The following is a 72,089-nucleotide window of genomic DNA, read 5'->3' as shown; positions in this document are numbered from 1 at the left end:
GCTGATCTTTCAGCAGAAACGCTGCAAGCCAGAAGGGAGTGGCAGGATATACTTAAAGTGATGAAGGAGAAAAACCTACAACCAAGATTACTCTACCCAGCAAGGATCTCATTCAGATTTGATGGAGAAATTAAAACCTTTACAGACAAGCAAAAGCTGAGAGAGTTCAGCACTACCAAACCAGCTTTACAACAAATGCTAAAGGAACTTCTCTAGGCAAGAAACACAAGAGAAGGAAAACACCTACAATAACAAACCCAAAACATTTAAGAAAATGGGAATAGGAACATACATATCGATAATTCCCTTAAATGTAAATGGATTAAATGCTCCCACCAAAAGACACAGACTGGCTGAATGGATACAAAAACAAGACCCATATATATGCTGTCTACAAGAGACCCACTTCAGACCTAGAGACACATACAGACTGAAAGTGAGGGGATGGAAAAAGATATTCCATGCAAATGGAAATCAAAAGAAAGCTGGAGTAGCAATTCTCATATCAGACAAAATAGACTTTAAAATAAAGACAATTACAAGAGACAAAGACGGACACTATATAATGATCAAGGGATCGATCCAAGAGGAAGGTATAACAATTGTAAATATTTATGCACCCAACATAGGAGCACCTCAATACATAAGGCAAATACTAACAGCCATAAAAGGGGAAATCGACAGTAACACAATCATAGTAGGGGACTTTAACACCCCACTTTCACCAATGGACAGATCATCCAAAATGAAAATAAATAAGGAAACACAAGCTTTAAATGATACATTAAACAAGATGGACTTAATTGATATTTATAGGACATTCCACCCAAAAACAACAGAATACACATTTTTCTCAAGTGCTCATGGAACATTCTCCAGGATAGATCATATCTTGGGTCACAAATCAAGCCTTGGTAAATTAAAAAAAATTGAAATCGTATCAAGTATCTTTTCCGACCACAACGCTATGAGACTAGATATCAATTACAGGAAAAGATCTGTAAAAAATACAAACACATGGAGGCTACACAATACACTACTTAATAACGAAGTGATCACTGAAGAAATCAAAGGGGAAATCAAAAAATACCTAGAAACAAATGACAATGGAGACACGACGATCCAAAACCTATGGGATGCAGCAAAAGCAGTTCTAAGAGGGAAGTTTATAGCAATACAAGCCTACATCAAGAAACAGGAAACATCTCGAATAAACAACCTAACCTTGCACCTAAAGCAATTAGAGAAAGAAGAACAAAAAAACCCCAAAGCTAGCAGAAGGAAAGAAATCATAAAGATCAGATCAGAAATCAATGAAAAAGAAATGAAGGAAACAATAGCAAAAATCAATGAAACTAAAAGCTGGTTCTTTGAGAAGATAAACAAAATTGATAAACCATTAGCCAGACTCATCAAGAGAAAAAAGGAGAAGACTCAAATTAATAGAATTAGAAATGAAAAAGGAGAAGTAACCACTGACACTGCAGAAATACAAACGATCATAAGAGATTACTACAAGCAACTCTATGCTAATAAAATGGACAACCTGGAAGAAATGGACAGATTCTTAGAAATGCACAACCTGCCGAGACTGAACCAGGAAGAAATAGAAAATATGAACAGACCAATCACAAGCACTGAAATTGAAACTGTGATTAAAAATCTTCCAACACACAAAAGCCCAGGACCAGATGGCTTCACAGGCGAATTCTATCAAACATTTAGAGAAGAGCTAACACCTATCCTTCTCAAACTCTTCCAAAATATTGCAGAGGGAGGAACACTCCCCAACTCATTCTACGAGGCCACCATCACCCTGATACCAAAACCAGGCAAAGATGTCACAAAGAAAGAAAACTACAGGCCAATATCACTGATGAACATAGATGCAAAAATCCTCAACAAAATACTAGCAAACAGAATCCAACAGCACATTAAAAGGATCATACACCATGATCAAGTGGGGTTTATTCCAGGAATGCAAGGATTCTTCAATATACGCAAATCAATCAACGTGATACATCATATTAACAAATTGAAGGAGAAAAACCATATGATCATCTCAATAGATGCAGAGAAAGCTTTCGACAAAATTCAACACCCATTTATGATAAAAGTCCTGCAGAAAGTAGGCATAGAGGGAACTTTCCTCAACATAATAAAGGCCATATATGACAAACCCACAGCCAACATTGTCCTCAATGGTGAAAAACTGAAACCATTTCCACTAAGATCAGGAACAAGACAAGGTTGCCCACTCTCACCACTATTATTCAACATAGTTTTGGAAGTGTTAGCCACAGCAATCAGAGACGAAAAAGAAATAAAAGGAATCCAAATCGGAAAAGAAGAAGTAAAGCTGTCACTGTTTGCAGATGACATGATACTATACATAGAGAATCCAAAAGATGCTACCAGAAAACTACTAGAGCTAATCAATGAATTTGGTAAAGTAGCAGGATACAAAATTAATGCACAGAAATCTCTTGCATTCCTGTATACTAATGATGAAAAATCTGAAAGTGAAATTAAGAAAACACTCCCGTTTACCATTGCAACAAAAAGAATAAAATACCTAGGAATAAACCTACCTAAGGAGACAAAAGACCTGTATGCAGAAAATTATAGGACACTGATGAAAGAAATTAAAGATGATACAAATAGATGGAGAGATATACCATGTTCTTGGATTGGAAGAATAAACATTGTGAAAATGACTCTGCTACCCAAAGCAATCTACAGATTCAATGCAATCCCTATCAAACTACCACTGGCATTTTTCACAGAACTAGAACAAAAAATTTCACAATTTGTATGGAAACACAAAAGACCCCGAATAGCCAAAGCAATCTTGAGAACGAAAAATGGAGCTGGAGGAATCAGGCTCCCTGACTTCAGACTATATTACAAAGCTACAGTAATCAAGACAGTTTGGTACTGGCACAAAAACAGAAATATCGATCAATGGAACAGGATAGAAAGCCCAGAGATAAGCCCACGCACATATGGTCACCTTATCTTTGATAAAGGAGGCAAGCATATACAGTGGAGAAAAGACAGCCTCTTCAATAAGTGGTGCTGGGAAAATTGGACGGGTACATGTAAAAGTATGAAATTAGAACACTCCCTAACACCATACACAAAAATAAACTCAAAATGGATTAAAGACCTAAGTGTAAGGCCAGACACTATCAAACTCTTAGAGGAAAACATAGGCAGAACACTGTATGACATAAGTCACAGCAAGATCCTTTTTGACCCAGGTCCTAGAGAAATGGAAATAAAAACACAAATAAACAAATGGGACCTAATGAAACTTAAAAGCTTTTGCACAGCAAAGGAAACCATAAACAAGACCAAAAGACAACCCTCAGAATGGGAGAAAATATTTGCAAATGAAGCAACGGACAAAGGATTAATCTCCAAGATTTACAAGCAGCTCATGCAGCTCAATAACAAAAAAACAAACAACCCAATCCAAAAATGGGCAGAAGACCTAAATAGACATTTCTCCAAAGAAGAGATACAGATTGCCAACAGACACATGAAAGAATGCTCAACATCATTAATCATTAGAGAAATGCAAATCAAAACTACAATGAGGTATCATCTCACACCAGTCAGAATGGCCATCATCAAAAAATCTAGAAACAATAAATGCTGGAGAGGGTGTGGAGAAAAGGGAACACTCTTGCACTGTTGGTGGGAATGTAAATTGATACAGCCACTATGGAGAACAGTATGGAGGTTCCTTAAAAAACTAAAAATAGAACTACCATATGACCCAGCAATCCCACTACTGGGCATATACCCTGAGAAAACCATAATTCAGAAAGAGTCATGTACCAAAATATTCATTGCAGCTCTGTTTACAATAGCCAGGACATGGAAGCAACCTAGGTGTCCATCATCGGATGAATGGATAAAGAAGATGTGGCACATATATACAATGGAATATTACTCAGCCATAAAAAGAAATGAAATGGAGGTATTTGTAATGAGGTGGATGGAGTTAGAGTCTGTCATACAGAGTGAAGTAAGTCAGAAAGAGAAAAAGAAATACAGTATGCTAACACATATATATGGAATCTAAGGGAAAAAAAAAAAAAAGAGGTCATGAAGAACCTAGTGGCAAGATGGGAATAAAGACACAGACCTACTAGAGAATGGACTTGAGGATATGGGGAGGGGGAGGGGTGAGATGTGACAGGGTGAGAGAGTGTCATGGACATATATACACTACCAAATGTAAAATAGATAACTAGTGGGAAGCAGCCGCATAGCACAGGGAGATCAGCTCGGTGCTTTGTGACCACCTAGAGGGGTGGGATAGGGAGGGTGGGAGGGAGGGAGATGCAAGAGGGAAGAGATATGGCAACATATGTATATGTGTAACTGATTCACTTTGTTGTAAAGCAGAAGCTAGCACACCATTGTAAAGCAATTATACTTCAATAAAGATGTTTAAAAAAAAAAAAAAAAGATGAAATATCACTAGACTTGAAAAAAAAAAAAAAAAAGAAAACAGTATGGAAGTTCCTCAAAAAAATAAAAATAGAACTATCATGTGATCCAGCAATACCAATTCAGGGTATTTATCCAGAAGAATTGAAAACAGGATCTTGAAGAGATATTTGCACTCCTGTGATCATTACAGCATTATTCATAATACCCAAGAGATAGAAACATCCTAAATGTTCATCAAAGAATGAATGGATAAAGAAAATATGCTATATAAATAAAATGGAATACTATTTAGCCTTAAAAAGAAGAAAGTCTTGTCATACACTACAACAAGAAGGAACCTTGAGGATATTATGCTATGTGAATAAGCCAATTGCAGAAGGACAAATATTGTATGATACCATTTAAATGAGGTATCAAAAATAATCAAAGGGACTTCCCTGGTGGTGCAGTGGTGAAGAATCCGCCTGCCAATGCAGGGGACATGGGTTCAATCCCTGGTCCGGGAAGATCCCACATGCTTTGGAGCAACTAAGCCCATTCACCAAAACTACTGAGCCTGCGCTCTAGAGCATGCGTGCCACAACTACTAAGCCCACATGCCACAACTACAGAAGCCTGTGCGCCTAGAGCCTGTGCTCCACAACAAGAGAAGCCACTGCAATGAGAAGTCCGTGCACCACAATGAAGAGTAGCCCCTGCTCACCGCAACTAGAGAAAAGTCCAAAACAAAGACCCAACACAGCCAAAAAAAAAAAAAAATCGAAGTCGGAAGGAGAACATACAATGGTGGTTTCCAGGGGTTTGGGTGAGGGGGAAATAAAGAGTTTCTGTTTAATGGGTATGGTGTTTCAGTTACACAGGATGAAAAATTTCTAAAAATCTGCTATACAGCAATGTAGATATAGTTAACAATACAGTACTGTACACTAAAAAAATTGTTAAAAGAATACATTGCATGTTATATGTTTTTTCTACAATAAAAATTGTCATCCTAATGGGTGTGATGTGATGTCTCACTGTAGTTTTGATTTGCATTTCACTAGTAATTAATAATGTTGATTACTAATTGATTATTAGTAAGCCTCTTTTCAAATATCTGTTGGCTATTTGTATGTCTTCTTTGGAGAAATGTCTATTCAAGTTCATTTCCCATTTTAAAAAAAATTTTATTGAAGTATAGTTGATTTACAATGTTGTGTTAGTTTCAGGGATACAGCAAAATGATTCAGTTATACATATACATATATCCATTCTTTTTCAGACTCTTTTCCCATATAGGTTATTACAGAATATTGAGTAGAGTTCCCTGTGTTCCACTTTTTAACTGGGTTATTACTTGTGTGTGTGTATGTTCTTCCCACTATAGAACATTCTTGTCTTTAAAAATATTAACTGCCACAACAATATTTTTTCTTTCCCTGTGGGACAGAATCTATCCATTCTATCCAGAGTATTTCAAACCCTTTCTCCTGGTATGAAATACAATCCAAATCCCAGTTTTGAAGCTACATGTAACAACCAAGCATCACTTCAAAAGTCTGGGTCAAGCAAGTTCCAGGACTGGACACCCCATGCCAAACAACTAGCAACACAGGGACACAAACCCACCCATTAGCAGAGAGGCTGCCTAAAATCATAATAAGTTCACAGACACCCCAAAACACACCACTGGACATGGTCCTGCCCAACAGAAAGACAAGATTCAGACTCATCCACCAGAACACAGGCACCAGTCTCCTCCACCAGGAAGCCTACACAATCCACTGAACTAACCTTACCCACTGGGGGAAGACACCAAAAACAACGGGAACTACGAACCTGCAGCCTGCAAACAGGAGACCCCAAACACAGTAAGTTAAGCAAAATGAGAACACAGAGAAATATGCATAAGATGAAAGAGCAAGGTAAAAACCCACCAGACCAAACAAATGAAGAGGAAATAGGCAGTCCACCTGAAAAAGAATTCAGAGTAATGATAGTAAAGATGATCCAAAATCTTGGAAATAGAATGGAGAAAATACAAGAAACATTTAACAAGACCTAGAAGAATTAAGAGCAAACAAACAATGATGAACAATACAATAAATGAAATTAAAAATTCTCTAGAAGAAATCAATAGCAGAATAACTGAGGCAGAAGAATGGAAAAGTGACCTGAAAGATAAAATAGTGGAAATAACTACCACAGAGCAGAATAAAGAAAAAAGAATGAAAAGAATTGAGGACAGTCTCAGGGACCTATGGGACAACATTAAACACACCAACATTTGAATTATAGGGGTCCCAGAAGAAGAAGAGAAAAAGAAAGGGACTGAAAAAATATTTGAAGAGATTATAGCTGAAAACTTCCCTAATCTGGGAAAGGAAATAGTCAATCAACTCCAGGAAGCACAGAGAGTCCCATACAGGATAAATCCAAGGAGAAACACGCCAAGACACATATTAATCAAACTATCAAAAATTAAATACAAATAAAAAATATTAAAAGCAGCAAGAGAAAAACAACAAATAACATACAAGGGAATTCCCATAAGGTTAACAGCTGATCTTTCAGCAGAAACTCTGCAAGCCAGAAGGGAGTGGCAGGACATATTTAAAGTGATGGAAAGAAGAGGGACCTTCAAGATGGTGGAGGAGTAAGACATGATCACCTTCCTCCCCACAAATACATCAGAAATACATCTACATGTGGAACAACTCCTACAGAACACGTACTGAACGCTGGCAGAAGACCTCAGACTTCCCCAAAGGCAAGAAACTCACCACGTTCCTGGGTAGGGCAAAAGAAAAAAGAAAAAAACAGAGACAAAAGAATAGGGACAGGACCTGCACCTCTGGGAGGGAGCTGTGAAGGAGGAAAAGTTTCCACACACTAGGAAACCCCTCACTGATGGAGATGGCAGGTGGTGGGGGGAAGCTTCGGAGCCATGAAGGACAACGCAGCAACAGGGGTGCAGAGGGCAAAGTGGAGAGATTCCCGCACAGAGGATGGCTGTCGACAAGCACTCACCAGTCTGAGAGGTTTGTTTGCTCATCCGCAGGGGTGGGTGGGAGCTGGGAGCTGAGGCCTTGGATCGGGAGGTCAGATCCCAGGGAGAGGACTGGGGTTGGCTGTGTGACGACAGCTGGAAGAGGGTTAGGGTGCCACAGCTAGCCGGGAGAGAGTCTGGGAAAAAGTCTGGAGCTGCCTAAGAGGCAAGAGACCATTGTTTCAGGGTGGGTGAGGAAAGGGGATTAAGAACACCGCCAAAACGAGCACCAGGGATGGGCGCAAGATGTGGCTATCAGTGCGGACACCAGAGATGAGCATGAAACACTAAGGCAGTGGCTGCAGCCACCAAGAAGCCTGTGTGCAAGCACAGGTCACTCTCCACACATCCCCTCCCGGGAGCCTGTGCAGCCCGCCACTGCCAGGGTCCCATGACCAAGGGACAACTTCCCCAGGAGAACACACGGTGAGCCTCAGGCTGTTGCAATGTCACGCTGGCCTCTGCCACCGCAGGCTCGCCCCGCATTCTGAACTCCTCCCTCCCCCCGGCCTCAGTGAGCCAGAGTCACCTAATCAGCTGCTACTTTAACACCGTCCTGTCTCAGCAAAAAACAGACGCTGTCAGGTGACCTACATGCAGAGACAGGGCCAAATCCAAAGCTAAACCCCAGGAACTGTGAGAACAAAGAAGAGAAAGGGAAATTTCTCCCAGCAGCCTCAGGAGCAGCAGATTAAATCTCCACAATCAGCTTGATGTACCCTGCATCTGTGGAATACCTGAATAGACAACAAATCACCCCAAAATTTAGGCGGTGGACTTCAGGAGCAACTGTAGACTTGGGGTGTGCTTTCTGCATCTAATTTGTTTCTGGTTTTATGTTTATCTTACTTTAGTATTTAGAGTTTATTACCATTGGTAGAATTGTTTATTGATTTGGCTGCTCTCTTGCTTTTTCTTTTTCTTTTATATAGATAGATATACATATTTTTTTCCTTTTTCTCTTTTTGTGAGTGTATATATGTATGCTTCTTTGTGTGATTTTGTCTGTATAGCTTTGCTTTTACCATTTGTCCTAGGGTTCTCTCTGTCCCTTTTTTCTTTATGTTTTTTAGTATAGTTTTTAGAGTTTGTTATTATTGGTGGATTTGTTTTTCAGATTGGTGCTCTCTTCTTTCTTTCTTTATTTTCTGTTTTTTAAAATACTTTTTAATTTTTTTATTTTTAATAATTTTTTAAATTTTTATTTTAATAACTTTATTTTCTTTTCTTTCTTTCTTTCTTTTTCTCTCCCTTTTCTTCTGAGCCATGTGCCTCACAGGGTCTTGGTGCTCTGGCTGGGTGTCAGGTCTGAGCCTCTGAGGTGGGAGAGCCAAGTTCAGGACATTGGTCCACCAGAGACATCCCGGCTACATGTAATATCAAACAGCTAAACCAAAACCTCTCATAGAGATCTCCATCTCAATGCTAAGACCCAGCTCCACTCAACGACCAGCAAGCTATGGTGCTGGACACCCTATGCCAAACAACTAGCAAGACAGGAACACAACCCCACCCATTAGCAGAGAGGCTGCCTAAAATCATAATAAAGTCACAGACACCCCAAAACACACCACCGGACGTGGCCCTGTCCACCAGAAAGACAATATCCAGCCTCATCCACCAGAACACAGGCACCCGTCTCCTCCACCAGGAAGCCTACACAACCCACTGAACCAACCTTACCCACTGGGGGCAGACACCAAATACATTAGGAACTATGAACCTGCAGCATGTGAAAAGGAGACCCCAAACACAGTAAGTTAAGCAAAATGAGAAGACAGAGAAACACACAGCAGATGAAGGAGCAAGGTAAAAACCCACCTGAACAAACAAATGAAGAGGAAATAGGCAGTCTACATGAAAAAGAATTCAGAGTAATGATAGTAAAGATGATCCAAAATCTTGGAAATAGAATAGAGAAAATACAAGACACGATTAACAAGGACCTAGAAGAACTAAAGAGCAAAGAAACACTGATGAACAACACAATAAATGAACTCAAAAATTCTCTAGAAAGAATCAATAGTGGAATAACTGAGGCAGAAGAATGGATAAGTGACCTGGAAGATAAAATAGGGGAAATAACTATTGCAAAACAGAATAAAGAAAAAAGAATGAAAAGAAATGAGGACAGTCTTAGAGACCTCTGGGACAACATTAAACACACCAACATTCGAATTATAAGGGTCCCAGAAGAAGAAGAGAGAAAGAAAGGGACTGAGAAAATATTTGAAGAGATTATCATTGAAAACTTCCCTAATATGGGAAAGGAAATAATTAATTAAGTCCAGGAAGCACAGAGAGTCCCATACAGGATAAATCCAAGGGGAAACATGCCAAAACATATTTAATCAAACTATCAAAAATTAAATACAAATAAAAAATATTAAAAGCAGTAAGGGAAAAACAACAAATAACATACAACGGAATCCCCATACGGTTTAAAACTGATCTTTCAGTAGAAACTCCACAAGCCAAAAGGGAGTGGCAGGACATATTTAAAGTGATGAAAGGGAAGAACCTACAACCAAGATTACTCTACTCAGCAAGGATCTCATTTAGATTCAATGGAGAAATTAAAACCTTTACAGACAAGCAAAAGCTAAGAGAATTCAGCACAACCAAACCAGCTTTACAACAAATGCTAAATGAACTTCTCCAGGCAGGAAACACAAGAGAAGGAAAAGACCTACAATAACAAACCCAAAGCAATTAAGAAAATGGTAATAGGAACATACATATTGATAGTTACCTTAAATGTAAATGGATTAAATGCTCCAATAGACTGGCTGAATGGATACAAAAACAAGACCCATATGTATGCTGTCTACAACAGTCCCACTTCAGACCTAGGGACACGTACAGACTGAAAGTGAGGGAATGGCAAAACAAATTCCATGCAAATGGAAATCAAAAGAAAGCTGGAGTAGCAATTCTCATATTAGACAAAATAGACTTTAAAATAAAGACTATTACAAGACACAAAGAAGGACACTACATAATGATCAAGGGATCAATCCAAGAAGAAGATATGACAATTGTAAATATTTATACACCCAACGTCAGAGCACCTCAATACATAAGGCAAATGCTAACAGCCATAAAAGGGGAAATAGACAGTAACACAACTATATTAGGGATTTTAACACCCCACTTACACCAATGGACAGATCATCAGACAGAAAATAAACAAGGAAACACAAGGTTTAAATGACACAATAGACCAGATAGATTTAATTGATATATATAGGACATTCCACCCAAAAGCAGCAGAATATACTTTCTTCTCAAGTGCACCCAGAACATTCTCCAGGATAGATCACATCTTGGGTCAGAGATTAAGCCTCAGTAAATTTAAGAAAACTGAAATCATATCAACCATCTTTTCTGACCACAACATTATGAGATTAGAAATCAATTACAGGAAAAAAACTGTGAAAAATACAAACACATGGATGTTAAACAATATGCTAGTAAATAACCAAGAGATCACTGAAGAAATCAAAGGGGAAATTTAAAAAAACCTAGAAACAAATGACAATGAAACCATGATGACCTAAAACCTATGGGATGCAGCAAAAGCAGCTCTAACAGGGAAGTTTCTAGCAATAAAATCCTACCTCAAGAAACAAGAAACATCTCAAATAAACAACCTAAACTTACACCTAAAGCAATTAGAGAAAGAACAAAAAAAACTCCAAGTTAGCAGAAGGAAAGAAATCATAAAGATCAGATCAGAAATAAATGAAAAAGAAATGAAGGAAACGATAGCAAAGATCAATAAAGCTAAAAGTTGGTTCTTTGAGAAGATAAACAAAATTGATAAACCATTAGCCAGAGTCATCAAGAAAAAAAGGGAGAAGACTCAAATCAATAGAATTAGACATGAAAAAGGAGAAGTAACAACTGGCACTGAAGAAATACAGAGGACCATGACAGATTACTACAAGCAACTCTATGCCAATAAAATGGACAACCTGGAAGAAATGGACAAATTCTTAGAAAAGCACAACCTTCTGAGAATGAACCAGGAAGAAATAGAAAATATAAACAGACAAATAACAAGCACTGAAATTGAGACTGTGATTAAAAATCTTCCAACAAACAAAAGCACAGAACCAGATGGTTTCACAGGCGAATTCTATCAAACATTTAGAGAAGAGTTAATACCTATCCTTCTCAAACTCTTCTAAAATATAGCAGAGGGAGGAACACTCCCTAGCTCATTCTACGAGGCCACCATCACCCTGATACCAAAACCAGACAAAGATGTCACAAAGAGAGAAAACTACAGGCCAATATCACTGATGAACATAGATGAAAAATCCTCAACAAAATACTAGCAACCAGAATCCAGCAGCACATGAAAAGGATCACACACCATGACCAAGTGGGGTTTATCCCAGGAATGCAAGGATTCTTCAATACACACAAATCAATCAATGTGATAAACCATATTAACAAACTGAAGAATAAAAACCATATGATCATCTCAATAGATGCAGAAAAAGCTTTCAACAAAATTCAACACCCATTTATCTTAAAAACTCTCCAGAAAGTAGGTATAGAGGGAACTTACTTAAAAATAATAAAGGCCATATATGACAAACCCACAGCCAACATCATTTTCAATGGTGAAAAACTGAAACCATTTCCTCTAAGGTCAGGAACAAGACAAGGTTGTCCACTCTCACCTCTATTATTCAACATAGTTTTGGAAGTTTTAGCCACAGCAATCAGGGATGAAAAAGAAATAAAAGGAATCCAAATCAGAAAAGAAGAAGTAAAGCTGTCACTGTTGGCAGATGACATGATACTGTACATAGAGAATCCTAAAGATGCTACCAGAAAACTACTAGAAATAATCAATGAATTTGGTAAAGCAGTAGGATACAAAATTAATGAACAGAAATCTTTTACATTTCTATACACTAAGGATGAAAAAATCTGAAAGAGAAATTAAGGAAACTCTCCCACTTACCATTGCAACAAAAAGAATAAAATACCTAGGAATAAACTTACTTAAGGAGACAAAAGACCTGTATGCAGAAAACTATAAGACACTGATGAAAGTAATTAAAGATGATGCAAAGAGATGGAGAGATATACCATGTTCTTAGATTGGAAGAATCAACATTGTGAAAATGACTATTCTACCCAAAGCAATGTACACCTTCAATGCAATCCCTATCAAGCTACCAATGGCATGTTTCAAAGAACTATAACAAAAAATTTCACAATTTGTGTGGAAACACAAAAGACCCCGAATAGCTGAAGCAATCTTGAGAAAGATAAACGGAGCTGGAGGAATCAGGCTCCCGGACTTCAGACTATACTACAAAACTACAGTAATCAAGACAGTATGGTACTGGCACAAAAACAGAAATATAGATCAATGGAACAGGATAGAAAGCTCAGAGATAAACCCACAAACATACAGTCATCTTTTCTTTTATAAAGGAGGCCAGAGTATACAGTGGAGAAAAGACAGCTTCTTCAACAAGTGCTTCTGGGAAAACTGGATAGCTACATGTGAACAAATGAAATTAGAACACTCCCTAACACCATACACAAAAATAAACTCAAAATGGATTAAAGACCTAAGTGTAAGGCCAGACACTATAAACTCTTAGAGTATAACATAGGCAGAACACTCTATGACATAAATCACAGCAAGATCCTTTTTGACCCACCTCCTTGAGAAATGGAAATAAAAACAAAAATAAACAAAGGGGACCTAATGAAACTTAAAAGCTTTTGCACAGCAAAGGAAACCATAAACAAGACGAAAAGACAACCCTCAGAATGCGAGAAAATATTTGCATACGAAACAACTGACAAAGGATTAATCTCCAAAATATACAAACAGCTCATGCAGCTCAACATCAAAAAAACAAACAACCCAATCCAAAAATGGGCAGAAGACCTAAATAGACATTTCTCCACCAAAGATATACAGATTGCCAACAAACACATGAAAGGCTGCTCAACATCACTAATAATTAGAGAAATGCAAAGCAAAACTACAATGAGGCATCACCTCACACCAGTCACAATGGCCATCATCAAAAAATCTACAAACAATAAATGCTGGAGAGGGTGTGGCGAAAAGAGTACCCTCTTGCACTGTTGATGGGACTGTAAATTGATACAGCCACTATGGAGAACAGTATGGAGTTTCCTTAATAACTAACAATTGAACTACCATATGACCCAGCAGTCCCATTACTGGACATATACCCTGAGAAAACCATAATTCAAAAAGAGTCATGTACCACAATGCTCACTGCAGCACAATTTACAATAGCCAGGACATGGAAGCAACCTAAGTGTCCATCTACAGATGAATGGATAAAGAAGATGTGGCACATATATACAATGGAATATTAGTCAGCCATAAAAATAAAAGAAATTGAGTTATTTGTAGTGAGGTGGATGGACTTAGAGTCTGTCATACAGAGTGAAGTAAATCAGAAAGAGAAAAATAAATACCGTATGCTAACACATATATATGGAATCTAAAAGAAAAAAAAAAAAGGTTTTGAAGTACCTAAGGGCAGGACAGGAATAAAGATGCAAACGTAGAGAATGGACTTGAGGACACGGAGAGAGGGAAGGGTAAGCCGAGACAAAGTTGGAGAGTGGCATTGACATATATATATAATGAAATGTAAAATAGAAAGCTAGTGGGAAGCAGCCACATAGCACAGGGAGATCAGCTTGGTGTTTTGTGACCACTTAGAAGGGTGGGATATGGAGAGTGGGAGGGAGACGCAAGAGGGAGGGGTTATGGGGATATATGTATACATATAGCTGATTCACTTTGTTATACAGCAGCAACTAATACAACAATGTAAAGCAATTATACTCTAATAAAGATGTAAATAGATAGATAGATAAATAAATAAAAAGTCTGGGTCATATTGTCCTCTAATAAACATAATGTATTAGAAAAAAAGACATAAACTATTTCTATTACCTCAAGAAAATTCTTTTCCTCTTTTGCATAAAACCTCCCTCTCCCACACTCAGTCCCTGGTAACCATGGAGCTGATTTGTATCCCTGTGCTTTTGTTTTTTTCTAAAATATTGTAGAAATGAATCATGCAGTACCTTTTGCCTTCTCTCACTTTTTAAGATTTATCCATTTTGTTACATGTATCAAAAGTGGCTTGTGGGCTTCCCTGGTGGCGCAGTGGTTGAGAATCTGCCTGCCAATGCAGGGGACACGGGTTCGAGCCCTGGTCTGGGAGGATCCCACATGCTGCGGAGCAACTGGGCCCATGAGCCACAACTACTGAGCCTGCGCGTCTGGAGCCTGTGCTCTGCAACAAGTGAGGCCGCGATAAGTGAGAGGCCCGTGCACCGCGATGAAGAGTGCCCCCGCTTGCCGCAACTAGAGAAAGCCCTCGCACAGAAACGAAGACTCAACACAGCCAAAAAATAAAAATAAATAAATAAATACATTTAAAAAAAGAAAGTGGTTTGTTTTTTTAGTTGTTGAGTAATATTCCAATTTTTTTGACTTTTTCAAGAATTTGGTTGTAATCCCTCATGTAATAGTGTACCAAGGATACCCGATAATGATGCTCCCCCAAATCAAACTCAACACCTGAGAAACGGAAGCCATATTGAATCACAAACACGTTAAAAGGGAAGTAAATACCCAAAGTCAGGCAGACTTTCTTGCTGTGTGATTTTGCTTAGATGATTCTGTACACTCTTCTTTTAAGGCCTATGGTGGATTGAGGAGATTATTATTGGAACCCAACTTTTCTCCTCCCAAAACTGGAATAGCACCAATGTGTGCAGTCTGTCATTCAGTGAAATGAATCTCTTGCTCATTTGTGGAGGGGGAAATAAAAGCAAATTGTAAACCTCTCATTCAAAGCACTGGTTTTGAATCCTGCTTGAGCATCAAATTTACTGTTAGAAACATGTACATATGCCAATCCCTACCCATGACTTCGGCATTAGAATTCTCAGGTTGATGGTAGAGTGTGAGTCTTTTAAACATGGTGATTAGCTCCAATGAATAATCAGAGTTGAGATTCCATGCTTGAAGCTCTCCTTGATTCTGAGAACTTGCATTCTTTGGGGTAGTAGACTTAAATTTCACCTTTTTTCATCTATTTCCTCCTCTTTTCCCAGGATGGGAAGACTGTGCACAGGTCTACTCCAAATACTGGTGGGAGACCAAGGAGGAAGGATCCAAGTAGAGATCTACTTACTACATGTCTAAATATTTAGACTAGAGGCCAAAGAAGCTGTGGACTCGCACCTCTCCCCACACTCTCTCCAACCCCCATCCAGCCCCCATCCCTCAGCAGCCTGTGAACCTGATAGTGCACATCTTCTGGGGCAGGACAGAAGCTGGGCTCTTGCCAGAACTTCCTCGTCAAGCACCCTCCCCAATGCTTCACTTTTCTCATTCAAGATTTCCAGGTAGTTCTAAGCACCTCCCCAGAGGAGCAAAGGAAAAAAGATGTCTGGGGAGCTTCATCTGCAAAGACACCCACTTCACGTGATTTGGGGGAGACATTCTTCTCACCTGACCCTCCCATCACTCACATATATACACTGCCACACCCTCAGTCTTGCCTGTACTGACTTGAAGGGCCAATGCAACTTGTGCATCCTCCTCCCATAATATCATTCACTCAGGGTGGTAGAAAAATTTCAAAAAAACTTTCTTAAGATATAAAACAGGGAAAAAAGAGGCTTTATTTAGAGTTTTTGATATGCAAGACACTCTAAAGTATGGGGCCCAGTTTGGGGGCCCTTCTTGCCCTGCTTAAAGGGTGGCACTGGCTGTGTGCCTGTGGAGCTTCTGCCTATCTTCCTCATGTCTGCAGGCAAAGGTATCCTCACCAGGAACTCCCACTATCATGTAACCCGGTGTTTTCCTGTGCTCGGTATTTGAATGAACATAACTGCAGGGAACTAGATCGTGAGGTGTGAGATAAGTCACATTACCTCATTACCTCTTTCCTCTCAGTTTGTCTGTGTATAATATGTATGTGTGTGTATACACGTGTGTGTATATATATATATATATATATGCATATATAAGTGTATATATATATGTATGTGTGTGTGTGTGTATATATATGTGTGTATATATATATATATGAATAAGGCTTTCATTTCCTGCCATAACTGGGCTTAGAGTCTTAGGGGAGAATACAGAAAAAAAAAACACAAAATTATAATGCAAAAAGGAGGCTCATGTCCTTAACCCAGACCTAGGGTCAGGGGAGGCTTCCCAGATGGCTTCCCAGACATTTAAAATTAGATCTGAAAGTTGAAGAGGAAGTAAACACATATTCTAAGGCCAGAAAGGAAAAAGGGTTTGGTGTCTTCAAAGAACTGAAAGAACGATGGTTGAATCAGGGAGGGCAGTGGAAAGGTGGGAGGGGACATAAGGGAATGGAGGGTCACAGAAATGAGAGACAAGGCTAGAGGGTCAGGTGGGGGAATGGGGTCAGATGAGGTGATGTCTGTAAGCCACACTGAGCAGCTGGAATTATTTCCTGAGAGCTAACTGGAACCATTGCTGGGTTTTATGCAAGGGAGTGACACATTGCTAAATAAGGAGGAATTGACCAGATCCCTCTCTCTCCTCCAGGAACAAAAGCCAATGACTACTAGATGACTTTGGCCTCCAGTGTAAGACCATGACTCTTTGTTGTGATGGCCAGTGCACATGACTTGGTCACTTGGATTTCCAAAAGTATTTGGATTCCATTCATTTCAGACCAGTTTTGCCCATGATGTCTTCTTCATGTCCCCAGGCCTGCATTCTAGGAACACGAATGACTCACTTGAGATCTCTTTGAAACAAATTTGTCCCTACAGTGGATGTGTCCAGAAGTAGCTAGCTTGAAACACCTGGTACGGACATATACCTCAGAAATAATTGTGGGTGCGGTTCCAGACCACTGCAATAAAGTGAGCCATACAAATTTTTTAGTCTCCCAGTGCATATCAAAGTTATGCTTACACTATACTGTAGTCTCTTAAGTGTGCAATAGCATTATGTCTGAGAAAACAATGTACATACTTAATTTTAAAATATTTTATTGCTAAAAAATGCTAACCATCATCTGGGCCTTCAGCGAGTCATAGCAGTGACATAAAAGATCACTGATCACAGATCACAATAACAAATATGAAAATAATGAAAAAGTCTGAAATATTGCAAGAATTACCCAAGTGTGGCACAGAGACATGAAGTGAGCAAATGCTGTTGGACAAATGATGCTGAAAGACTTGCTTAATGCAGGGCTGCCACAAATCTTCAATTTGTGAAAAACATAATATCTGCGAAGCAAAATAAAACAAGGTGTACCTGTAGCTTCACTTCTCTGCAGAGAAGTCACATTCTAAAAACATGAGGATTACCAAAGTGAGGCAAGTTAAAATTCTCTCCAGCCCAGTCAGCAGTATCCAGGAGAGCGCTAGAGAACTCCACCAACCTCAGCCTACAAGACTAGGGGCAGCCAGGGAACACCTTAGCCTTTGTGTGAACTATAAATTTATTTAAAACTTGTTGGTTTTACTTCTTACATTTCAATATTTTCTATAGGTTAGAGTAAAAATAACCAAGTCTTCTCTTTACTCAGAACCTTTCAATCTACAAGAAGTCCTCATAGAAAGTCTCATTTATTTTTCCCTACCTTGGCTGTCGCTTAGTCCGTGGACACTGGGCTTGCCTGACCAGGTACTTTGGAGTTTTTCACATAACAGTCATAATTTTTTTGAGACTTTCATTCATCAGCCATTTCTTCATTACCATGCTGCCTCTCAATAGCTTTTCTCTAAGTCTTTTCCAGCTTTTTTAAGTCTTAGATTGAGGTGCTGTGTCCTGGGCTGCATAAATTATTAAAAGATATTTTGTACAAGCATGGAAAAATACTTTTATTAAAAATATGCATCAGGACTTCCCTGGTGTCACAGGGGTTAAGAATCCACCTACCAAAGCAGGGTTTACGGGTTTGAGCCCTGGTTTGGGAAGATCCCACATGCCGCGGAGCAAATAACTACTGAGTGTGCAACAACTATTGAGCCTGTGCTCTAGAGCCTGTGAGCCACAACTACTGAAGCCCGCGTACTAGAGTTGGTGCTCTGCAACAAGAGAAGCCACCACAATGAGAAGCCCGCACACTGCAAGGAAGAGTAGCCTCCGCTCACCACAACTAGAGAAAGCCCAAGCACAACAACGAAGACCCAACGCAGCCATCAATTTATTAATTAATTAATTAAAATATGCATCAATCATCTCATATAATGTGGAGTCAATATATCAGAGTGGTTAAAAGCCTGAGTTTTGGGGTCACACAAACCGAGTTTCAAACCCTTTTCTATTTCTTACAGGCTGTGTTTTTAGGAAAGTTCTTAACCTCTTCAAGTCATGGTTTTCTTGTCTATAAAGTGAGTTTAATAAGACAACTACTGTATACATCTGCTGAGAAAATCAGATGAGATAATGCATATAAGACACTCAACACAGTATCACTGTGTTTGCTCAATAAATGTTAGACATTGATAATAATATTCTGATTATTAAAGGATCAAATAAAATTAATGAATGGACCCTGCCTGGAAGAGGAAAATGTATTACTTGCCCTATTTAAGTAGGTGAAAAAGACAACTCTGCAAATAATTGTAAAATAGAGGAGGGTGTGTACTGCACATCTGTTTTGGTTTTGTTTTGTTTGTTTGCCTGCACAATATTCTCTCTTCTTTCTTTTAGTAAAAAGCATCCTCCTTTACTTTGATTCTCTCTTCTCTATCCCACGGGATGATTGTGCTGTGGAACTGTCAGTCCAGTTCAGGCCCATTGCCACTCGCCCCTACCAAGGGTGGCCAGCGGTCTTGAGCTGAGAGAACACAACTCTCTCTTCCTGAAAACTGACTCTTGAGTGGACTGACATAAAATGAAAGCAGTGAAGTAGAATCATTTCAATGGAACTGCCCAGAGAAAGTCTGGATTCCTCCTCTTGAGATATCAGGACTGGGCTGGAATCTGTCCTTTCTGATATCTAGGAGTTTAGCTTTTCTTTCAATTCTGTGAACTACCCAGAATCCTTAGCCAGAGTTGAGTTCTATATTTCTCACACTCAAAGAGCCCTGAGAGAGATACAAAGTGCAATAAGGCCAAAATAAAGGGGCTAAGCACTGGGTTCAGAAGGCAGATGACTTTGCCTAGCGTGACAAGGTGAGACTTCATGGAGGAGGTAGTATATCCAACAGGCATCCATCAGGTGGATCAGTCACTTTCTATCTCCATTTCCACTTCTACTCTTGCTGTCAAGGAACTTTGCTCTCTGTATTATGGTCTCTTCCCATTCACAACTTTTCCTGCCTCTTGGCTTCTGCCCAGTGCCTCTTCTCTATGTTTCTCTTCACTCTTTTCCAACCTAATATCTGCAGATTCTCTCAAATCTTGCATTTAAATTTCCCAGGAGTAAGTATCGATTGGTCAGTCAACTGCCGTCCAGTTTAGAACACCTATTAGACAAGGTTCTTTTGCCAGGTTGACCTAGAGGCCAGTGCCCAGACTGTAGATGTCTGGCCAGATGCGTTGGCCAGGAGAGTGGGATCCTGTGTCACAGAGAACAGTAACCCCTGTGTATGGAACTGTGAGAAGAGGGCTGTGGACACGGTAGACTCAAATAGGGCTGTGTCCAGGAGAGGTTCCAAGGTAAGTCTTTTGGATTCATTTTATAGGCAATAAAAAGCCACTGAAGATTTTGAAGAAAGACTAACTACTAGAATATTATTTAGAAAAATCTGTTAGTAATTTGTGGGGAAAGAATGGCCAGCACAGGTTGCAGGGAGAGCAGTGTGGAGCCTACTATAAGGGTCCAAGTAAAAGGTTACCGGATCCTGACCTAGGGCTTAGGCAGGACCTTCTTTCCATCCTTGGAGAATGGAAATGAAAAATTGATGAGGAAGGCATTTAGAATAATTAGGCACCAGATTGGATAGAGGACGGGAGGAAGAAGGAACTGTCAAAAATAACTCTGAAGTTTTGAATTTGTGTGACAATTCCAAAAATAGTAATAGGAAATTCAAACTGGCTTGTGGGAGGACAGGAAGGATGAATTCTGCTTAGGACATAGTCATCACTCAAGACAGAAGTTGCCTTGCAATGATCAGAATCAGACATTTTAAAAGTTTAAATTTTTAATTTTAATGTGGACATATTTCTTTAAATGAAATCATAAGTGGAAGACCAATATGTCAAGCAAAATAAAAGTAAAAATATTCTTGTTGAGGTAGGATTGGGTAGGAGGGTCCCAGGGCCTTCCCACTCAGCCCTGCTCTTATTACGTCCCCACTCTTGACACATACCTAAGTGAGCATCTTAGATGATGCATGGAAAATAGTTGGAAAGTGCTCGCTCTTTTATAGATGGAGAAAACTGCTGTCCAAGGAGGAAAATGAACAGCCCAAGAGCACACAGCTGGTCAATAAAAGATCTAAGACAAAACCCCAGATTTCCTAACGCACAGTTCACTCATGGAATGTTTAATGTGTGCCTGGCCCTGTGCTAAGTCTACAATGTGACAGAGATAGTCAGTCTGTTTTCACAGAACCTATATTCTAAACAAACAAGTGATACATTCAGAGTGATGAGCCCCACGGAGGAAACAGAACAGACTGCTGTGGGAAAGGACAGCCAGGCTGGGAATGGTGGGGGGTAAGAAGAAGCCAGCTGTGTGAAGAACCAGGGGAAGTGGGCTCCAGAAAGGAAGAGCAATTGCAAAGACCCTGAGGAAGAAATGAACTCTATATGTTTGAAGAACAGAAAGGCATCAGTGTATCTGAAAAGCAGTGAATAAATGAGATAAATGATAAGAGGTGAACGACGTCAGAGAGGCAAACTGGGGCCAGTCATGCATGCCTCTGCTGTGTGAAGTTTGGTTTACCAGCAAGATGTTTGAATAGAGAGGTCCAGCAGAAACTGGAAATTCGGATCAAGGTCAGGGTAGAGATACATGTTTACAAGGCTGCATCTTTTCAGGGAAACTCTGGAAGTGCATCAGGCAGCCAAAGGCAAGAGTGCAAGGAGAAAGGAAAAAGAGCTGATGAGAGAAACTTAGGGAACATTTATGGAAATGGGGAAAAATCACAGAATAGAGCTAAGAGAAGCACCAGTTAAGCACATTCTCACAGAAGCCCTGGGTGCCATGACCTTCAAAATTGAGAAGGGTGTCAACAGTGTCAAATGCTGCCACCCCCCCCCCCCCCCGCAAAAAAGTCAAAGACATTAGGGATAAAGACTCTGGGCTTGGCAACTAGGAAAACACAGCTGTTCAGGTGACCTGAAACACAGTCTCCATAGTATGATGGTGCTTTTGGTTGAAGTCAAATAGCAAGGATTTGAGGAGTGAATTACTTCAATCAGAGGTATCAGTACAACTCAGTGCAGTTATAAATTACGTACTGTGTACTTACACATGCTATAGCATCACTTGATATTGGAGATAGAGAGATAATAAAGAATCATCAATGAAAAGGGATAAGTAAATGTGACCTTACCCTCCAGTATTGCCTAGTGAAAGAGATATGGAAACAAATATCCTAGGACAGTGTGACAGTCTGTTGAAATCAAGTGTATTCACAGTCACACCAGAAGTTTAATGTTAAATGTGTCAATGATGAAATTGCTCAGGACACAATTTCTGTTAGAGCATTTGCTCATTTAGAAACTTTGGCACAATTGTTGCATTATAGAACCTGTGGGTTGTGAAAACCCACAGTTCCATATGGGAGTCAGCCTTCAATGCAATTTGACTAACATTTATTCAGAACTTTCTATACAAAAGCTGTAGCACTAGACACTACAAATGGTCCCAACCCTCAGTACTTTTACAAGTTAGTAAGAAATAGAAATACTGTAAGAAAAATAAAAGTAATGTGTTTGCAAGTTCAGAAGAGGGAGGCTTCAATTCTAACTGAGCTCTAGCTGAATTCAACAAGCTGTGGCATTTCAGCTGCATTTAGAAGGTTGGGTAGGACTTTGCCAAGCCCTCCTGTTCAGTCATATAAAGCTGATAGAGCACAAGTTCGTAATTGTTAATGGGCTGAGGGGTCCTGCCTGTCTCGCTCCTTCAACTAGGCTTAAGAATGAACTAGGGGACGCTTAATGAATGTTTGCCTGCTGAAAATAGGAGCAGCGTCTTGGAGTGACACTAGACTACTGGGTATATATGCCTCATTATCATATTCCTCTGAATCTTCTGGATTATATTACAGTTACTGGAACTGGAACTTGATGGCAAAACTTCTTCTAGGGTGGTGAATAAATGACATATGCTACCACAAGAAATGCTGCAAGCAGAGCAAGTTCTGGGTTACTAATGAACCATTTGTTTGTTTTAAAGCTCTTCCCTGTAATAACATTTATTTATAATACAGTTGGTTTCTCTTTTTCCCCAAATTAGTCATTTGAAAACCTACAAATGAAATACAAGATCCAGTTTGTCTCAGGGCTGTGTTTTCTCTGTCAAGCGTGTCTTGGCTTAGCCATCATGTAATAACAGAACTCTTCTAAATTTATCAGTACAACACCTAAGGGATCCCGTTTCAAGTCAACAGGCTTTAAAGAAATAGATTTTAAAAGACTACTGAAAACTAAAGGACAAAATATTTCTCAGTATGAAAAATATGAAAAATGCTTTTCTGTGTAACAAATCAGCTCTAAATGCAATGTGTGAATTTACTCTGCCTCCATTCTTCCTACTGATTAGTATTTGTTACTTGGGTTTAAATTTAAACTAATTCATTCAGAGTGAGATAACTTAAACAGTAATCCCCAGTGATGGAAGCTGAACTCCCCTTTGCACAGACCCTAGCCCTGGAGATTGTAGAAGATTGGAGGGATATTTGTACTCTTCCAGTGGCCCAAGCTGGAGGTAAATAGGACTAAGATGTTTGCAGCATCCCCCCTGCCAAGTACATACATATCGACACACCCCAGACAACATACTACAACTCTATACTGTTTAATTTGTGCCCTCTTTTGGGTAGATGCATTTCCCAAGTGTCCTTTGTGTACGGTAATTATGGCAGGGTAACTAGCTGCAAAGGACATACTTTTTCTATTCCCAAAGGCCCCTCATTTCCTCCCATTTCCCCTTCCCTTTCTCCTTGCCCTCTGCTCCTACTTGGCAAGCCCTCCTCTGGGCCAGTGAGTAGCATTTCATACACAACGATGTTTCTGAGTCAGAATAAGACCACGAACCCAGGGAGTTTTGTAGTCAACATGACTACCTCTGAAGCAAAATGACTGCCAGATTCATTCAAGGTTGTACAGCTGGCCCTTGTCTGAAAGTGATGTCATCCAGTCACCTCCTCACATAGCCAAGCCTATGGGTACTACCCCCCATGGGGACCACCACCCCATGACACATTGAAGTTCCTGTTCTTTGTTGCAGGTGAAGACAGAAATTGCTCAATGCCACAAAAATAAAATGAGCACTTGTCTTACTTTTCTTAATTCAGTGATTGGGTATTACAGTAAAACTATACCAGAGAGCAGCTACATAGGGAAAATCACTGGAACTTTTTGCATTTTTATTGAGGGTGAGAAGGGAAACCTTATCAATTTCTAAGACTCACTATTTCCCAATCTACTCTCCCCTTGTCCACCAGTTATGTTCCCAGTGGTCAGGGACCATGCGTATTTACCTACTCTGCCATGGAAGTTACTTAATCCCTATTTGTAAAACTATATACAACCTGATGTTTTGTAATTGTAACCTACAAATCAATTCACATGTTTGATTAAATGTGTCTGTTATCAAGCAAAGTTTCCTGTGCCCACAGTGCAGAGAATCAAATTCTGACTGCAGGTATCTGCAGCAAAGTAAGGGTTATTTTCAGGGTTCCAGGAAAGGAGAATGGGCAGCTCATGCTGAAAAGACCCAAACTCCCTGGATGGCTTTTAGGATAGATGAATGGGTAAAGAAGATGTGGTACATTTATACAATGGAATATTACTCAGCCATTAAAAAGAATGAAATAATGCCATTTGCAGCAACAGGGATGGACCTGGAGATTATCATACTAAGTGAAGTAAGTCAGACAGAGAAAGACAAATATCATATGATATCACTTATATGCAGAATCTTAAAAAAAAAAAAAAAGTAAGATACAAATGAACTTATTTACAAAACAGAAACAGACTTATAGACTTAGAGAATGAATTTATGGTTACCAGGGAGGAAGGGTGGAGTGTGGGGAGGGATAGACTGGGAGATTGGGATTGACATGTACACATTGCTATATTTAAAATAGATAACCAAAAAGGACCTACTGTATAGCACAGGGAACTCTGCTCAATATTCTGTAATAACCTAAATGGGAAAAGAATTTGAAAAAGAACAGATACATGTATATGTATAACTGAATCACTTTGCTGTGCACCTGAAACTAACACAACATTGTTAACCAACTATACTCCAGTATAAAATAAAATAAAAATAAAAATAAAGACAATGTTAGAGGATAGGGTCATAGGATGCCTGATCAGCTTGTGGACCTTCTTCTGATTGCTTGGTTGTGAGGTAACAGTGTGATATTTCGGGAATCTCAATCATTAACCTTCTGGTTCCATCTGGGGTCTCTGTGCTTGTGTTCAGCATGTAGTCACCATCCTCCACGGGGGTCCTAGTTTCTGCAGAACATTTCAAAGATATTCATCAGATTGTTACCTATATTCCTTCAGGGAGATCTAGGAGTCCTGTGACTCTACTGTTCTAATCATTAACTGCTTGAGTCTGCTCTTTGTAATTCAGGGAAGGCCTAGGAGACTAAGACCTTTTTCTACAAACAACAAATGGGGAATATGGAGGGGTTTTGTACCAGGAAGGTCCTGCAGGGTTCTGTTTGGTTTCAATCCCCCTTTTCTTTTGATACTCCTCAATCCTGAGGGTCACAGGTGTTGGACAAGAAAGTGAATAAAGTTTTGGATAGAGAGATTAATCATAAACTCACAGGGGAACTTGGTTTTAGGGGGACTCAGTTTCATGTCCTGTCACTTATTACTGAAACTTGTTGCCTAGGTGCCGTGACCCAGTTTTACACCTAAACCTAACTTCACTTCCTCCCTGAGAAATACGCCAACAACCTCAGTTAGCAAAATTAGGCTGCAATATACTCAAAACTACTTTGTTTAATGAATGAGGAAGTGATGAATGAAAACTCTAACAGTTAAATTTTATTCTAAGAAATTTGGAAGACAACCTTATCAATGGTAAGATTGCCAGTCTCTTTGAGAGCTTCAGCTGTGAGAATTCTACTCGAGGGCATATAGCAAAAGCCTTCTCAAGCTTGACTCAACTCTGACTATCATGACTTCATGTTCAGTAACAGGCATTCAGCTGGTATAAAACCATGCTTCTACAGGGTATGTTTTGCCCCCCGGGCCCAAAGTCTTAATTCTTCTTCACTAAGTAAAGAATCATCAATGATTATACCACCAAAGGGAACACACCAAAGGGAACACCTTAGTCCATTTTCTTTATTTTCCCAAGGAGGAGGGACTGGGAGTTGATAGCATCAGCTGTCAGTTGGGGTTGAAGATGGGCAGAGATAAGTCAGCATATCCGGGGAGCGTGAGACACACCTGTAATGCTGTAACCTAAGGGTGTGGCCATGTAGATGTACTGTCTATGGAATGAGTACATCCACTCCATATAGCTGTAAAACAATAGGTTTAGGCCCAGAGGATGTGGCGTTTTCAGCTGCAATATGAATTCTCAGAGTTGATTCAGCTACTGATGCAGAAATAAAGTCAGGCACATGTTTGGAAAAATTGACTATCTTGTGCTTCAGCTGACTGGGCCATGTCACATGGTTAAGTTGTATAACATATCGGAAGAAATAGGTTTAAGAAAAGGCTGGATATCAACAATTTCTGTCCATGCTCATCCTGAGGATCCAGCAGGACTTTAGTCTCAGATGAGCTATACCCCAGAGTGCAGTGCCTCTGTCATCCCACCTAGACCTTACCTTTCCTTGGGAGAAATCCTTGATGACTGGCTAATCTTCCTTGCAATTTAGAAGCCTCTGGGTCTTTCCACTAGGATTTGTGCATACTGAGGAAATATGGATAAATTTTAAAACTAACCTAAATAAGACATTTAGTAAAGAAAATCTATTTCCTCCAATAAACCTTAAAATGTATTTCACGGACAAATAATAATAAATCCTTTATTAGGTACTCTTTCTTTTTTTCTAAACTACTGTATTCACATGCTGATATCTACTGTTAGTATAGATAGTACAATAGTTGACTAGATGATCCTTGCAAAGGGCAGAAGGGCCTTTTGATGCTACCACCCACATAAGAAGAATCCTCTGTTGGCCCAGATCCAAAGAAAGGGAGGCAGGACTCATTAGCTGTAAAGAAATGGATGACTGATATTTTTTTATTTTCAATTCCAGAGAGCTCCTTCTAGGAATTTTAATAGCAGAATTCCATATTCTCAGGACTTCCCTGGCAGTCCAGTGGTTACGACTTCGCCTTCCAATGCAGGGGGTGCAGGTTCGATCCCTGGTTGGGGAGCTAAGATCCCACATGTCTCCCGGCCAAAAAACCGAAACATAAAACAGAAGCAATATTACAACAAATTCAATAAAGGCTTTAAAAATGATCCACAACAACAAAAAAAGTCTTAAAAAAAAAAAGAATTCCATATTCTCAAGAAAAATAGCAGACATACAAGCGCTTAGTCATTTGACTAAACTGAAGAGAAGTAACATTTAGTTTGTGTGAACAAGGGAGTACTTAAGGATTACAGCTGTAAACCTGAAAAAATGACTTCACTTTTCACTATTGCTACCCCCTCCACCGTCTTCTCTGCACTGAGAACAGCTCTCCGGCCACAGCCCCTCATCCCCTGAAAATGTGTGCCTGCACTAAGTCCATCTCCACCCCCCTCCTTGGTCAGCCACTGTGCCCATCACTGTCTGCAGTGGTGTGGAAATGACTGATGAGAGCCCCAGCAGGTTGGCTGCTCAGGTATCCTGACCTCAGTCCTTCCTAGCCACGGCTTCCAAACCAACTCCATTTCAAGGGACATTGACACAGAAGCCACGTTCACTGGGGCTAGGTTGCCAAGTTAGGGGTGGTTGGCTCTGGGGCTGGAATTGAGACTGTGTTTGGGAGCCTCATTATTTGTTATGCCAGGAGCCCTTCTCTGAAGCAACAGTGAAGGGCTTCGTCCTCTTAGAGGCAAGGGGCTCTTTTGTCTGATGGTGGCCTCTCTCATGCTCTGTGCCATGTGAAGGAGCCATCTCCTCTCCCATAGTTCTTTCTCCCATGTTTCATCTGCCCTGTATTGTATGTTCTTTTTTCTATAAGCCTCCAGGCAGTCTGGGGAAAATGGTTGACTCAGGGTTTAACAGAGGGAAGATAAATAATACTGTATTTTTTTTAAAAAAAGACAAAAAAACAAGAATGACTTCAGCTACTGGTTTTGAGGATGTGCTTCCTGTCTCTGATTTAGTTAGACCCATCATTCCATACCTCTATCCCCCCACGACCCACCCCTACCTCCATTTTCAGCATTGTTGAAGTAGCAGCTGTTATTTCTTGAGCACTTGCTACAGGCCTAGGAGTCTGCTAAGGGCTCTACATGAATTCTTTCAGATTACAGCAAAATTCCCACCTCAAAATGTCTCTTTGGCATATGGATTATTTCATATGCATATGGATTGTTTCAACAGTCAAGGCCCGAAAGACTCAGGAAGAAACTTTGACCTTCCCCTAACTGCCTGAAAGAAGGTAGAGGACTGGTTCCAGGAAGGGAGCTGCCACCATGGGTAACTATAGTATGAACTAGGTGCACACAAGGAGGCACCCCACAAAGTCAAGTCGCTTGTTAAAATTCTCTGTGCCCCACTGTCTCTGCATGGGCTAGCAAACATTTGCTTACCAAACATTTGCTTTTCCATCTCCATGTGAATTGCTTTGAAGTCCCAGACCACTGCTCCCAACATCCTCTTTTGTCTTCAGCTGAAGATGGTGTTTAAGGTGAGGGTTTCAGCCATTTTGGCAGGTTACTAAGTTCTCCTGGGTCTCTCCCATGTGTACATGTTATTAAACTTTTGTTTGATTTTCTTTTAATCTGTCTCACATCAATTTAATTCTTACACCAGCCAGAAGAACCTAGAAGGTTAGAGGAAAATTACTTTCTTCCCGACAGACAGCTGTGACTAGCTTTTGTGCTGATGATATCCAGAGGGGCTATGGGGTGGGTGCTCAGGTGTTGTGAAGGAGCGATCTTTGTAGTTGTACTTTTTTTTTTTCTGAAGAAGCCAATTGATGGCTAAGAGTGAGAGGGGGAAGAAATATTTAAGATGTTTGGGATGGACTGAAAAAAATTGAGATAGTTGTATGTATTTGTCAATATTTCTGTCTTCACTGAAGGAAGAGACCAGCCCTTCATCCATAAGCAGTGGGGGAGGGGGGCTTCCCTGGTGGCGCAGTGGTTAAGAATCCGCCTGCCAATGCAGGGGACCCGGGTTTGAGCCCTGGTCCAAGAAGATCCCACATGCCATGGAGCAACTAAGCCCATGCACCACAACTACTGAGCCCGCGCTCTAGAGCCCGCGAGCCACAATTACTGAGCCCACGTGCCTAGATCCTGTGCTCCTCAACAAGAGAAGCCCCCAAAATAAGAAGCCTGAGTACTGCAACAAAGAGTAGTCCCCTCTCGCCACAACTAGAGAAAGCCTGTGCGCAGCTATGAAGAACCAATGCAGCCAAAAAAAATTAATTAATTAAAAAAAAAGTTAGCAGTGGGGCCCAGTCTCTGGGCTGAGGCAAGGACCAGAACTTGGACCGGTAAGATCTGGTAAAAAGAAGGCAGTATCCTCTGGGCACAGAGTATTAAGAAACAGGGATTCTGGCATAGGGACTAAAGGAGGAGACAGTTTGTAACAAAGGTAGGGACTCTCTTGAGAAAATCACAGAAATTGAGTTGTCAAAACTGGATGCAAAACCAAAGTTTTCCTGGCAAAGAAAATTTCTTACTGAATCTCAGACAACTGAGCCAGAGCCCTTTTAATCTCTCCTGACTAAGGTCAATCAGAGACCTGAGCTGTTGGGAGAGGATGGCCAGCAAAGGCTAAGAACCTGGGGGGGCCTGACTGTTATCCAAGATAATATAGACACATGGACTCAGCTCCCCTTGTACCATCAGATTAGTGGTACCCTTATGGTAGAATTAAATGTATTTCATGACCCTTGATAAATAATGGATATCTAAACACATAGTGGACTGTGGAAGTAGTAGAGGAATTAATAAGCTAGAAGGAGAAAAGTGGGATTGAAGCAGGTGATAGATGGGCCCTCAGGCTGAATGGTTTGAGTTCATTCCCTGTGGGCCAATACTCTGAGATGGGAATAACAGGACAATTAAAAGAGGAGGCTGGGCCCTACCCAGATAGAAGATAAGAGACCACATATCCCTCATTCTCGAAGTCAGGAGACCTCCCCGACTACACATGATCAGAAAGTCTCCTTGGAGGTCAAAAAGGGAGTGATGCTAAGTGGCTAAGTCTACCCATAGGCCTCTTCAGTAGCATCCATCTTGGCTAAGAGATGCACGTGCACACATGGGAAGATCCTGAGATACACCAAATATGGACTCTGAACCAGGCAAATCAAAATGATTGGTCAAAGGAAACACGGAAGAAATGCCCCATATAAGTGATTCAAACTGCCAAGAGGGCGCGACTCCTTCCCTGAGCCCGCCCGTGTGTCTATCCACACGTACTGTACTTCTTTTTTTTCCTAATAAATACTTTACTTGTTTCACTACTTTCCGTCTTTGTGGGAATTCTATTTCTGTAAAGTCATAGGGCCAGGACCTTGTCACTGACCACTGGTCTAGTGGCTAGGATTCAGTGCTCTCACTGCCACAACCTGACCTCAATCACTAGATGGGAACCGAAACCCTGCTTCAAGGCGCTGCAGGCTGAGGCCACCCGAGATCTGGATGATTTTTATGGTCCAGCCTCCAACACTATTGTATGGTCTTGGAGAGATCATTTCCTTTCTCTTGGCCTCAGTTCTCATTCGTAAAAATAAAAAATGAATCAGATGATCTAATTGGTTCCTCTAGTTATTTTCATCTTAAGTAAACACAGGATATACAATAGTGCCACGTGCCCCTGGCCCCCAAATTTGCCACATTGAAATATTTCAGGAAATGTTTTGAACTTAAATGTAAATATCAAGCAGAAGCATATTACATATACAGAGGGTATAAGGCAATTCTAGTAAAATAGCTCTGAGTTCTTCGTTCATATTCCAGTTAATTCCACATAATCCCTGGGTAACTTTGTTGTACAAGTATTCTGCTTCTATTACCACTACTGCAAAATACTGCCCATTATTTCACTCCCTCATTACCCTGGTTCCTTGGCCTTTATTTTATCTCTGTTATTCAAACCATTAATCAGTTTGGACATTCCCTATGAAATTGGGAATACAACTACTTAGGAGGTATCTTATTTATTATGGGATAAATCCTGATAAGTGAATTCAGAAAGGTGGGCTTGGCTGGAGGCATAGCTGCTGTTTCTCAGCCCTCTGTTCAGCTCAAAATGATCCAAACCAGAGTTTTCCAGAAACAGAGCCAGCATAAGCATACACACTGTGCCCCATGTGCTCAGAGGTACTTAGAACTCACAGATTTCCTTTTTCCTGGTGTTACTTTGGAAGCAAAGTCACAAGCCACTTGGCACTCATTAAGCTGAGGTACAGACTGGCTAGAGGATAAAACACAGAAAGGTCACACCTTTAACCACAGAAAACAATAGTCCTTTTCAGATAGAATTGGAAGGGTTCTGTGAACTGTTTTGCTTACGACTTGTACTGTGCTAGCTTTTAGTGCTCAGTCTGTTAAAGGAAAGAGAGGGTTGTCAAGAAAAGGAAGCCTACTGGTATATGTAAACATTAAAACACAAATAATCCAAAACACACTTTTAGTTACTAATTTTAAATCTTTTTGGCATAGCAGATGAGGCCATAGTTAAGGATGCTTGGATGATGTCCTTTAATCCAGCATAAAGCCATGAAAATGGAAAAGAGTAATATCTTCACTTGTAAAGAATTGTAAAATATAACAAGCCAATTTTGAATAATGTGAGTCCATTACCATTTCAACCAAGATTTAAGAGTCTCACAGACTCACCAGATATCAAGTACTTACAATCTTTCCTTGCTCAGTTGATGTGTGGGGACATTATTGAATGATGGACTTCTGGACTGGGTTATAACAAATTTTAAATGTACGGAAGAGAAATTTTCTTTCTCACAGCATCTAATTTTAGGGCATAATTTTGACCATTTAAGTCCAATAAGATACCATGATAAACTCTTACCAAAATGGCCATGCTGTTGGTGTAAACCTACCATATCTTTGATCCTCCAGAGGTCATTAATAGAATCGTTGTAGTCCCATTTGAGTGCCTTGTGAGCAGTGAGGTAGAGCAAAGCCAAGAAATCCTAAATCAGCATTTCACGAACTCTAGAATATCAGGCAGGTATAAAAGTCCAAAAAATTTAGAAAAACTAAACCATGTGAGAAAGAACATTTGGAAAGCTTAAGCATTCTCTTCCTCTAAGCTTAACATTGTCTCCAGGTAATGGGACTGGTAATTTGGGATTTTCTTCCCTCTTGCCGCCAGCTAGTTTGGTTTCTTTTTAGTGTGATTCCATTCTCTGTGTACATTGTGTATTTTGTGGTTCATGTTGGAGCCTGTCACCCAGAGGCCTGTGGTGAAGCACAAACCCCAGCTCCAAGGGACCTGCAGCAGGTCTTGGTGGCTTGGTGTGACACACCTTCCTGACTCTCACCTCCCGTGAAGGAAAACTTTAGAGTTGAGATGAGTGACAGGGACACATAAGGAAACTAGAGCAAGCTATTCTTGAATTCCTTAGCTGTTAAACCTTATTTGAAAGTCAACAGCATAAAGTCAGGAATTAAATCATCAGCGATTTGGCCAGATTCCTCATCCTTACATTAAAGAATGAAGTATTAGTTTTGTGTCGTAATTAAATCGATTCATCATTTTCAAAACAGTATGGCTGATGCCACCTAGTGGAACTATTTTGAATCTCAACCTTATGATGAATCCTTAAATACCAAGGTATTTCCTGTAACTGGGACTTAAATTTAGTAGAGAGGTATGGTGGCTATCTTTTTGTGAGGTCTGCTATATATGTCTTGGCATTTTTATTCTGATATGAGGATACAGGGATTGAGGACTCTATTTTTAATTTAACGTGAAAGTTCTCCCAGGATAATTTCCAGGGCAAAATTTGTTTCACCAGCATAGGATCTCGTCAATTGCTCGTATTTCAAAACATTTAAACTACTGGTTCACTTCGAGGCGGTTTTCAAACTTTTCACCCTTATTATTTGATGAAGAGGCTATTACTAGCTACAATTCGACTTGAGTGCAGTGTGTTGGGCAAATGCACTCTAACTTGGTCTCTTCACATCATACATGAATATCTGTGTGAACAGGCTATTTGTATTTTAACTGTAACATATTTTATAGTATAGCCTATTAAGCCCAACCACTCAACTCATATTGAGTTCTTTTTAAATAGTACCCCGCCCCCATTGGTAAACTCCAAATAGACATTTGGTGTAATTTGAATTTTGTGCTCTGGCCACGGTGGAAGGACACTCATCCAAGTAACACCAATCAGATTGGGCATTTGAAATTGAAGCTGGAGCAGAGATGGGAGTTGGGAAAAATCCTGACTATATATCTCTATCTATTGGTTTATCTATCTAGCCATCCATGAGAGAGACTATGCAAGCAAATAATAAAGCAAATGAAAATTTTTCTGAAATCAAGTTAAACATCTCTTTTAAAAAGAGGGTAAAAGAAAGTAAATGATGTTCCATGTTCAGATATGTTTGGAAAACCTTGTTCAATAGGTTAAACAGTTTCTTTGACACAGGATTATTTGTAGCCTTTAATATGCTAGTATATACTATGAATCTTCTGGAAGGGGTGTAGAATACAGTGTTCCCCAAGATCTTAGCAGGAAGCTTTGACCCCTGGGAACACCGATGTCATCTCTCTCAGAAAAAGTGTTGCAAGGAGCACTTCCTTGGAGATTTTCTGAGGGACTCTGGGACCTGAGGGACTGGAAGGCTTGTTAAAACACAGATCTCATCCCGTGGCTCTGGGGGAGCACAGAATGTGCATTTCTAGCAAGTTCCCAGGTGGCACTGATGCTTCTGGCCTACAGAACACACGTTGAGAAGTATTGTTCTAAAGCAACCATTCTTATGCAGAGAGGAATTAGACACCTTCCACCTGGGGTTTCCCTGAGAGTTAAGTCATCCACTTAAGACGAGGGGTGGGGATGGTGAGTGGCCTTTTACCACACCAGTACCATGCACTGACTCACTGGGCGCCAGGCAGGACCAAGGCCTTCACTGGTGAAGGGCCTCCCCAGTGCTCTGATGGAAACAGGTCCCCACCTTGTTTCAGAATAATGTAGACACCCATATGCTCAAAAAAGTTAATATTTCCATCAACTGACTCAATTACCAAGAAGTCGATATTCACATGCCAACCCCTACAATGACCTATGTTTATTTTTAGCATAGACAGTTATTTTGTGCTAACAGTCTTTAAAAATCAATACTTTTTTTTTCTTGTTGATCATAGAGAGATTCTCTGATTTATATTTGGCATTGTGAAGGATAGGAGGAACATGGTTGGATTTAGGGGGGTTTCCTGGTATGGTTTACCTATCCATACTCTGCCAACATCATCATAAAACTATCTGTAAGGGAGTTCCCTGGTAGCCTAGTGGTTAGGATTCTGAGCTTTCACTGCTGAGGTCTGGTTCAATCCCTGGTCAGGGAAATGAGATCCCGCAAGCAGTGTGGTGCAGCTGAAAAAAACCTCTCTGTAACTCTCTACTGGGCTCCAACAGACCCATTCTAGTCTGAAGGCATGGGCCTGGAACCCTTTCCCTGATTCCCTTCACTGCATTGGTTGTACTCATTTTTTTTTTTTAATGTCAGTTTGGGTATCTGTCTCTTCCTTTGTGTTGCCCTTCTTGAAAGACCCTCCTGTGTCCCTCCCCCCAATATATACAGTAGGTAAAATCCCTCTTATGAGAGGATCTCAGAGCAAGTTGCCTTACCTTGTAGCATTTATCACAGTTGTAATTTTTACTTATCTGATTAATGTCTGTCTCCCCAACTACACTGTGAGCTCCAAGAAAGTAATGAGGTTTTGCTTTTCACTGTACTCCCAGAATCTACTTAAGTTCCTGACACAGGACAGAAATTAATACTTATTATACTTTATATATTTATTGGATGGATGGATGGATGGATGGATGGATGGATGGATGGATGATGTTCTACACCAATAGCAAAACTTAGAAATCAGGAATCCTATTAAATTGTCAAGGAAGATGAAAAGTGCATAGTCTGACTTTGGGGGTGCACTGGGAGGAAGGAAAGAGCAGTCTTCTCTGCACCCATAACAGGTGGTCATTTCTCCCCTGGAAAAGCACTTTATTTACTCAGTTTTAATCGCTTTGTTTTCATAGTAGGATAGAAGCTCTTCAGGGGTAGAGATCAAGTTTTTCTAGTTTATCTCAATGTCTTAGGTGCCTGACATAGAACGGATACTTATTAAATGTTTGGGGATGAACACTGTTTAAGAAAACACAAAAGACCTAATGTTTAAGCTCAGTGGCCCTGAGTTTCCTAGGTAGTGTTTGTCTTCCCCATTAGAGTTCCCTGCTTCCTCATATTTCCCCAAAGCTGCTAATCCTTTCATTTTAAACATCAGCGAAGTAAAACCCAAACAAATTAAATGAGCTGCCTGAAGTAACATGCCCGAGTTCATGGCAGAGTCGGCGTTAGGACTCAGTCTTCCTAACTCTAGATCTACTGCTTTCTCCACTTCATTACCAATTAATACTCTCAGCAGAGAAGATTCTGAGGAGCCTGTGGGCTCGATCTAAGGAAGCTGGCCCAGAAAGGGGGGCTCATCAGCACGAGGCTGACCAAACTCCACCAGAACTTGAGTTAACAAAGCCGGGTACAATTAATACTAAATTTGAATTTAGTGTTCTTATAAAAAACAACCAAACAAAAAGATTAGCAAGAAAAAGGAATAATTTAAATGGACATTCTTTGTGTGAGGAAAAGCTTAAAATTATACCAAAAGACAAAAATATACTGTATGACAATGTCTGTTGAAAATAACTTTTTATTATAAAGAATATAAACACTTCCTAATACTTTTTGCATATATAATACACTTTCTTTTCTTTGCCTGAGTTTTTATGAACATGATCTCTCAACACAATGGTTCTTCCCTTGATGACCATTCATATATTCAGTAAGTACCAAGTGCCAGGCACTGTAAAAAGTTCCCGGGGATTAAAGAAAAAAAAAGGAGAAAAAAGGCATAGTTTCATTTTTCAAGAGGACCATAATCCAGTAGAATGTTTCCTTTATTTTGGATATCTCTGTTTTAACATATATACTTCCAATTTATGATATATTTTAGTCTATTTCTTTCAAAAATAGCTTGTATACCCAAGGTAAACTGGACAATTAAAACAATTGTTTAGATAAAATAGGGTTAAAACACTACTTTTAGCCTTAAATAATCAGATGATTTATGAAAAAGTGATTCTGTGGCCTTAGATCATTTTGTTAACAATTTTAATATACTTTGATATTTTTGAAAGACCTGAAATATTTTAATACAAAGAGAGATCATCTCTCTTTGTCTTCTATAAATATGAAAAGAAATATTTGTCTTCTTTGAGAGTAGTCCTTGAGTCATCGTCAATAGTGAAAATTAAACACAATACAAAGGCCACATCTGCTGTCCTCACCATTAGTCTTTGTCTCATATCTTTAGTGACTCTGATATTTCTGAATGAAGAGGGGCATATACATCCAAATATTTTTAGTGAAAAGCCCAAGTTATTTCTTTGGAAAGTTGTCTACAGTATATTTATTACAGACATTTCCCTTTGGTTTATTGTTGTTTGTGTATGGCTGTCATACTCTCCCCTAAAATTGCATTTTCATACGACTTTATACTATTTGGTAAAGATGATTCATTAATTATATAAATGTGATTTACTTTTATGTCTTTGCAAAGTTTCCTTATAAATATATTAATTTAACTCTCTTTGACAGACCATATATCCCATTTTTGATGTTGAATATTGTCAACTACTGCTTCTGTATAGCACACAAGAATTAGGTGATCCTTAGAGATAATGAATTTCATGACTTTAAAATTCATTGTGGTTCCACCCCCATGCATAGCTGTATAGATACTAAATATTCAAAGATAACTTACTGAAGCTTGTTCACAGAACTAGGCTTTCCCCTGATATCTCTCCCTCCCCCATGACCCCCCAAAAAACATCTGGAAGTATTATCCCAAAAGGTCTCCAGGATTTAAATAACAATATTTTTAAAACATTTAACACCACAATAGGGAATTTGTTGGCATGACACGAACAATACGGTTACTCCAGATGCTGTATTCAAACTGTATAGGTCCATTGAAAAAATAGATATAACCTATAAGAAAAATACCAAAAAGAAAATTTCAGAGTTTGAAAATAATGTTTTACTCTAGCTACATTTAAAAGCCCAATCTGTTAGATTCACTTTTTTTTTTAACATTCCAATGTTTATCTTTATAAATACTACTAATGCTTTAATATATTGTTTATAATTTAAAGAGGGGGAAAGGTATGAATGTCTCCAGCTCTTTTAAACTGTCACCTCGAATTAATTGCTGTATTGGCAGGAGTTCCAGTTTTGATGCTTGAATTATTGATATTGGTTATTTTTTGTAAGTTAGAGATAACATCCCTTTCCATAATTCAAGCAAAAAATCATTATATAGCTATGATTATTGGTCTTCATATATAAATTACTCCCCACTCCACCCCTGATTTGAACTATACTTTTTGCATCTTAATATCTTTAAATTTAAGGTAGTGTTTAAGATTTGGCATCTTTTATTCATAGAATTAGCAGTCATTAAGTAAAATTCTCATTTATTCTAAGCATATTAATTTTTGTTTGCTGTCTGGGTAAGTAGTCACACAAGAATGAGTAATCCCTTAACTGCCAGACATTTATCAGCACATCTAAGTTCTGTGTAAAATTCCTTTATAAGGAAATTATTTCAAGGGGCTACAGAAGCCCTCCATTAAGGTCAGTGTAATGGAACTAGTTACCATTTTTCTCGAAGACAGCATCTACTTTATCGCCAATTCCTGGGAAGTCCTCTTCTATTAGTCTGGGGTAGTCTTTATGCATCATATGGTTAGTTTCATCATAGCTATTTAATAAGAAAAAGAAACTCTTGAGTAGGTCGTAGGTAAATCACTTTAGAAATAATACAATGGATATAATGGCAGCTTTCAAAATTGACAAAACTTTCAAATTTTTAAGTCCATTTGAAACAACCAGTAGCTTTTTAAAATTAGGATTATAATACTGAGTATATAGTGGATACCTGGTGAGGTATTTTGACTTGCCTAAAGACCATCTTTGTAAAGACAGTTATAAGATCATTTCCATTTCAAAATTTGTATAGTTGTTATAAAAGTATATTATTAGGAAAGTGTTCTTAGAGTGAAATAAATATATGTTTATGCATTGAACAATTATCTGTTGAGCTCCCACTACGTGTAACACAACTTGCTAAGTGCAGTAATGGATGCCAAACTATTTAAGGTTCAATTTCTGCACTAAAAAGTTATAGAGGCATACAGTGGAAATAAAACTAGGAAGGGGAGCACAGCTTTCCCCTCTCATAACTTTATATTCCATACTCCTCTTCCCCTGCACATACTCACACCCTAGCCAACCAAACACACTCTGAAATTAACCTAAGAGAACAGCCTCCTGTGATGTAATATTCCTACTGTCACTGATGAAAGTTTTTTATATTTTTGAGGTATGTTTCAATAGATAAAAAGTAAGAACCACTGCACTATCAAGAAAGCTAAGACGTATACACACAAAACTGCAACACTAGACAATAGGGGCTAAACATCATGAGAGAGTAAACATGAGATGTCATGGGAGTTACATGAGAAGGGAGATAACTTTGAATGGGGTGATCAAGAAAGACTTTCAAGTTAACTTTAAACAATGGATAGAATTTCCAAAGAGAGAGATGTAGGGAAAGACCTCTAGCAAAGAAAATTGCATAAGGGAAGGTTATGGGGAGATAAAAGCACAGTGCATTTGAGATATGGTAAGCAATCCATCTTGACTGAGCCATAGACCTCATATAGGGTAAACGGACTGGAACACTAGTGCAGGTAGAACCTGGCAGTAATATTTAAAGTTGTAAGTGTCATCAGAAATAAAGAAGCCAAAGGGTAAAGATGATATGTAAGAGTGTGTGTGTGTGTACACATGCATGCATGAATGTGTATATATATATATATGAGTGTATATATATGTGTGTGTGTATAGAGGGAGTAAAGTTACCATTTTAAAAATTTCAACTATTGTGTACCTATGAGATAATCATCCCTGAATATAGACGTGGATTTGGGCTCATAAATATTGCCAATGTCAATGCTGCCTTGAGCTCTACACGTGTTTTCGATATTCCTGTTCTACTTGTTCTTCAAAAGGAGCTGGCTTCACAAACTACAAGCCTAGCAGCCTCCTGGCCAACCTCTCCAATGAATCAACAGACTAGAAATTGTGGCCTTCTCTCGCTCAGTCTTTTCCTGTACCTATTCTTGTGTCCTCTCTGGCCACAGAAGATGAAGCTCCATGTAAATTAGGAGAGGATGACAAGAAAGAAAATCCAGGAGAAAGATTACAAGGAATTAAGATGTCAAAATAAGAGAGAGAGTTGTGCCATGGTTGAAGTACAACAAATGCCTAAGAAAGAGAAGAGTGGCCCAGAAAGGGCAAGAATTATATGTGTATTTTCAAGAGGGCTTGAGACTTTTAAATACCTGTATTAGGAGCTACCTGCTGGAGCTGACATGGAAGAGAAATGAATGACTGGTATGACATTTAAAATACTGCATGAGATAATTTTAAGTAGCAAGAGATTTTCGAGACTCACTTTGCCTCTATGACACAAGATGATGGGTCAGTAAATATGGCTACCATACCTCCAGACTTGGTTTCCTGAGAAGAAGAGAGTCTCGCCTGTATCCTCAAAGTGAACGGCCGCACTTATCTTTTTAACATCTTTTGCAAATCCCAGTTCGGATATTTTTCTGGGATAACCTTCCAGAATATCATAACCATTAAGAGCCCAAAATTTTCTGCCTAGAATAAGTAAAAGAATTGTTTTATTATTCAAGGGAATCTATTAAAACTCACATAAGTAAATATTTAACAAAGAAAGACTCATTTTACACATTTAGAAATAAATTAGTCAGTGTTTGTGGTCACCATGTTTATGAAACACAGAAATATGCACATTCTTCAAACAAAAGAAAAAGGATTTAAGATGCCAATTTCCTTAGTTGTAAATATAGCCAACTAAATATCATGATTAGTTTGACAATTTGTTACCTCTGAATATTAAGTTTGGAACTGGGTGAAAAATACATTAAGATTTCTGTATGAATAAGCAGCACAGTAGGAATAGGAAATTAACTTGAAAATTCAAACTTTATACCAGTAGAAAATTATTTTCTTCTCTAAAAAGTGACTTCATTATAGCATTAATTATAATAGTCAAACAATAGAAACAATGTCAGTAAAATGCTATGTAGCCATTATAAATTATGATCATGAAGCTGGAATAGAAATTTGGGAACCTATGTCAAGGGAACAAGTAGAATATTAAAATGTATATACATTATGAATATAAATATTTAAAATACATATTTCATATGGTGAAAGACTAGAAAATAAAGTGAGAAAATAAAATAAGTTGACTTTTCAGAAGGGGGAATTATGGATAATTTTTTTCAATTTTTCAAAATGTACATTGTTATAACATTTGCTTAGTAAATAATTTTTAAGAGGAAATAACAGAAAAAAACTGACATGACGGTATGAAATAAAGAGTGGATATGATAAGTAATAACATAGACTTTTTACTTGTCAAATTTGGGGACACGGTAGAAAGGTTTCAGGTGCTTTCTGGTTCCCATTTTGTTATACTTGATTCTTAATTTAGGTGTATTTTTGACAACGATCATTTTATTAAGTCTCTGGTAGCATCAAGTTCATCACTGCCTGCTCTGGACATGTGGGAGGTCTCACTGGTCGAAAGATTACCTCTAAAGATGAAGATAAGGTCATGGGAAGGGTGTTCATATGCAGCATCAATACGGTTGGGAAGTTCTGGCCAAAAGGATTTTGTTAAAAACAGCTCTGCGTCAACCTGCTGAGGATGCAGACGCCAGAAGAATCTAACACAGAAGTAAAAATGCAGAGTTTGCCATCATTTTTTCAAGTGCAATATGTCTATCCTGCTAGCCACCTGTCTCCACATCAATACAGGTAAGTTAGACACAACCATTCCCTAGCACCCGTGAAGGGGAAAGATTTCCACTTCCCTTAAGTGCCAGTTAAACAAGTTGTTGCTATCTTAACTCTATCCTATAGTATTGAAGTCTAAAATCTCACAGAGCCTTTGTGAAGGCTCCAAGTCATTTGTGGGCTGGGACCATGCTTTGTTCAATTTTGCATATCTTGCAAGTGGCAAGCAAATGTGCCAGGCACTGTGCTGGGCTCTGTAAAGAAAACATGAGTGACACAAACTATGCTCCCAAGATCTCATGGCCTGGGGAAACTGATATATGAGAAAATACTGGAGCACAATGAAATTAGAGCTATAGTAGAGGAGGTAGGAATGCTATAGGATCACAGATGAGGGAACAATTAATTCATTGAATAGATGAACAAATGAACAAATAAGGATATTAAAACAATATCAAAATTAAAAATTAGTATTCCATTTTTCATCACCTATAGATTTAGGTTGTACAGTGCTTCCTCTCTTAAATTCCAACATATGTTACCAGAACCAAAGTTTTTCCATATCAAAAGGAATTCATGTGGAATTATGAGTAACAGCTTACTAATATGGTAATTGATTTCAATAACTGCGTTTTTAAATAAATAAATTGTATTTCTATATTTACTTTGTAAATATGTCTTTATAAGAAAAACTACAACCAAAGATGTAAAAGGAAGCTATACAATGCCAAGATTATCCATTGAAAAGTAAAACATTTATCCATCAGTTATTTACTTCCTCTCATATATGTAAATAAACTATCCAAAGTTCTATTATTTTCACTAACTTCACCTTTCTTTGGAAGTTTGACCACATGTTTCAGCAATTTGAAGACATGGCTTCACAAATGTTTGTTACATGCAGGTTTTATAAAATAATATGAAGAGTACCTGTCTTTAAAGATCATTGTTTCTCCTCGGAGACTGGTAATGGCATCAAGGGATAAGGAAGGATCACATTTGTCTGGCGTTTTGGGATGTTTAGGGTTGGGGTCTTCATCTCCTGGACCTGCAGTCATGAAATGAGTGAAGGAAGTTACTGAGGATGACCTGATTCTGCTAATGGAGAGCAGAAAGGTCAGTAAGTCCTGCCACCCTTACATAATGCTCCAAAGAACCTGTAATCCTACTTCCTTCCTCCATGGTTACCAAGTTCTGGCCTACGGGACTTCTCCTTCTGTTTTCATCTTTCAAGACCCTTGAGAATCATCTCAGCTACAAATTTAGCTTTCTTGAGGTTGGTGATAGAAATGGGGTAGGGGGGAAGAAAAGACTTTGAGGAAATTTTCCCCATGCTTTGCACAACCTATTGACGGACTTCTATTGAGAAACACGTTCCTCTCAAAGTCATTTCTGGTGGCATGTTATCTCTGTGGGAGCCCTCATTTGGGCTCTTTCTCTTGCTTATTTTATCAGCTGTCAGCATCAGCTCATGTCGCTTTATCAGTTGACCACATCACAGCTGCATCTCAGTGAAAAGCTAGGTCTTCAGCCACTCTGGTATGACTGGCCACATGTTGGGAAATGTTCCACCAGCTCACATGAGTGCCGAAGAAGTGCAGTACATAAAATAATTCTAAACTTATTTTTCTCTAAATAGGTCCTATTAGTTCTATCATTAAGTTCCTCAGTCAAGATATTGTAGAAATAGTAAAAATTGCAAAATTCTTGCCTGTGCCTACACTAGCTGCTGTAGTAGATTTAAATCCAGAAGGGAAAATAATAGGTTGGGGTGGTCTGAGCTAGTTTTCTGAGCTCTGTGTTCTAGAAGTGTTTACACTGATGACTGTGTACTGTGGTTTTACTTCCATTTATGGTAGGTACTTTTGCTTGTTTGGGTTGAAGTTTAATTATTTTGTAAATATTATTGAAAATTTGGAAGAAAAAATAAAGGAACAGATTCTTACAAATGGTCACTGTAGATGTTGGTTAAAAACTAACACAGGCCACTTGAATGGTTTCTACTGTGGCAAACAGGAGTAGTTGAAAGAATACCCAGATTTTGTAACAGCTGGTTAAAATCTCACTTTCTCCCTGTATAAGCTGGGTGAAAGCTATCCCAAAAGCTGTGTTACTATCCAGCTGTGTTTCACCCAGCTGTGCTGCTATCGATACACTATTTAAACTCTACAGGCTTAGTTTCTTCATTGGTTTGATGGTGAATAAGATATTTCCCTTTCTGATGTCAGAGGTATTGTGAGGGTATCAAATGTACCTTGCAATGTATAAAATACAAACATGAGGGGTTACATTCTGCAAAAACTTTGGAGAATGGAATATTTTCTACTTGAGCAGGTAGTTTGATTTGGAAAGAAAAAATGAGTGTGCTTCCCCAGGTTTTAATAACAAAACCAGGACAGCAATATTGGTAATGGTAAATTAACTAATAATTTAGAAAATAAATGTATATATCTCTTCTGCTGTTAAACTGGTAAATTAATAGTTACCATAGAGAGACTGGATCCCTTGTACATCATCATCAGGAAGCATAAAGTGGCTTTTGCCAGTGTAGGTATATATGGGAAACATGAGAGCCCCTGGGTCCTTGGAGTGGTCAAGACCTAAGGAATGGCCAAACTCATGGGCAGCAACAAGAAACAAGTTGTAGCCTATAAGAAAACAAAGAAACTGAGAAAAAAAGTCCTCCAATGACCAATTCACAGAATAAACATTATTTTCCTCATCTATCTGGTATGTCACCATTTCTCTTTCTTAGCTATTTAACTCACATTTTAAAGTTAATATTCAGTGGCTTAAAGGAAGATTTAAAACATTGATTTAATCATTATAAATAATTTGGTGCTCTCTTTGATTATAGCTGCCTACACAGAGTACCAACACATTGATTAGTAATCAAAAAAGATTTATTGTGAAGACACTAGTAATCTTGATTTGCTCTTTGTTTTCTCATGTCAGGTGAGGAAAGTAGACAATGATGACTTTAACTGGAAACTCATGGGAAAAAATATAGGGTGATACATATCTACGGTACTGCCTAGAACATCATCTAAATAGGAGGCATCATCCAAAGGTATAATGACCAAGCATAGAGGATGCATTAAATAGGATCTCCAGGAATCTACTTGGGAGCAAATTCCAACCAAATGATCCTTTCCAGAATATCTCTAGACTCTAGAATTTAAAGAAACAGAAATTCTGGACATGATTGGCCAACTCTCCTCTATTCTCGAAGACTACTATGTCAATGTATTTACATTATTTCCTCTAGTCACTCTTTCCACCAATTTTTGAGCCTCCTAATACTGGTAATTTAAATTGGAAAAAAATAATAAAATATTAAAAGAAAAAGAACACATGAAAGCTGGAGCCAGTGGTTTCAATTTGACCTTGAATACACTTTGCTATCATAGCCTATGCATGAAGAAAATGTACAACAAACTTAGTGAATTGTGCAGACCATAAGAGTGATCAAAGTTCATGATAATCTGAATGACAAGTAATTCTTCATTGAAATAACTAGCAGTGGGTACCATTCTTGGCCTTCAGCTGAAAAATTAATCCTGACTTGTGGATGTTTTCATTCATTTCACTTAAATATTTCAAACCCAGAATTTATGCAGGAACCAAAAACTGAAGCTTACTGTGACTATGTCTTAACAATACTATGTGTTGTTCTTTCCTCCTAAAATCATTCTTACCTGCGAAATATTCAGACCTTAAATATATAACTTCTCACCTTTCCTTCCAAAGACAGATTGGAGACATAGGCACTGAGACATTGACTATTCAAGGCCCAGTTTTACTTCTTGGAAAAATAATTCTTTTTATTTAAATGAATAATAAAAAGTAGCTGTTTTTGAAGACTACCCTCTAATTGTCACAACTAAGAGTCCATATAGCTCCAAAATTAAGTCCTAGTTGGGATAATCTGGCTTTTCTGCCTAAATTAACATTCCCAATTCTTTTGAGCCTTGAAGATTCAACTACTGACTGAATTCACTCAACAGTCAGTTTCATTTTGCTATTGTAAATACAATTTAATCTGTTTTGTCTCATGCTTTCTCAAGTAAGACACTATATTGATTTGTTAGAGTGGTATTTGTAAAATCAGTGATATAGACAAGTCTAAAGCAAGTAACATATAACAGAGAACAGAAATTTGACTGCACTTGTGCCATTAATATTTCTACAAGGAAAAAAAATATTCCAACTCACATCCAACTCATTTATGATCTACATATTTAGCCTTAATAGTTTTTAGATTTATATTTGTAATAAACTGTACTTCTTCAACATGTCAAATGTAATCCACAATAACAACACCTTGGTTGACAGAAAGCATTCTGATCCTGTTTCAAAGTTAGCTAGTATCCCTTGAGCCACTAGACTTAGTAGATTTTGCTTATTTTTAATGTTTCATATTGGCTTATAGAAATGTCACTTGTAGAGACTAATAAGTGGAAGATTATCATACTTGTTAAACTTTTTTGGAAAATAGAATCAAATACCAAATATAATTTACAGTATGCTTAAACTTCTTATTAATGGGTTAATGATCTAATCTAATCTGATAATCATGAATTATATGTTTATAAGAAATACTACCTTTGGAACTACTTGTCCAAGTTTCATCATCATCAAAATGGGCATCTCCTCCATAATTTGGTCCAGGAGGAAAAGCGTGAGCCAATAGACCAGAGGGTCCATCAAATGGGTAGAAGTCACCATGCTCTATACACAAAAACAAGAGTTAAGACTCTAATTATACGAAGTAGTGCCTAGCACAGGTGCTTGGTGAATTTTTGTTGAATTCTGTAAAAATTAATGAATAACTGAAAGAAGGAATAAAAGAATGGAGCCAATTAAGGAGCAGAATATAAAAATTCTGCATCATTACCTTTAGTTCCAAAAGAGATCATGATATCCGCAGTGCCACTGTGAATTCTGGTAAAATTCAGAGGTGTCACACCAGACCAAACTTTGAAGGCTTTTTTGAATGCCTTTTCAACTTCAGAATGAGTCAAGTCAGGGGTATAATTCACAATTCTATTCAACATAGAAAGTTTCAATCAAAATTTTGGAAGGTGAAAGCTATTTTAGAATATATTTTTTTGGAATACTGCTTTTCTACTCAAAATGCAATGGCTTCTCTAAAAGTTCTACTAAATGTCCATTGTTTCCAAGAACTTATTAATTATGATGCCATAGAAAGACTATAAAATGAAGAATTCAATCAGATATTTCAGTATCTCCAAATATTTGACCATTTGACATCTTAAAGTATTTAGATGTTTAATAAAGCTTATACTGCATGTTAAAAGTTCTGTATCACTATAGCCTAAACAAATGAAATGGTTCTGTAAAGTTCATAGAGAATGAAACTCTCCATTTTTAGCACTGTTATAATAAATATGCCTGATTACTGCATCTGCAAATTTTCTTGAAACTACTTTTACTTCTATTTTGATTTCATATCTGAAAGAAATAAATTGAGATTTGCAGTGAGAAATAATGCTGGGTTAATGTAACAATAATAGATGCTATGAGATATTCTCATCAACAGTATTAAAGTTATTCCTGGACCTACTTAACTTCCAGTTTAATATCTAAGGTCTACGTAAAACAATGGGACCACACGTGTTCTGTCACCTGTAGCTTGTGCTGAAAATTAGACATCTGATATTACAAAATATAACAAATATTAAAGAAAGATAGTCTATGATTTACCTGTATGTTAAGTTCATTTTGGACCATTTGAGAGTTCGAGGAAAAACATTGTATTCACCCACATCAGGGACCCCACATCTTGGTTTTTTCATGATGTCTAAGGTGTTATCATCAAGTCTGCCAGTCACCTCTAAGCCGAAAAAAGACTGCATTTCTCTAAGCCTGTCAACCACAGAGCTTGCTGCCGTCTTCTTCAGGATTCCAGCAGGATTCAGAGGATAGTAGTATGATTTCAGGTAGTTCTAGGAAAGAGACCAAAATGATCCTCTTTTAAAAGAAAATGACATTTATGAAATGTATCACACCATTGGGATTGGCAAAATACTCTACCTCTGCAAACTGGAAGTCTTCCTCAGACAAATCGTCAGAATCTCCATCATTGGGAAGAGGCAGGGACCAACAATGAGTCCAAGTCAAGAAGAGGAAGGCAGCCAGGACACCTGGGTGCATCTTGAATGGTTGTGCCTGGAGGCTGCTGCTTTTCCACAGACAAGTACCTTTACTTTTATAGGCCTGTGATGGTGAGTCATCATTTATGGACAAGTTTCAACTTCCTAGTCAGTTAAAGGTAAACATGGTTACATGGGGGCTTTTTTTCCTCCCAAGAAGTGTGGTTTGTGGTAGAACTTGAGGGAAATATAAAATGAGGGCTTCTCTCATTTCAGCAGGGTCTCAAAAACCATCCGGCAAAATAACGGCCTCAGCATATTTATGGCTATTGTGGGAAGAGTAAAATTTTCACTTCACTTGGCAAAAATGTTTTCCCCTTTGTAGGAAAGTAGCTACTTCTACTTTTTCAGATAAGAATATCAAGATGGTACACTTACTTCCATAAGAAGAAATCTAGTCTTGTTTCCAGAATGTTTATAACCTGGTGAGTTTTAAACTTCATTTTCTCCAGAGAACCTAAGAGGGAAATATTATATATACCTGAAGGCCACAGAAATGGACCAGAACCAAGTTTGGAGACTCATCACAGGATTGAGTGCAGCAGCTCGAATTTAAAAGCACTGGTGTGACCTCTCAACAAACATGGAGCCCTGCATGAATTCCCTACAGGTCCAGGCAGAGGTAGAAGAATGTATTAGAATACAGTATACTGGAATACAGTATAATGGTTAACACATATTGAGGGATTACTGCATGCTAGACTTAAAAGGTATTATCTCATTTAATCCTTACAATAGTCTTATGAAGTAGGTATTGTAGGAAGGCTTGTTTTTCACTTTACATATGAATAATCTGAGACACAGAGAAGTTAAATATTTGTTTAAGGTGATATGGTTAATAAATGCTACTACCAGCATTTGAATCCAGGCCAGCAGACTTCATGTTTTTGACCACCATGGAATATGACCTCTACTCCATCCATTCTCAGATATTTTCTCAAAAACAGAGCTGCTTAGTACCCACACCTCTGGGAGTGCTCAGGAAAACTAAGACTCTATGGCCATTTTCAAGTTTCTTGATTTTCACTTTTAAGTTTGAATAATAGAAGTACCTTTGGTCCAACTCCAGAAAACTGTCCTTTAGGGACCTCTAGTCTATTATTCCCTTTAGAACTTCACACATTTAATACCATGAAATCAGAATGCCATCTTTGGTCCCTTGCAGATGTAAATGGATAGAGAAATATGGACCATGATCTTCAGATTGACTGAATGATTGAAAACGCAAGTTAATTTAAGTGATTGTCAGAGAGAAGTTTAGGTCAGAAAATACTAAGACAAACAGGAGGAGCATGAAGACAGATTAAGGTGAGTAAGGAAGGGGTATCCCAACATGTGGGTAAAATGCTATAATCTAAATTAGCCAGTACCTCAGAGAAAACCAGAAAAACCTATCACATGTAAGCAATCACTTGAGGGAAACTTATTATGCTTTTATCCAAAATAGAACCAAATAGATCCTTACAATAGATTATTTCCAATGAGTTCAATATTAGATTTGGGCTCAATCAGCAATGCAAAATAATAATTTGATTTAAGCCTCTTCCATGTATAACATTTAACTTTGAGATTAAGTGAAAATTATCCACAAATTTGATTCATCTATTAAGCTTACAAGAAATCGATTCATTAGAAAGCATTTGCTTTTACCAATAAATTTTTATAGTCTTTTAAGGTCACATTAGATAATAAAAAAGAAGTCCTTGAACAAGAAGTTTAAAAACAAGTGTCATTTTGTTTAATGTTTGAAAGTGGGTGAAAAGAATCAAATAGGCTAACTCTACTTATAGATCTTCATATATTTATAGAAATGTTACCACCTGAAACTAGAATTTTTTTAAAGCCCTTTTCATTATTAAATCAATGAATGCTGATTGGGCATCAACTATGCAGGATACTATGCTAGTCGCTATGAAGATGGAATGAAGGGTAAGATAAGAGCCTTTTACTTGCGGTGATTGCAATATTATCTCCCCCATAAAGAAGGATTTTTAATGAACAATAAAAATAAATGTCACCATTTTCAACTTTCAAAATTATGCTTACTGTCAAACCGCTTTAATATTTTATTAGTTTCTTATTTCATTTAAGAATATAAACAGTGCAAAAGATAAAACACAGAAAGTTTAATGAGAACATGCTGTCACACATTTCACAATTTTCTCTAGGGGAATAAATAAAAATTCCTCAGAAGATTAAAGTAGAAATTGATTTCTTAGGAAAATCATCAGACTGCTCTACTGTAGGCTATTGTTCACGGAGGACTGGTTTTATACAGTGATCAGGATGTGTCACACATGGAAATGTGTTGACAAACTGCTTGTCAACACAAGTCCTTATCTCAGGTTAATTATTAAAATGAAAGCCAGGCCTTCTGGTTATCACTGGTGATGTGGTTTGTGGTTTCAAATGACAACTTAAACACAAAGAGGCTGAACTGGTATATACAAATGGTTCTAAGCAGCTTACGAATCACTGGGAAATTTGAAAACCTGTAGAACAAGCAAGCAAAACTGTAGACGAAATTAGATATGTGCAGGTATGTGTATCTACTGCTGATTCAGATATAAGCAATGTGGGACTTTTTAAAACATATGTCATCATCAGTTTCTAAGTTCAAAACATCACCCAGAAGAGAACCTAAAATGTCTGTGAACAACGCTTGAGTAAAGCACAGGGGTGTTCCTGATTAGAAATAATGAAATAATAGGAACAATGGGCCATTTGAGTTGGGTTAAAATTATGAAAATTCTGTAAATCAAAGAACCTTTATGATAAAAAATTTGGCTTCAGCTTAGAGCATTGTAAATTATAAGTGTTGACAACGACACTTAGTAGTATCTTTATTTTTCTAAAAGGCAAATGATTTGATTCTGTAACTGCATAATGATTTTTTTTAAACACTCTCTGATGGTTGCTTTGCTCTAGTCTCTGATTTTCTTTCATTCTGTCCTTTTTTTTGCCCATGACCCCATGAAATGGGCTCATGTGCTCTTAAAAAAAGAAAACTAAACTAGAATTTAAACACTTAATCATATTTACACCCTAGCTTAAGGTGTAAGAGTGCCCCACCTAACCTACTTGTGCACAATCATGACATAATCCACTATTTTAGATGCTGAAGCTACAAAGCAGAAGGTCAGCAATTTAGGAGGTCATTTACTTTTAACATTTGAATTGCATAGTCTTCAGAGATCCTGCATTCATACTGGGTTGATCCACAAAAAAAATAAATAGAATCTGCAAGAAAAAATAAAAGTCTTTTCAGTTCTTACTCGAGTATGACATCTGAAAGTCAAGACACAATTTCCTGGGCTCTATTCCTAAATGAATTTTAATTTTTATTGTGTTTTGTTAAAAAAGGTGGTCACTGAATGTCCACCTCTGCCAGCTTTAACCAAATACTGTAAGAGAAAACAACCAGGAATAGAACACACATTCTAGCCCATCCATGCCCAAATGTCTCTGAAAAGGAAAAAAAACAGGGTTTGGCAGTGAATAATAGAAATGAAAACAAGCTCGAGAAACGGGGCCTGAGGTTTTAACAACAAGCAATTTCAGTGTATTTTAAAATCCCTAATATTTAAACAATGAATCAAAAAGTCTATTTTTAAAACAACCTAACCTCACCTTGCTACCTCAATTCACTAAAGTAGAAGTTGTTACATATTTTTAAGCAATAAATTTTCTGATTTAAAAAGTAAAATACAAAAAAGTAATAAACTTATTGCATAATGACTGGAAAATAGGAAGAAAACTAGAAGACAAAATTTACTGTAATACCCCAAGATTTTTTAGATAACCCCATATATATATAAAATTTAAGGATATATATATCCTTTAAATTGATTTATTTAGATGACAGTCAACCTTAAAATTTTTAAAAACAATACTTTCTAGAATAGAAAAACTTGCCAGGTTAGTCATACATTGCATCTATTTTATTTTCAATTCTAGGAAAGTTATCTTTAATAAATTTGGGGTAGCCATCTTCCATAGTTTGCCTTTCTTGATTGAGTCTATTATAAAATTGAGAATGAACTAAAAATGCACAAAATGTATCTTAATAATGCTATACATTAAAGAGGTTAACATTTAAATTTTTTCTATATGCTCTAGTTACTTAATTTCAGAAAAGTATAGACAGGAATTCACTGCAACCATGAACTACCAACAAAGGCTTCTACCTCAACCTGGCTGCTAAGATGATTTCATCCCTTCAGCACTGGTCTGCAAGTGAAAAAGGTGGTCATCCCAGTGTTAGGTTAATGGACAGCAGTATCAATCTCTTAGGTGTCTCCTGGAAATCCAAGCTCACTAATTCCCTTGGGACATTCATCTAGCACGACATGAAGGCCCTAAAGTTTTTTCTTGTTAATAACAATGAATCAAAGAAAGACCTTATTTTTGGTTGGAAAGTTATGACCAAGCAAGGGACATGTCTAAGGCTAAAAATGTAATAAACTGACTGAGTATAAACTAAATTACAAAGAAATCCTTCTAAGTTATGGACTACAGGATGCGTGTTTGTTTCTTTTACCTCTCCAGTGATTCAGTCCTTAGCTAAGTCTGTGGAGCTCACATAGAGATGGAGAGCACAGGGCTTGGAATCAGTTACACCAACTGAAATCCCAACTCTGCCATTTATTAGCTCCCTAATCTCAGTGATACAACAGTGAACAAAACATATCAAAATCCTGGTCCTCATGAAGCGAACACTCTAGTAGAGAGAGAGAGAAAAGGAGAAAAATAGAGCAAGATAGAGAGTTGAGGGCTCAGGGAGGACTGTTGTAATTTATATATGGTGACAGGGAAAGGATCACTGAGGAAGTGAAATTTGAGAAAAGACCTGAGGGAAGGTCAGTGAAGGCATGAGCTATGGAACTGTCTGAGGAAGAATGCTCTTGGCAGAGAGAACAGCAAGTGCAATAGCCCTGAGGTAAGAATGTGCTGGTATAATTGGGGAAAGCAGCAAGGAGACCAGTGTGGCTGGGGCAGAGTGAGGAGAAAAGTTACTCAATCTTAACTATACAAATGGGATCATCACAGTACCTGTGTTATAGGTTATATGAGGACTGAGGACATTTGCAACAGTGCCTGGCACACAGGAAGCACCTGATATATATCATTAATTAACAATAACTAACCTACCTAGCACCCAGCAAAACCATTGTGCCAGGCACTCTTATAGGCATACAGGATATTGCATAAACAGTATTGATGAGAACTCTTAGATATTAGAAGGAGAAAGTAGACATTGCAAAAAAAAAAAAGGCAAGTTTATCTAGTTAGAAATATTATTAAGAATGTAAAATGAAGTGATGCTATAGAATGATTGGAGGCAGGGCTGGGGGGATGGACACTTTCACCTGAATGTCAAGGCAGGCCTCTCCAAGGAGATACACTTAAAACTGAGACCAGATGACAAGAGAATCTCAGCCATGAAAATATCTGGGAGCAGAGTATTAGTCTAGGCAGAAGGAACTGCAAGCACAAAGGCACTAGCATAGAAGAAAGCTTCTGTTCAGGGAAAAGGAAAAACGTGTGCCAGACTGTAGCCAACAAGGAGAGTGGTGGGAAAAGCTGAACTGGGGAATTTGAAGACTGTCAACTTGGGGTGTTTCCCAGGTATTCCACTGATGTTAGGCCCCAAATTTGACTTACGTGTCCTTAAAGATAATTTTTTCTCCTCGTAACTGCATAATAGCATCAAGTGTGAAGTCTAGATCACATTTCTCCAGAGTTTGCCTACCGAATGATCTCTTTCTTGGACCTAAAGTAAGAAAATAATGACCCAACATGGTCCCTTGATTTTCTTCAGATTCTTTTCAAAAGTAAAATAACCTTAGCATTCTAGTTTTGATGTCTAGATTAAAATGAGATAGGAAAACGTCTTCAGATCATATATTGTGGCTTATTCCTAATTCTTAGTCTCAAATACTGACCTGTGTTTCCCTGTGTCTGGGGGAAGGGCCACTGTTTAGCTTTAAGGTGAAGTTGATGTTCTTAACTTCCTATATTCAACCCTTCCTCTGCTAATTAGTACTTTTCCTGGGCCCTCTTGCCAAATGGCTTCTAGGTAGGGTCAGCCAAAGGGAGGCACTGGAGAGCAGGAGAAAAGCCAGTATTTCTTGTCCTCTCCTCTCTCTTCCTTGGGAGGAGTGGTGGCTGTCTCCAGTTCTCTGTAGACAGCCCCTCCCTCTGTGGTTCCAGCTCCTCCCAGGCAGGCCCACCATGCTTTCTAACTCCTCATCACTCAGGGTTCTGGGTTGGTCACATCATCTGCTCCCTGTGTCCCTCTAACCCCACAGGCTGGTAGAGGTTTTCGGTGTTGCTAATTTGTGGGTTGTTTCTGTTTCTCTTCTAATCCTGTTTTAATACCTAAAGTGATTTCTGGTTCCTGGTTGGATCCTGACCGATAAAGTTGACAATATAAGGATTAAAATGGGAAAACTGTAATACATTTTCCAGTCCCAATCAGCACTGACTTACTGTATCTTCTTGTATAGTTTAATGTATATCTTCATGTATAAATTATATATTTATTTTCAGATACAAGGATAATAATAGCTCCCTATTTTTAAATTTCACAGAGAGTGAGAAAATGAAATGAAAATTGTAGTTTGACAGCAAACGTAATAACTATTTTACCCAGTCCCCAGGACCTATAGGTAAGGAACATTTTCTCCTAGGTCTGGCCAAAGACTGATGCCATGTCCTTCATTAATTAGATTCTATGGTAAGTTATATTTTAATTAGATTATATATTTCAATTAATAAATCTCCCACCTTTAATAGAAATTTCTGGGTGTTTTTTTTTTTCTTTTGGATGCACCGCACAGCTTGCAGGATCTCAGTTCCCCTATCAGGGTTTGAACCCGGGTCACGGTAGTGAAAGCCCGGAATCCTAACCCCTAGGACACCAGGGAACTCCCAGAAATTTCTTCTCATACAAAATTTGGAATGAATTTAATATAAATTATATGAATTTTAACAGGATGGATTTTATAAAATGGTATTCTGTAGTCTGCACCAGCCATGTATTTGCTAAAGTACAGCATACAATTATGAGCCTCTCTTCTGAGATGGGAAAAAGATTTGGAGAATCGTAAACTACAGGTACAGAGATAAGTAAATTACTATAAAATATGCCTTTTGAAATAAGATTGAAATTTTGGGTGAAAAGTAAATGGAGGCCAACCTGGTAATCCTGATTCTCTCAGATTTGGACTTCCACAAACTCATGGAGAAAATCACTCCTCACTGTTATGTGTCTTAGGACTGAATTTTTCAAAGGGGGTGATGTGAAACCTCATTCTATGGGATATCAGAGGTGTTCCACCAATATTAATGGTGGGAATGAAGAAAGGTAGCGAGGGAAGGAGGGAGAAAAAGAGGGAAATGTCTATGGTCAAATAAACTTAGGAGATATTGGGTTAAACAACTGTGAACCGTTTCTTTCCTGGAGGACTTCCTAGAGCTTCATGACATCATGAAAATCTAAGAAAAGGGCTAGAGCTTGGAATGAGTCCCTCAGTTATTTGAGCTTGGAACAGTCTTTTCAGTTGCTTCTTGCAGCATTGGAGTTCCACAGTACACAGATTGAGAAAAGCTGTTTTAGGAGATTAGCAGGGCAAATGAATACTTCTAGAATGAGAAGAAAACCAAATGTCAGCAAACCACAGAAAGTCCAGATGCCTTTGACATCATCCTCAGAGAAGATCTTCCTCTGGCTAAAGTGGGTGTATATCAGATAAGGTACATCAGAACCTTGGGGTCCCTGGAGTGATGGGGGCCCAAGTTGTGGCCAAATTCATGTGCAGCAACAGCAAACAGGTTAATGTCTATGAAAGAACACAGTGTTGATGATGTAAGTAGAACCACACCAAAATCAGTTCTTTTAAAAGATTTTTTAGACGAATTCTTTAAGCCTTATTAATTACATCTCTCCCTTGTTGCATATTTAATGAAGAAGGACAAAAACCAAAATCTGTAAGGATACCTTCATCAGTGACCCTGACACAGCAAGTGCCCAAGGGGTGCAGGTTGGAGCCACTGAGATTCCATTACTGATTTTGCTGTGCCCTTTGACTGCTGTGTTATTAAGCAGTAACGAATAAGAGAATAACTATGGTCACTTTACTTTCAGTGAAAAAGAACATTTGGGCACCACACAACTGTACAAGTATATACAGCCACTATGGAGAACAGTATGGAGGTTCCTTAAAAAACTAAAAATAGAACTACCATACGACCCAGCAATCTCACTCCTGGGCATATACCCTGAGAAAACGATAATTCAAAAAGAGTTATGCACCACAATGTTCATTGCAGCTCTATTTACAATAGTCAGGACATGGAAGCAATCTAAGTGTCCATTGACAGATGAATGGATAAAGAAGATGTAGCACATATATACAATGGAATATTACCCAGACATGAAAAGAAACGAAATTGAGTTATTTATAGTGAGGTGGATGGACCTAGAGTCTGTCATACAGAGTGAAGTAAGTCAGAAAGAGAAAAATAAATACCATATGCTAACACATATATATGGAATCTTAAAAAAAAAAAAAATGGTTCTGAAGAACCTAGGGGCAGGACAGGAATGAAGACACAGACGTAGAGAATGGACTTGAGGACAAAGAGAGGGGTAAAGGTAAGCTGGGACAAAGTGAGAGAGTGGCATGGACTTATATATACTACCAAATGTAAAATAGATAGCTAGTAGGAAGCAGCCGCGTAGCACAGGGACCACCTAGAGCGGTGGGATAGGGAGGATGGGAGGGAGATGCAAGAAGGAGGAGATATGGGGATATATGTATATGTACAGCTGATTCACTTTGTTATAAAGCAGAAACTAAAACACCATTGTAAAGCAATTATACTCCAATAAAGATGTTTTTTAAAAAAAACTTAATTAGTTTGGAATATGTAAAAGAAATAGCGAATCCTGTACTGGTAGTGGATATGGGCCCCGAAGCCAGACAGATTCCTCACCTGTGAAGTGGGGGTAATGAAACCAGTCTTACAGGATTAGTGAGAGAATTTAATGGTAAAGCACATGGCACGTTATAAGAATTCAATCACTGTACTAGAGATTAGCTTTTGTTGTTGTTTATATTATTAATATCCAAAGGACCCAGCAAATAGTAAATGCCTAATGTACAGTAGCTACAAAGATTAAAATCTGAATTAATGATAATGGAGTTTATCCAGAGTTTATTTTGGCACTATGAAAACAATTGCTGAACTGCAAGCTATAATGGACACACTAGGGGTATTCAAGTTCGAAGCTTTAGGTTGTTTTAAAGCATTTAACAATATTTGCATAAAATCAATAAACATGCCAATTACGGTAATTCTTGTTGATTCAGGCAAGCCTTCTGACAGAAAGTACTTGGCAAACATGACTATTAGTATGTAGTTGATATAAACACACACCCTCCTAATTCCACATTTGCCCAAGTTAGAGAAGTTTTTACAGCAAGCTTTTCTAATGCTCATTAGTTTACTATGAAGGATATATTTTCTATGCCAGCTCGGGGACAGAGTGACACATTGTTTTTCTAATAAGAAAGAAGAGAGATTATAGATCGATATTTAATGCCTGTGTTTTCTACCCCTTGATATGATATTTAGTCAAAGTGTTTGTGAAGAATAGGAATATAATATAAAGCAGCAAAACATGAAATAAAGATCATTGCTTTATATCTGAATATATGACAATATGTTTTATTTGTGAATCACTATAAATTATTTCCACCACACGGAAGTTTAAATGTTCAATTAGCAAACTATGTTACACTTTCTTCAACCATAGGAGCGAAAAAACCTGGGTCAATTCAAACTTTGTAGTGTTACCACACAATCCCTGCAGTGTCAGCTTAACCCTCGAAGACCTAAAAAAGCATTTTGGTTGATTCTGTTTTATTGCCTTAATTGCTGTTGGGGATATGAGATGGAAAACTCAATGTTTTGACAACCTATTTACATAAAATGGAAAAAGCAATTTTCTCCCAAATGGGGGATTTCTGTAACTTTCACCACTCTTTGAGGTCAGTGATTACACAAGTTCAGTGAATAGGATTACATCGATTCTAATTGAAGGATATTCACCCTTACCTTTGGAATCATTTGTCCAGAGTTCGTCAACATCAAAGTGAACATCATCTCCCAGACCCTCACGAGGAGAAAAAGCATGCGCTCGCAGTCCAAAGGACCCATCAAATGGGGAAGAAATCTCCATATTCTAAAAGGGAAACAACTCAGAAAATAATTGTGGAAAAATTGTCAAGACAAGAACAAACCCTATCACTTCAGGTAGAGTGTATTAAAAAATGAGACATCCTCAATAAAGTCAATCTTTTCATCATTATTACCTCTGCTTTTGAAGACGATTATATGTCAGTAGTGTCCCAGAAAACTCTAGTGAATTTGAGTTGGGTCTTATCACTCCAAACCCTGAATGCTGCTTGGACAGCATGGTCCACACTTTTAGGGAAAAGAGCTGGAGTGTAATTTGCTATTCTGATTAACACACAGAGACATTAAAATGTGACATTTTAAAGATTGTTGTACTCTTGGATCTAGCCTTTTCATGATTCTTATTTCCTTATAGGATCAGAAATCTAAGGTACACTATGATATATTAAAATTTCTTTAGAGACAGGCTTAATTTTTATGTGATACAAGTATCCTTACTTAAAAAAATCTAAATTGCACTATAATCAGCTAATATTTAAAAATTACTATAAGACATTAATAATTTTAAATAAGGGTGCAAAATTCCGCTTAATATAAAATATTTAAATGTTTGTTTTATTTCATTGAAGTACCAGGCAAGAGATAATTCAGTACAACTAATAAATTAACATTCAGCCTATGCTACATATCAATAAGTAATGCACTAAATGATTGAGTTGGTGGTCCCATAGTTCAGAGGCAAAACATTTAAAAAATATTACTGTAAAAAAAATTAAAGAAACATTAAATTCATAGATTCTTGGGAAAAATTAGCTACTGCACTCTAACTGGATTTGCCTTTCAAGTAAAACGAAACATTAGCACAGAAAAACATTAAAGTGTTTCCTTTCTCCATCATTTTGCTAGATGAGATTTATGTATACTAAATAAAATATTTAACTATATCAGCAGGCTTTTAATCAGTGAGGTCTTACTTTAAAAGGCATTCACTAGTGGAGAAATATCTTTCTGATGTACTAGAGATTGAGTGCAAAAATGTTTCTTATTCATTTTAATATCCTTAGAGATTCAACCCATGCTTGTTACTCAATTAAAATGTGTTGAATGTATAAACCAATGAATAAATGAACAGATGCAAATAAAAACAGGCTCAATGTGAGTATCTACAGATTTCATGCTGGAATTATCTCATGTCTTAATCCTTTGCTTCACTTGAGTTGTAATTTAGAACCTCACTTGAGAAAGAATCACTTCTGAGAGGGCAGAGAGCAGAAGCAAGAAGAACTACAATCCTGCAGCCTGTGGAACAAAAACCGCATTCACTGAAAGACAGGCAAGATGAAAAGTCAGAGGGCTATGTACTCAATGAAGAAACAAGATAAAACCCCAGAAAAACAACTAAATGAAGTGGAGATAGGCAACATTCCAGAAAAAGAATTCAGAATAATGATAGTGAAGATGATCCAGGACCTCGGAAAAACAATGGAGGCAAAGATCGAGAAAATGCAAGAAATGTTTAACAAAGACCTAGAAGAATTAAAGAGCAAACAAACAGAGATGAACAATACAATAACTGAAATGAAAACTACACTAGAAGGAATCAATAGCAGAATAACTGAGGCAAAAGAACAGATAAGTGACCTGGAATACAGAATGGTGGAATTCACTGCTGTGGAACAGAATAAAGAAAAAAGAATGAAAAGAAATGAAGACAGCCTAAGAGACCTCTGGGACAACATTAAACGAAACAACATTCGCATTGTAGGGGTCCCAGAAGGAGAAGAGAGAGAGAAAGGACCAGAGAAAATATTTGAAGAGATTATAGTCGAAAACGTCCCTAACATGGGAAAGGAAATAGCCACCCAAGTCCAGGAAGCACAGCGAGTCCCATACAGGATAAACCGAAGGAGAAACATGCCGAGACACATAGTAATCAAACTGGCAAAAATTAAAGACAAAGAAAAATTATTGAAAGCAGCAAGGGAAAAATGACAAATAGCATACAAGGGAACTCCCGTAAGGTTAACAGCTGATTTCTCAACAAAAACTCTACACGCCAGAAGGGAGTGGCATGATAGATTTAAAGTGATGAAAGGGAAGACCCTACAACGAAGATTACTCTACCCAGCAAGGATTTCATTCAGATTCGATGGAGAAATCAAAAGCTTTACACACAAGCAAAAGCTAAGAGAATTCAGCACCACCAAACCAGCTCTAAAACAAATGCTAAAGGAACTTCTCTAAGTGGGAAACACAAGAGAAGAAAAGGATCTACAAAAACAAATCCAAAACAATTAAGAAAATGGTCATAGGAACATACATATTGATAATTACCTTAACCATGAATGGATTAAATGCTCCAACCAAAAGACACAGGCTTGCTGAAAGGATACAAAAAGAAGAACCATCTATATGCTGTCTACAAGAGACGCACTTCAGACCTAGGGACACATACAGACTGAAAGTGAGGGGATGGAAAAAGTTATTCCATGCGAATGGAAATCAAAAGAAAGCTGGAGTAGCTATACTCATATCAGATAAAATAGACTTTAAAATAAAGAATGTTACAAGAGACAAGGAAGGACACTACATAATGATCAAGGGATCAATCCAAGAAGAAGATATAACAATTATAAATATATATGCACCCAACATAGGAGCACCTCAATACATAAGGCAACTGCTAACCGCTATAAAAGAGGAAATCAACAGTAACACAATAATAGTGGGGCACTTTAACACCTCACTTACACCAATGGACAGATCATCCAAAATGAAAATAAATAAGGAAACAGGAGCTTTAAATGACACAATAGACCAGATAGATTTAATTGATATTTATAGGACATTCCATCCAAAAACAGCAGATTACACTTTCTTCTCAAATGCGCACAGAACATTATCCAGGATAGATCACATCTTGGGTCACAAATCAAGCCTCAGTAAATTTAAGAAAATTGAAATCATATCAAGCATCTTTTCTGACCACAACGCTATGAGATTAGAAATGAATTACAGGGAAAAGAACGTAAAAAACACAAACTCATGGAGGCTAAACAATACGTTACTAAATAACCAAGAGATCACTGAAGAAATCAAAGAGGAAATCAAAAAATACCTAGAGACAAATGACAATGAAAACACGATGATCCAAAACGTATGGGATGCAGCAAAAGCAGTTCTAAGAGGGAAGTCTATAGCTATACAAGCCGACCTAAAGAAACAAGAAAAATCTCAAGTAAACAATCTAACCTTACACCTAAAGGAACTGCAGAAAGAAGAACAAACAAAACCCAAAGTTAGCAGAAGGAAAGAAATCATAAAGATCAGAGCAAAAATAAATGAAACAGAAACAAAGAAAACAATAACAAAGATCAATAAAACTAAAAGCCGGTTCTTTGAGAAGACAAAAAAATTGATAAACCATTAACCAGACTCATCAAGAAAAAGAGGGAGAGGACTCAAATCAATAAAATTAAAAATGAAAAAGGAGAAGTCACAACAGACACAGCAGAAATACAAAGCATCCTAAGAGACTACTACAAGCAACTCTATGCCAATAAAATGGACAACCTGGAAGAAATGGACAAATTCTTAGAAAGGTACAACCTTCCAAGACTGAACCAGGAAGAAACAGAAAATATGAACAGATCAATCACAAGTAATGAAATTCAAACTGTGATTAAAAATCTTCCAACAAACAAAAGTCCAGGACCAGATGGCTTCACAGGTGAATTCTATCAAACATTTAGAGAAGAGCTAACACCCATCCTTCTCAAACTCTTCCAAAAAATGGCAGAGGAAGGAACACTCCCAAACTCATTCTATGAGGCCACCATCACCCTGATACCAAAACCAGACAAAGATACTTAAAAAAAAGAAAATTACAGATCAATATCACTGATGAATATAGATGCAAAAATCCTCAACAAAATACTAGCAAACAGAATCCAACAACACATTAAAAGGATCATACACCACCATCAAGTGGGATTTATCCCAGAAATGCAAGGATTCTTCAATATATGCAAATCAATCAATGTGATACACCATATTAACAAATTGAAGAATAAAAACCATATGATCATCTCAATAGATGCAGAAAAAGCTTTTGACAAAATTCAACACCCATTTATGATAAAAACTCTCCAGAAATTGGGCATAGCGGGAACCTACCTCAACATAATAAAGGCCATATACGACAAACCCACAGCAAACATCATTCTCAATGGTGAAAAACTGAAAGCATTTCCTCTAAGATCAGGAATGAGACAAGGATGTCCACTCTCAGCAGTATTATTCAACATAGTTTTGGAAGTCCTAGCCATGGCAATCAGAGAAGAAAAAGAAATAAAAGGAATACAAATTGGAAAAGAAGAAGTAAAACTGTCACTGTTTGCAAATGACATGATACTACATATAGAGAATCTTAAAAATGCCACCAGAAAACTACTAGAGCTAATCAATGAATTTGGTAAAGTTACAGGATACAAAATTAATGCACAGAAATCTCTTGCATTTCTATACATTAATGATGAAAAATATGAAAGAGAAATTATGGAAACACTCCCATTTACCAGTGCAACAAAAAGAATAAAATATCTAGGAATAAACCTACCTAGGGAAACAAAAGACCTGTATGCAGAGAACGGTAAGAAACTTATGAAAGAAATTAAAGATGATACCAACAGATGGAGAGATATACCATGTTCTTGGATTGGAAGAATCAATATTGTGAAAATGACTCTACTACCCAAAGCAATCTACAGATTCAATGCAATCCCTATCAAATTACCAATGGCATTTTTTACAGAACTAGAACAAATCATCTTAAAATTTGTACGGAGACACAAAAGACCCCGAATAGCCGAAGCAGTCTTGAGGGAAAAAAACGGAGCTGGAGGAATCAGACTCCCTGACTTCAGACTATACTACAAAGCTACAGTAATCAAGACAATATGGTACTGGCACAAAAACAGAAACATAGATCAATGGAACAAGATAGAAAGCCCAGAGATAAACCTATGCACCTATGGTCAACTAATCTATGACAAAGGAGGCAAAGATATACAATGGAGAAAAGACAGTCTCTTCAATAAGTGGTGCTGGGAAAACTGGACAGCTACATGTGAAAGAATGAAATTAGAACACTCCCTAACACCATACACAAAAATAAACTCAAAATGGATTCGAGACCTAAATCTAAGACCAGACACTATAAAACTCTTAGAGGAAAACATAGGAAGAACACTCTTTGACATAAATCACATCAAGATCTTTTTTGATCCCTCCTCCTAGAGTAATGGAAATAAAAACAAAAATAAACAAATGGGACCTAATGAAACTTCAAAGCTTTTGCACAGCAAAGGAAACCATAAACAAGATGAAAAGACAACCCTCAGAATAGGAGAAACTATTCGCAAACAAATCAACGGACAAAGGATTAATCTCTAAAATATATAAACAGCTCATGCAGCTCAATATTAAAGAAACAAACAACCCAATCCAAAAATAGGCAGTAGAACTAAATAGACATTTCTCCAAAGAAGACATACAGATGGCCGAGAAGCACATGAAAAGCTGCTCAACATCACTAATTATTAGAGAAATGCAAATCAAAACTACAATGAGGTATCCTCTCACACCAGTTAGAATGGGCATCATCAGAAAATCTACAAACAACAAATGCTGGAGATGGTGTGGAGAAAAGGGAACCCTCTTGCACTGTTGGTGGGAATGTAAATTGATACAGCCACTATGGGGAACAGTATGGAGGTTCCTTAAAAAACTAAAAATAAAATTACCATATGATCCAGCAATCCCACTACTGGGCATATACCCAGAGAAAACCATAATTCAAAAGACACATGCACCCCAATGTTCATTGCAGCACTTTTTACAATAGCCAGGTCATGGAAGCAACCTAAATGCCCATCGACAGACGAATGGATAAAGAAGTTGTGGTACATATATACAATGGAATATTACTCAGCCATAAAAAGGAACGAAATTGAGTCATTTTTTGAGATGTGGATGGATCTAGAGACTGTCATACAGAGTGAAGTAAGTCAGAAAGAGAAAAACAAATATCGTATATTAACGCATGTATGTGGAACTTAGAAAAATGGTACAGATGAGCCGGTTTGCAGGGCAGAAGTTGAGACACAGATGTAGAGAACAAATGTATGGACACCAATGGGGGAAAGCCGCGGTGGGGTGGGGATGGTGGTGTGCTGAATTGGGCGATTGGGATTGACATGTATACACTGATGTGTATAAAATTGATGACTAATAAGAATCTGCAGTATAAGAAAACAAACAAAAAAACCCAACAACTAATACTAAACTTTCTTTGGGTTATTTGTATGGAAATATGTTAATATAAATGTTTCAGACATTACATGAAATTTCTAAAAATCTTATATGGTCTGGTATAATGTTATAAGTCGCAATTCTAGTTATTACTTTAAAATGTATGTCTCAGAAATAACTAAATTTCCTTGTCAATTGCATTATTATGAACTTTCATCAAATCGTTAACCATGGTCATTTTTAAGTCTTTTGTCATTTACAGACAGTTCTGGGTGTACTCTGATGCTTTTGTAAAATTGTTCCTATAAAATGGTTTCATCTTCAAGGAATTCATGGAAAAGACTCTGACAAGTACAGGTTTCTGGTAACTGACTATACTGCTGAACTGAATGAATAAGCATTTTCAGAACTCTAATGGAAAACTGATGAATTCATAAAAGTGCTAACAAAAGATCAAGATAAAAAAAATTAATTACATGGTACTGAGTGAACTGATGAGGATGATTATAATTTTTGTGACTGTTTGAATAAAAAAAAAATCCCACAAGGGCTCAGAGTCAAAAAATATACAAATCAATTTTCACTGCAAAGTAAAGGGGCTGTTACAGTGGAGGATTACTGGACTGAATGTCAATATTATGACATAGTATGACTGTGTTTTGTGTTTGGTAATTGCAGTCATTGTTGATTTTGTTGTGGTTATCCATTTACAATGCTTGGTGTCAGTTTATTTATCTCTTGTAAAAATAAAATACAGTGTGTGTGTGTGAGTTGTGAAAAAAAAAAAAAGAATCAGTTCCGCCCAATAACATAGGTTCAATATTTGTTGTTTTTGAGGTCTCTAAATTTGCAGGGAAATTCTTAACACTACTGTTTTCAAGAAACAACTGATTTTAACTATTTTAAAATTCAATTTGCATTTAAAATTATTACACAAGGAAAAAATGAAATCATTAGTTCTCCATCATATTTTTTAATTAAAAAATTATTTTCTTCTAAGATATGTTAAGCCCTTTAGAGAAAATTTACTAAGTCAATATTCAAGTATCAATATTTACTAAGCCAATATTGATTTACTAAGTCAATATTCAAGTATTCCAGACCAGACTAGCCTGGTCTGGAATACACAAGAATGTGATTTAGGGATAACAGACTTCTATAGACCCCAAAAGTACACCTAGAGATCATCTAACCTAATCCTTTTATATTACACTGGAAAACAGGTTCAAAGACATTGAGAAACTTCCTCAAAACCACACCAAAAGATAAAGTTAATGCTAGGATTAGAATCTCAGATTGCTGGCTGGGATAGTCTAGGATACTATGTATTCCTCCAACTACGTCTTAATACATGCTAAACTGCTAAAGCTGATCTTGCCAGCTAAAGTAATATTGCACATTGCACAGAGAAAAAATTATAAGCCACTTTTTTCCCTGTAGGTCAAATTATCAGTTAGCCATTTCATTTTCTTAGGAAAAAATTATACTCCACTATGCCAGGAACCTCCCCACACACATACACATACACCTTAGCTGCTTCATAAGGTTTAAAGTTTCAGCATCTAGTTAGCCTTTTGCTTGTAGACCAAAGAAGGCTCGCATGTGCTGAAGTCTATTCCCCAGGAGCTCTTCTTCCCATGTGTTCATTTCAAGGGGAGTTGATAAAAGCCTTTCAAATAGTGCTAGAAATAAAGCACACAATTATACCCATTAAATGTAACAACTACATGCTAAATTCGGAAAACTAAAAGAGAAGGAGATATTACCTCTGTGAGAAGCAATTCTGCCTTGGTGAGGAGATCTTGTTCTCTACAAGTATAATAGATGTGGGACTGATAGGGGCCTGCAGACATCGAGATTCCAGAACAGAAAGGCCATCAGCACGAATATAGTGGTCTCTGATGCTTGGGATTCTGCAGAGACCTTCACTTGAGGGTGGGGGTTTGGAGGGAGATACTTTGATCCTCTGCCTCACTGAGCCTCTTTTATAGGATCAAAATGTTGGCAGATGATTCATTTATCACTATTTTTTTTTTTGCACTATTTTCTGTTCAGGGACAGAGCAAGTATAACCCATTCTTTTGTCCAAAGTAAAAGTTTATGGATAGAAGCAAAGGCTTCACTCCTTGTTTAGTGGTTTAAATGTAGAATGTAAGTTTTGTTCTTTTTTTTTTTTTTTTTTTTTGAGGATTTTATCACTAAAATTGGCTGAGCAACAGGGATCTTGTAATTTGCCCTCTGACATTGGAAGGAAGGTAAGGAGGGAAAGAGGAAACAAAGAATAGAGTGAGAAAGGAAGGGAGAGAAGGAGTGAAGGAGGGAGGGAGGAAGAAAGGAAGAAGAAAAAGGAAGGAAGGAAGGAGAGTAAAAAAGGAAAGGGGCAACATAATAGAAAAAGATGGAAGGAGAAAAGGTAAGGAGGAAGGGAGGTGGGTTAGAAAGAAAATGGCATTTATTCTGCAACAACAAAGGACCAAGCACTGTCCTTTTGCCTTGACTCTTATTTAACTAGAGGGTGGCCAAGAATCTGAGTGAGTCTGTTCCAGACACCTAAATACAAAGATACTAACAGAACTAGACAGGACTGTAGGGATGGGAGGAATTTTCCCTATGGGTCATAACCCAAGGACCCTCACTGCTAGTTTGCCTCAATTTGGGAACTCATCTAATCACCTTGCTGCCAGAACCATTTTAACCATGAGTCCAATGCTAATGGGATTAATATAATCCAGATGTTAGGAAATGAGCCATATTCCTGGTAAAACATCACTGAGGATATGTGTCAGTTTTTTCCAAAACCAAAATTCTTTTCAAAATTTCCAAAACACTGACAAACACAAATGATTAAGTAGATCTTGATCCCTTCTTGTACAAATATGCAAGCTGATGAAACCGATCAAGCAAGAGGTTAAATAGAGAATTTGGTCTACACTTCCTCCAATGATAAATACTTTACACATCTTGGAAAGTCCTATACCCGCCAGTTTTTGGGTGACTGCAGAGTGGAGTGCTTTCAGTTTGAAGAGGCAAGTACATTGCATAAGAGACATTCATCCTAATATTTCATTTGCTTCAAGGGTATTTTGCCATAACCAGATTAAATGAATTATTTTGAACCAGTTTGCTCCACCATTACTCATTATCTTATAGAATTTAGTCAGCTGATGGGAATGGAGATAGATAGGTCACAATCTCAAAAATTAAGATGACCCACTCCCCAGATTTAGGCAGTAAATCAGGAAATGGTTCCCAGAAACCAGTGGTGGTCAAAAATGGCTTGCTGGGACTTCCCTGCTGGCGCAGTGGTTAAGAATCCGACTGCCAGTGCAGGGACCCGGGTTCAAGCCCTGGTCTGGGAAGATCCCACATGCCGCGGAGCAGCTAAGCCCGTGCACCACAACTACTAAGCCTGCGCTCTAGAGCCCACGAGCCACAACTACTGAGCCCACATGCTGCAACTACTGAAGCCTGTGCGCCTAGAGCCCATGCTCCACAACGAAGAGAAGCTACCGCAATGAGAAGCCCACGGACCGCAACAAAGAGTAGCCCCCGCTTGACACCACTAGAGAAAGCCCGTGCACAGCAACAAAGACCCAATGCAGCCAAAAATAAATTAATAATTTTTTTAAAAATAAAGAACATTAGGTCTCTAAATCATGATATAATCACTTTTTTTAAAAAGTGGCTTGCTGATGAGATCCATGTAAACGCATCCATTCTCAGCCATGTTCTGTGGTCCCCAGTGATAGATAACATTCAACTGCACAGGATACCACCTGAAACTCTACCTCTTTCTCTCCAATTCAAAAAAACACACTAGAAAGCAGTGAGAGTGACACTATCAAAACAGATAGCCCAGAAAATGATACAAAAAATGTAAAAATGTAAATTTTTGAAAAATTCAGCACTTTATTATTCCTCATGACCAACCTCACACAATTAATGGAGACAAATTATTCAGTTATGACAGCAAAGTGGAGGATTTCCCCAAAATTTTAGGTATGAAGATGAGAATATTGAAATTAGTTCATGTATAGGAAAACTTCATTTACAAATGATGAAACAGAAGACTATGAAAATAAGTTATTTTTATTTTAACAATTTATTTTGATAATTTATTTTAGAAAGATAATACATATTTGACAAGTGCTAATAAATTTTATGTCCTAGAATATTCTTATAAATTTTTATATTTAAAATGCATTAACTAACTTATTTCAATGATTCTTAAGTTTTTTATAAATTCTTAATATGTTTTAAAAAAATAAAATGAGTATCAAACACAGAATTTTACGAAACAAGTACTGAAACACCAGTATTATCATTTTGTTAATTTCAGAAATCTATTGAAATCTCTTGTGTTAATAAACTCTCGCATTGTCTTGGTTCTTATAGAGTTTTACAACTTTTGTTTCTTTTATATAATTTTAACAGAATAAGGATTGACATATAGACGCATTTGTCTGCAGCAATATCTACTTGTTCTGCCTGGGGTATCTGGTCTGTGAGGGAGAAAAGAGTAACAGATAAAATCTGAAGGAACAGTCCTTTAAGATCACCCAGGGCCTTTTGCTCTGTCTCCAAACAAACCAAGAAAACTCTGCTCTTGATTATATTTCTCATATAGGTATCTCAGTGGAAGAGAATGCATAAATTATTGGATATGATTCTTTAATAGTCATATTTTTACCAAGCAGATATTCCTCTATCCAAATTAACACTGGTGCACTGATTTGTCAGTTTCTTGTGACTAGCTCTGGTCTGCATTGAACTGCCATGATCCAGAGATGATTTTTAAGGCAAAAGATATTAGAGCAGTAGAGATATAAGAAGACTAACAGTGGTAACTTAGTTGAGCTTTGTAACTACTCTTCCATCCCAGACCAGCCTAACCCAGATTACCTGTTATAAAGTGTATTTATCTGCTCTTTGCTCTGCCATAGAAATGCAATTGCCTTTTTAGTACACACGTGTTTGAGCCTCAGGAAAACAAACACAACAAAATATGAAACAAGCAACTCCCTTATCATGATATAATCAATCAGGAGGAGGCTTAGAGATTTCTTTTTAGTTGTCTGAAGAGAATTCTCTGTGAACCTAACCTCTGTATAATTCATAAGGTTTTCTGTGGGTTGCATGCTATTTGCAATTATTTATTAATTATTGATATTTATGAGCTCAGTGCTCAAAAATTACTTGGTTGATGGATAGATTAAACAGAAAAATCGTTTAAACCCAAATTCAGTTTAAATTGTAAGTAGTCTTATTTAATTAGAATGTTAGTAACCTAAATATTATTGTTATACTATTAACATTAATACATACAGTTTAAAGAAGCTGTTTGCAATCTCTTGTAAGTTAGTAAGATTTTAAGTTACCAAGAGTCACTAAATAATGTGAGTCATGTTGTCTGGCTTCAACTCCAGACAATGATTGTGGCTTACATTGGATTAAAGTATAAATGATATGAAGAGTTTGTGAGCCATGCCCTTGGGGCAGGGAAGACGGTGCTGCATACCTTTAGTAAAAACTTTGAAACTGATTCTGTATGTATGAATCACTACTGGATTTTCCATAACCACAAAAAAGAGAGAGAGAGAGCGAAAGAGAGAAATATAAATAACAAATAAATGACTTTTCATTACCTTAAAAGCCATTTAAGGAAGAAAAATCTTAGTTCAGAAGGGCAAATTATTTTCAAAATAAAGTAGACAGCTATAAAAACAAATTTCAGGTAATAAGCAACAGTGGTACTTGAGCCATAGAGTCCCCTCACCTGAAAAAGTTAACCATTGGTGTACAATGGAAACAGGCACTGAGTGTAATCTTCATGGGGTGACTTGAAAGCTGTGTGACTTTGGCAAAAGTATTTAACTTTCTGAGTTTCATTTTTCTTGTGTATAAACTAGGAGTGAAAACTATCCTTCTTTTATAACAATATAAGGAATAGAGATAATATGAGTAAAGCAACAGCACCTTACCTGATATATAGCAGGTCCTCCTACTTATCATCAATGTCAGTTATTGCTGTTGTTAATTGTTATTACTGAAGATTAGCCAATATTTGTTGAGCATCAGTCATGCATGAAGCATAGTTAAAGTTTTAGAAGACATGCAAGACGTAGAAGATTTAATCTTTTAGACAAAACAAGGGAAAATCCCAATTAACAGAATCCTTTTTACAAAGCAGTAGTATTTCTCTTACCACATTCTAATATGGGACAACAGAAATAATCAAGAGGTAGGGCAGATCAGGTAGAAATCTCTCAACTGGAAAATACTTCTAGGAGGCTGTGAATTTTTATTAGGTTCTGCAGGGCTTTGGTGAGGGGCTTGGACTGGTAGAGAAAAAGGCAAAGGGCATTTTAGGAGAGGGCATATGAGGCAAATGTATGGAGATAAACAAGCTGGTTTCCAGTTGATAAATCATGTTCTTTTTTGCTTTAATGCACTCACAGGAGTCTTCTCCTTGACGTTTCTCCTCACCAGTCTTTACCTTTGAGTACATAGTGCATGGGGTCTTAAAATCAAGGCCAACCTGAAAGGTGACTGAAGGTGTGAAAAACCGGCTGCTGGGATGCTTGGATACAGAAGCCCACAGTGCTGGCAGGTTATCTGCTAGCTAAACAGAAAGGAAGAAACTGAGAGAAAGAAGTCAGAACTTGGTCACCAAGTGGTCACTCCCTGGGAACAGCTGAAGGGATTTATGGAGGCCTCTTACCTTTAACATATTTACAGTCATCTAGCAGCCCTCATGGAGAACCAAACTTCTTTCCCAATTCAATGGCAATTCTAGTAGTCCAGCAGCAGTTCTGATGATACCCCCACCAAAGCCAGCCACTAACTCAGGGACACTGCCGGCTTCGTGCCTCGCTTCTCCTCTCTGATTCTTTGCTCCTGCTTTATTCTCCACTGTCTATACTAACTCCTGACTCTCCCAATCCTTCTTATTTCGTGGCTTCTGATTATTTATGTCTTCAAAGTGTCTGCTTATCGTCTTCTTGGTTGTAGGTTTTTCAGTCTCCCCCCCACCCCTCCGCCCCAAAAAATTCTAAGAGAGAATCTGATTGATTCATTTAGATACTCTCCAGTATAGATTTGCTCCTCCTATAGAATTTTCTGGCAAGCCTATGAATGGTTACCTTTGATTTCAAGGGTCCTGGTTAAATTCGATAGGCATGATGGTGTTATGATGGTCAACATAAAGTATGGTAACAAATGTGCAAGGACTTACTCCTGGACAGGGGGCTGTGGGCATGGTATGTACTGAGCAAATCAATAACTCACCTAAAATTCTGAGGCTGCCTCACAGTCTTCCCTAGGGTTAGCTAATCCTGTTAGAATATAAAAGATAGTGCAGGATGGGCAAAGAGGGTGAGGCAGTAGTCAAAGTTAATTGATTTAAGGGATATTCCCAAAAGAATTTTCCTTAAATCAATCACTTTTATACTAAGGAAACTTTCTTCTTGACTTATTTGTTCCTATACAACCATGCTGCATTATACATATTGATATAGAAAAATAAGAATAATGATAATAACACCTAATATTTATTTAGTAACTAGGCTAAATAATCTTATTTCATTTATGTAATAATACACAACTACATTTTAAAATTATTATTATTATCATTCCCTTCTTACAGTTAAGAAAACAAATTCAGAAAAGTCACACTTCTTAAAGCCAATAAATGGTAGGTGCAGGATTTAAACCTAGCTCTTTCTGGCACTAAAGCCCATGCCCTTAACCACTATCCTATAATGTTAGTCAACTAAAAAAAAAAAGAATTTGGGGGGGAAAAAAAGAAGCATATTTCACAAAGGAAACCTGAGGCTAGAAGTCAAAAGAGCTAAACACTCAAGACTGAAAGATTTAAAAGATCTCTATATAATACTTGATGAGCACCTTTGATCCAGTAGGGCACAAAAACCAGACAAATCACTTTCTGCTTGTTGTTAACAATATATATGGTGATTCAATGACTTTTTTGCTGTAAGAGTCCCCAAGGACAAAGCTGGAAAAAATATGACAGCTGTCTTAGACTGGTGATTTCCCAAGGTGTTACTCCAGTACTTTTCACCTGCTGATTCATGCTAAAGCACTTTACACTAATCACTGAGTAGGCATCTTGAAAACAAAGTGTACACTTAATTGTACTGCGTAATTCTCGATTGATCATGTCTTTACTACTAGAAAATTTGTCATATAAAGCCAAATTTGCTCAGATCAAAAATAACATTCCAAAATGGATATTGACTTATATTTGGCATATGGTATTTCCACATAACACTCTTAATTAGCCTTTGTTTAAACCTGTCCTATATAATTACTGGGGCAGAGTTCTTCAGACTTCAGACAGAAAAC

General features: G+C 37.8%; 1 protein-coding gene across 1 annotated transcript; it reads right to left on the bottom strand.

The window, feature by feature from the left end:
• Nucleotides 1-37,024: 37,024 nt before the first annotated feature.
• MMP13 (matrix metallopeptidase 13) lies at nucleotides 37,025-47,208 on the bottom strand. Its single transcript, XM_061202631.1, has 10 exons — nucleotides 47,089-47,208; nucleotides 46,759-47,000; nucleotides 45,929-46,077; nucleotides 45,637-45,762; nucleotides 43,518-43,679; nucleotides 41,962-42,079; nucleotides 40,828-40,961; nucleotides 39,705-39,864; nucleotides 37,794-37,897; nucleotides 37,025-37,125 (listed from the first exon to the last, which is right to left on the bottom strand). The coding sequence occupies exons 1-10, from the start codon at nucleotides 47,206-47,208 to the stop codon at nucleotides 37,025-37,027; spliced, it is 1,416 nt and encodes a 471-aa protein (XP_061058614.1).
• Nucleotides 47,209-72,089: the final 24,881 nt, after the last annotated feature.

Source organism: Eubalaena glacialis, chromosome 10, assembly GCF_028564815.1.
Source record: "Eubalaena glacialis isolate mEubGla1 chromosome 10, mEubGla1.1.hap2.+ XY, whole genome shotgun sequence".
Taxonomy (NCBI): domain Eukaryota; kingdom Metazoa; phylum Chordata; class Mammalia; order Artiodactyla; family Balaenidae; genus Eubalaena; species Eubalaena glacialis.
This window is presented reverse-complemented; position numbering and strand designations above follow the sequence as displayed.

Coding starts and splice junctions, on each gene's coding strand:
- MMP13 (XM_061202631.1), bottom strand. CDS start 47,208: ATGCACCCAGGTGTCCTGGCTGCCTTCCTCTTCTTGACTTGGACTCAT. Junction 45,763..45,928: donor GATCTCTTTTGGAACTAAAG/GTAATGATGCAG, acceptor TTTTGTGTATAG/AGCATGGTGACTTCTACCCA. Junction 37,126..37,793: donor TGCTGTCTTCGAGAAAAATG/GTAACTAGTTCC, acceptor TTTTTCTTATAG/GTTATATCTATTTTTTCAAT.